The sequence below is a fragment of the Solanum stenotomum genome, chromosome 5 (assembly GCF_019186545.1).
Source record: "Solanum stenotomum isolate F172 chromosome 5, ASM1918654v1, whole genome shotgun sequence".
Lineage (NCBI taxonomy): Eukaryota > Viridiplantae > Streptophyta > Magnoliopsida > Solanales > Solanaceae > Solanum > Solanum stenotomum.
The window spans coordinates 13506118-13570154 of NC_064286.1; the positions used below are offsets into that span (position 1 = coordinate 13506118).

Here is a 64037-nt window from a genome sequence, read left to right on the forward strand (position 1 = left end):
TTATATGTTTGTTTCGTGTATATATATATTAGAGGGGCATGGCCCGTGATTAGCACGGGACCAACATTCTGTATTTTTTAAGTGGTAAGTTCTTGAAAATATACAACTACAAAGATCATTAGCTATATTTATACAAAAGTATGTTGAATGCCTTCACATGTAATATAAACATTTTTACATTAGCCAAAACAAAATAACATCAATGCGTAAAAATGACTAATCTAATTGTCAGATCTTAAGCCTAAGAGAATTGAACTACTTTTAGTAGAACTGCATGAAACAACTATTCAACACATGTGTCAGGGTGATGATAAAGTATGGCACAACAAATAAGTTCAAAATGTTGGACAAAACTAGTTGTTCCGGCCTCTGAGTACATTGTCCTAAGGAACATCATGGCTTTCACAATGGTTGTTCATAAGATCGTGCATCGGACACATGTTCAGCTTTCAATGGCCTCATATATGAATTTGTTCCAAGATTTAAATTCACAGTACAATACTACTAAAAGTCATGTTAATCAGAGTCATTAGCTGGTCATATTGATCACAATATAGTGGATTGTTTTAATACTATTTTGACAAAAATAAAATTATCATTCTCATCAAGGAGACAGCAATTCAAGAGTCGATGTGCTTCATAGCAAAACAGCGTTAAAAAGGCTGACACTAATAAAAAAATTAACTACTGCTTTCTTCCAAATTTTTGGAAATGATTTGTTTTTATGCAACACATAGCTATATTTTTAATTACTTCTTTCTTCCAAAATGCACTGAGTGTGGTTTAAACCTCATTATCTTAGTTCCTTTAAGGACCAGTTTAGCAACTATATGCAATTATTTACCAAGTAACTATATATAATCTAAAACTTAGATGCCTAAATGATTTACTTTATTTGAGTGATCTTTAAATAGTGCATACATCTCACTACATAGCTCATAAAAGACTTTGAAAATGGATGAGGACTAATACAGTGAAAACTTAAAGCCCTCACTATCTACTTTTTTTTCACCTTCCATTTTGGTTCAGGACACAACAACTTGCCAGCTAGTTAATGTTAGAATTTATATTTTCAACTGAGTTAAGAGATAAAATACATGCAATTTCTTGGACATCTAGACATCTCAGGAGAAACTATACTATTTTATTTTACATTACCCAATTTCGTTTGTTCCAGACTATGCATTGATAACCCTTCATCTTGAAATTGTCCTTCTCAAGGAAGATATTAATATTTGAAACAAACTAAATCGAAAGGCAGGCAAATCACAAATCTATTAGGCACAAACTGTAGAGCCAGAAGAAGAGCCATCATCTACAGTAGTCCACTGAGGCAATCATAAGCTTAGTTGTGCGGACTCTTCACTTTCAATGTCGCATCTGTATCAGATTCTATAAAAGTACACTACTTTGGCGAATTCGATACGCACTCGTTGACATTTTTGAAGAGTCATAGCAATATAGATCATAAGTACCTTTATATCTTCTGCAACAGTTTCTCTGTAATACTAAAATAATTTTTTCAAAGATTTAAGTTCTATGCGGATAATTTTTTTTATATCATATTTCTATCAAAATAATCATCTCACTGGTGTCTTTCCGACAAACATTTCAACAACTTTCTTAAGTAGTCGGGGCCAACTTAGCAATATAAGAAATGAATAAAAGAGGAGAGGAATAATAATGTCATTGGACCATTCTGTATGAAACAATTCAAAACATGATTAAACTTATTTTATTTTCTTCAATGCCATGCTTAATTGAAGTCATATCACACAACTACAATAGATGTCAATAGTCGTGCGAGCTATGGTGCATAGATAATGAATGACGTACTGAAGAAATTATCAAGCCAAATCTTGTGATCACTTTAATAAATTTATGATTTACGGGAACTTACTTTCTTCTTACAAACACTAATAACTCTTGAAGTTAATATTTCATGTCTTAGAGGAAAACAGTTGGCAGCTCTTCCTAAAAGCAAAGAGAAGACAATTTTCTTGGAGCTCCATCTCCAACTATTATGTCCATCTAATCAACACACCTATACTTTTAAGAAAATCCACATCTAGCTAGTTCTTTGAATGAGGATAGGTGAACAAGATTTGTGTGAATGGTTTAGTAATATGGTATTTTCACTCTCAAATGTATATTGCGGCCTGCCCCTACTCTTACTTTATCGGGTTATAATGATTTTGTGACTTTTTTGGATTCCAACGTCTTATCCTAATTTTTTTAGTAAAGAAAAAGAGCACTAAAGAGTGCACAATTATAAGAAATTTTCAAATTCTCTGCATGTTAGTCCTACTGCTACTGTTTATATTTCTTTCACTTCTATTTGTTGTTGTACCTACAATTATTTTACGCACATTTGGTAACGTACCTGCAGACTGTATCGTGTCATCGTGTGAGAGGCTCGTGCTTTAATTGACTTCTTGTGGACCGTTCGTGCAGGGCAAATGCACTCACCGACAGAGCAATGTTTTAGTCCCCTCAAACAACGCTATAGCCAGCAACCAGGTTTTATTTGCCTGTTGCTAAATCAAACTGCCACATCTCTTTCCATTAACCACATTAGCTTTTTAGTTGCCACTTCTTTGCAGAATGCACCTTGACAAAAAAAGAGGAGCTTATGTTATCTCTAGAAAGTAGGGCAAACATCAACCAACTATTTGCTTAAAGAGGCACTTTGAATCCAATTGACAAACGAAATCACCACACAATGGTAAAAACTACCCTATGATAGGTAAAAAAAAATCATAGGAGAAAGCTCAATGAGCTAACGACTCACGAGAAGTTCCCTCAAGTTCTTTTCATGATTCAAATTACGGGAAGATCAATCTTCATTGTGAGAAAATAATCTATTTCGTCAAAGGATAAGGAAGTGTTTAGAAGTTTGAAAAACAACCCTAAATAGTGTCACGAAAATTAAGTTTATGATAAAAAATAAAACATATTTCTGTTGAAAAGATAATCCAAATCATACACCCAATATGTACTTTGGATTTTCTAGTTGAACGCGCCAGGTAGGGGTCGAACCTATGACTTTCTATTTAGGAAAGAGACGCTCTATCCGCTAAGGTATATGCGCTTACTTTGCTCTCTCCTATATTAAGACTTACAAGAAAGCATTTCCTATCTTGAACTAATTTTTTAAATATATTTGTTTTCTTCTCCACTCTCTGCCACAATACATGTTTTGCTAGTAAAATAATTTGCAGAGAATTCAGATAACACAATACTCTAAAGGAACATATCATCAAAAGTTAGAATTCCAAGGAAAGAAGATAGTCTAAGTTACACTATATTTCAAGCTTATCAATTCAAAAGTCAGGAAAAGAATAAAATCTTGACAGAATGTTTTCTAGCTCTTTGCACAAAAAAAGACTGAGATGATGAAATGTATGTGTCTTGATTTCCTCCAACTCCTTACCTAATGCTGCCAGGGAGTCCTCACTCTTGGTCAAACCTACCAAATCAACAATCAACTGTTACCAAATTCAATTACAATACTAAGAAAGAAACACTAAAAAATCATTGCATAGTATCAACTGAAAACATGAACTACCAACATCATTCTCAATATAGCCACAAAAAAGTTTACCTGATCAAAGAATAAATAAAAAAAAATGTGAAGTAGGTTAGATATTGATACATTAATAGGCTCATAAAGTGATAAATTTTACTATAATATGTTGTCAAGAATGAGAAGTTTTTCCAAATATTAGCAACTACTATGAATCCAGTATCACTCGCAACTTGGCTTAGCATTAACTAATTTACTTGTGGTGCAAAAGCGAGAATGACCATACCTCATTAGAAAATTATAAAGAATGAAAACTTCTAAGCAACATAAAAGGTTTTTCTTCATAATTAAGGAATTAATTAAATCAGTTCACAAGACTTGATACCAGTTAATTAATAGAAATCACTAATTTGCTAGAAACACAAGAGTAAGCTGAGAAGCCAAATAAAATTGTAAGAAGGTCCAATGAAAATGTGTATCCCTAGAGGGACATCAAAAAAATTTTAAATGAGAGAAATGATGGACCATTACAATCACAAACATTGTATAACTTTTAATCTTGTATAATTCTCTACTCATGTCTAGGCTGATGGACGGATCAATTATCTCTAAACATATCAAGGACATAAGTAAGAAACTACTAGAAAACATGCAATTGATTGAGTGAGTAATTTATTAGCTTAGAAGGTGAAATAAGAGATTCCTGAGTGTAGGTATGAGAAGAATTTTCATTATATTTTCTATTTCGAGAATCAAAAATTTCCCTCAAGAATCTACTTTCCTTAAAATCTTATGCTAATTAGTCTAACGACTTTTAATATTTCTCCTAAGTTTATGAAAAGCAACATCCCCAATCCGAATAACTAACTGAGCCAAAATTTAAAGATATATCAAGATCAATTAATATAGAAGAAAAGTTGTTGCAGGGCAATAAGCAAACAAAAACCTTAAAAATTGTGAACAAAATGAACTCCAAACAACACAAAATAATTAAGATTGAAATCAAAATGGTAAGTGAATTCCAAAAGTTGTATGAAGATAAAAAATCGATATTCTCCACTCTCTAGAAATCAATATTCTCTACTCTCTAAGATTATGAAAAATACAAACAAACAGAAGATGCTCAAATTGAAGTGCTTACCATTAATAAATGTATGAGATAGCAAAACACGCACATACAATAACTTTGAATAGCCATTTCACATTTCCAAATATCCTGATATATACAAAATCAAGAAGCATCAAATAGTAAGAAGCCATAAAATGACATGCAAGCAACCAAAATTAACTTTTTCAATAAAAACACGTACATTTAGACTAAACTATAAACATAGAAAAAGCACTGAGGTTTTATGTATCATTATCCACTCCAATCGTCCTAACATAGAGGACCCATAAAATTTTAAAAAAAATAAAAATTAATCAGCACAAAAACAAAAGAGAAAGAGCTCTCGAATAATGCCGAAAAACGACCAATTCGTAGTAAAGAGAATTCATCAATTTTGCAGATTGAAATTTTAGTAACACAGATCTAAAATACTTTGGGAGAAAAAAGAGATGCAGAAGGAACTTGGTATTTTTTGAAGTAGAAGAAAAAAAAGTAACAGTGCTACGAAATTAGGACTAAAAAGTGAAAATGGGTGTGGATACCAACTGTCCTCCACACAGCAAAAAAGAGAAAGGGTACACACGTGGTTGGAGGAATTGACAGTACAACTAATGTTTCTTTTAGTACAATAATACAATGCAGAGTTCATCCTAAGATTGTTGACTTATATAAAAGGGTAATACATACAATTTACACACAAAAAATGTAGATAATAGTAAATGACTGTAACAGGACAACCAGTGGGATCAAATGGCATACATTTGAGACATATCACACCTTGCTTGAGAGGCAATATTTGATGTCAAAATTAATGGGAAACAACATGCAGGCAAAATTAAAATTAGCAATCGGGAAAAAAAGACAAAGAGAATAGTGTAATTTGTTTTCTTAGCAAAATTGTTTAACTGATCACATTAATTTTGCGGAGTCAAAATCTTAAGCTAATTGAATCTTCAAAAAAATGGATAATCCGAAAGAAACCTGATCAACACTTTGAAGCTAGATATCCAGAGAATTTTTGGAAAACCAATAATATATAAGTACGAAAAGATGTACAGTATCCTGTGCGTCGTCATATATTGCTTCTATCACTCAAATTATTTCGCTAATCTTAAATTCTATCTACACCTAAAACAATCAAAGGGAAACAACTCTCAAGATAAGAAGCAAATTATCCTTAAATTCAATGACATGCAGACCTAAATATCCAAAGAAGAATGAAAATAGCCACCATCATAGGCCCTTTCTCAAGAGTTGGACACATTAGGAAGAGAAATTGGGCAAAAAAGAGAAGAAAAAATTATTGTAGCTAATGAATACCCCAACAGGAAAGAGATCCAGATGAATATGGCAGATTGTTGACTAAGAAGAGTCTTAGAGCATATGTTGAGGAGAACGTTGATGTAAACAATGAAAGAGGTAAAGTTACGTCGATGTAAACAATGAAAGACGTAAAGTTAATACACAACAAACTTACAGATCCCTAAAAGTAATAGTAAAATTACACAGTTGCACTTGTTAGTCCTTTAGAAGTGCCACTTCGAAATAAGAGTAATATATCTACTATATAATAAAAGGCAATAACCAGACACCTGGTCGACATGCCTGTGTCATCAAAGAGTTATTTTTTATTCGCAGTGTGTAATCCAAATTTCTTACGGCTATCACTCTGTGCCTTCCTCTTCATCTTTTCAACTCCACTGTCGATTTCTGTTGCAATTGATTACTTCGCTTCTTTCATAGTTCGTCTTGCCCACAAGTTTGATCGGTGAGTGATTTGCTTCTCTGTGCTCTATATAACTGTGAATTTTCTGTTTTCCTCTTCGCTGTCTGGGTTCAGTGTATTTCTTGTATGTGTTTCTTTTGTTAATGACATGCAGACCTAAATATTCAAAGAAGAATGAAAGTAGCCACCATCATAGGCCATTTCTCAAGAGTTGGACACATTAGGAAGAGAAATTGGGAAAAAAGGAGAAGAAAAATTTACTTAGCTAATGAATACCCCAACAGGGAAGAGATCCAGATGAATATGGCAGATTCTTGATCGAGAAGAGTCTTAGAGCATATGTTGAGGAGAACATCGATGTAAACAATGAAAAAGGTAAAGTTAATACACAGCAAACTTACAGATTCCTAAAAGTAATAGTAAAATTACACAGTTGCCCTTGTTAGTCGTTTAGAAGTGCCACTTCTAAATAAGAAGAAGATAAGAAGATAATATAATATAATATATATTCTACTACTCCCTCCGTCCCTATTTACTTGTTCATATTTCCTTCTTTAGTTGTCCCTATTTAGTTGTCCATTTTGACAAATCAAAAAAGGACAACAAATTTTTTCCTATTATACCCTTATTTACACTTCTTGAAAATTGTAAAAGTGTATGTTGTTTCCCTCCAATTTATTTCACTTGAATTCAAATAAGTGGTTGTAATTTTGAAGTGAAAAGTTGTCATAAGGGTAAAATTGTAATTTTACTGTATTAATCATTGTTGCCTTAATCTGTGTGTCATTTCTAAAGTGGACAACTAAAAAGGGACGGAGGGAGTATATAATAAAAGGTAATAACCAGACACCTGGTCGACATGCCTGTGTCATCAAAGAGAGATTTTTGATTCGCGGCGTGTAATCCAAATTTCTTACGGCTCTCACTCTGTGCCTTCCTCTTCATCTTTTCAATTCCACTGTCGATTTCTGTTGCAATTGATTACTTCGCGTCTTCCATAGTTCATCTTGCCCACAAGTTTGTTCGGTGAGTGATTTGCTTCTCTGTGCTTTGTATAACTGTGAATTTTCTGTTTTCCTCTTCGCGGTCTGGGTTCAGTGTAATTCTTGTATGTGTTTCTTTTGTTGTTACCTCCAAGTGTTTGTCAAAATTCCTCATTGAATCTGATGTGTAATTTTCGCAGAGCCTAAGAATTTTTACCCCCAAGTGTTCGTCAAAATTCCTCATTGAATTTTATTTGTAATTTTGGCGGAGCTTAAGAAGGTCTTGCAGCTTGGAATGTCAAGTATACACGCAATAACTGAATTGAGTCTTATTCGAAACGATATTACTGCTTGTTGAAGCTGTGAATTCGAAGTAGTTAGAACGACTTTAGTTATGATTTTAATTACAGAAGGACTACCTTTTAACTTTTTAGACTGTTGTTGTTTGACTTATTATGTTATTATGTGATTTAGTGGTTGTTACTGCCATTGTTTATGTGATCGGGAAACCAAATTTCAATTTAATAACCATTTATGTAGCAAATTAGAAAATCTCCTAAGTTTTAATTAATAGTGTACGAATCTTTATACTTGCTAAATTCTTGTGCTTGCTCTGATTTTACGTTGCGTACCTCTTCTCTAAATGTTTCACGAGGAATTCTGACATCTGCAGGTATAAACAGAAATTAAATTCTATAGTTGATGGATTCCAAAAAATCGAACGATTGTTCATATGCAGAAAAAAGGAAGGCTGCTATGCAACTTAAATGGCGCAATACATATAGTTAGGTGTCTGCTCACAAAAAGGAGGTGTTACTGCTAGCCCGCCGTGTGAAAACAGATTCTACAAGGCATAACCTTCTTGAAAATCCCACTATTGACACCCCAATGCAGCAAACATCATGTTGGTACAGAGACGGTTTTCCAAAACAGGCTGCAAGCCTGCACTTATCATTTGAGAACCTCCAACGCTTTTTGAAAAAGGTTTTCATTTTACTTCCAATGTATTTCCTCTGCCTTTGTGTACAACACTTCACTAATCTAAAATAGCGTACTCACATTTTATCACATCTTATGTATTTTGTTTGCCAGCTGCCTGTCACCAAGTTCGACCAACTCAACCCCAAGACATTTTAAACAAAGAAAAACAAGTACACAATCCTCTGATCATTTCTCAAACAAGTAAGTCTGCTGTTCCATTATGTTTCTGCTTATGACATACATTTTCCATTATTATTAGTAGCATATATAACACCTAACTTATCTTAAGTTGCATATCTACATTTTACCTACACCCTTTAAACATCTTATTTATCTTATTTACTAGCTACCTACGACGAAATTCGTTTCGTTCAATCTCTGGACAATTTGGACAAAAGAAAACAAGTATGCAGCCCGCTCCCTATCTTCGAAACGGGTTAGCCTGCTCTTTGCCTTACATTTTCCAGTATGACATATTGGTCGTCACATTATTGTAAATTGTTACTTTTTGCACATAAGGGTGCATGTCGGGTGCGTCTACTCAGCATTTTCCAACCTTAAATATAGTCCCATCCAAAGGTTTGCGCTGACTCGATGCTCCTCCGTCTGCTGATTTCAGGTAATGCCTTTTCCAGATTTCTTGTGATATGCCCTTAATCTATTCAGCTTTACTTCGTTAATAAACTTATTCTTCCTGCTTCGGATATAAATCAATTCATTTAGCTTTCATAACTTTCCCCACTTTTCGTACCTTTCCCCAGTTTGCGTACCTTACTGTTGCTTAATATTATGTCACTCTCCGTTACTTGGAAAAGTCGGCCCATTTGCCTTCTTATCTACATCTAGAAGCCTGAACTCTAACCCATCACTTTACTCTCTCTCTCTTCTATTCGAAATAACCTCTTATTGCTGGAATATTCCTGGGGCAAAAACGTTTTGAATTGTGCCATTTAGCAGCACGTGTGTTCATAGTTTAATTTCCTCATTTTGGTGTTTATTAACTAACAGGATGCGATTTCAGAACCATTTGTGCCTCTAACTTAAGAGAAGCATGATGAGGTTTCTTGTGCTTTATCTAAATCCAATCGGTATGATTTGTACACTTTTTTTTATACGAGGTTCAGTTTGCGATCTCTTTATATGTTGTATCTGTCTAATTTTGTGCAGAACAAAGGTTTTGGTAACCCAAAAGGTCCAATATTGATATTACTGGAGAAATATTGCAATATTTGACATCTGGGGCATGGTTAAACTATGAGCTGATACTTTATGTTCAGTTCCCTATTCAGGAGTAAGAGAGTTTAAGATTTAGTGAACCTGAATATGAAAAGAAGAAAAAATAAAATGATTTTTTTTTGTAGATTATGAATGTGTATCTTGAACGGCTAAAAGAGAGAGAGAGAGAGAGAAGGGAACCCAGGAAGTTCTTCAAATGTCATTTCTTTAACACATTCTTTTACAAGAAGGTCAGTTCGTTGACTTCCAGCTCAAAATTTAAGTTCTACAACTATTGTCAGCTGATATAGAGGCTTGGTCTATAATAGTTATCTGAAAGTGTAAGTGTGGCCTACTGATTTATGTCTGTTGTTAATGTAATTCATCAATAACAATAGCCAGTATAATCATTTACCTGATACAACACCACACACAAGGAGGCAGAAGAGTTATAATTTAGTGCTAAATAGAGAAGAAGAGATATGAGTGTCTCTTCTGTTGATGAAAGAGCTAGATGCTAAAATAGAGAGAGATTTTCTTTCTTTATAACATACAGTGCACTGACTCATCTACCACTCTTCAAGTGCCTATGGTTGGATGCCACAAAATAGGGGAAATACACACATGCCCATATGGATTTGTTCAATGATATTGAACGAGTGGAATGAGGGAAAGCGACTCGATTGACAAAAAAGAAGAGTAGCCTTCCTACAACCTTGATTAATTAGATACTTTTATTGGAAATACAATAGCTCCAACAACAGAGAACAAGTTAACAGAAAGTGAATATGTAACTCTTGATTGTACTTAATTCTTGCGTCCACTTAATTTATTAGTTAAGAGTAGGTATGTGGATAAAGGATTCAAAATTTGAAGTTTATAAATGGTTGTACCAATCTCAACTTAAGTTGAAAGTATTTTAAGCTTTGAGTGATCCTTAAAATATCATACAACAAGAATCATTTTTCTGCTGAACAACTGAATGAAAGTCTCTTCACCAGAAAAGTAATTTGTTGATCGACTACTCCTCATGTTTATAGGATAACTGAAGCTGATAGGCTCCTAATATTTTACAACTCTACGATAACAATGTGGATTAAGATGTGTTCTTACTTCTTCATCAATGACCTTGAAAATCATGGGCACTTATTTCAGGACAAACCAGGGCCGGCTCTATGCATACTATAATAAGGCATTGGCCTTAGGCCCCCAATTTTAGGGGGCCTCAATTTTTTACCAAGAATAAATTACTATGTGTTAATTTTTTATAGAAAAAACATTAATTATTTATGATAAAAAGTATATATGTAAAATTATTATTTTATTTTCTTTAACCCCATTCAAATAGAAGAAATCAAGAAAAAAGAAAATATTGTTTTATTTTCTTACACTCTCTCCACTAATACTCACATTATATTATTCTTTTAAACTCCTTTTACACTCTCTTCATTAAAATTTTGATAAGTTAGAGTAATATTTTGTCAAAAAATCAATCAATAGTCGAAAAGTGTTGAACAAAGTGAATTATAAATTCTTTTTTAATTTCTTCTTAGATTTTCAAGCATTACAACAAGCATAGTAAAATGTGGGGTAGACCAAATTATCAACTTCTTGAATCAAATCTATGGTTCTAACTCTAATATTTATTTGAAATTGTCAACTTATTACTTATAGAACCATGTTAACAATTCATATAATGATTGCCTGAGTAAAATGATATTTTTCAACGTTGATTTGATAAATATTATCTAAAACTAATAATTGAAAAAAGAATCAAATAAAACATTTATAAAAAATAATATTAAGTAATACCTTACATTTAAAAATGTAAGAATTTTTTTAAAAAATAAATGCTTGTGAAGTTTATTTAAATTTTAAGCCTCTAATTAAGATTTCGCTTTAGGCCTCCGATTGCGTTGAGCCGCCCCTGGGACAAACATCTCTGTAAGCTATTCAAGTTAGGAAGTATCTTCAAATTTTTTCCAGAAAACATGTTTCAGCTGCGTCAAAAACATCCATTCTCAAATTTGCAACAACAATTTCTTCTCTTTGACTCGAGTCGCGTTAGTGATGTACTTTTATAAATGCATATGGACTGATACTAAAGTTTCTTTTCCCAATTCTTTACTTGCAAAGGTTATGTTAGAATTTCTTGGATGTATTGGTTTAAAAAGATTTTATATCACCAAGCTGCTCTTTTTTATGTGCTTATCTGACTTCTTTTGAATGTAACTCTTTTCAAATTTTAAATATATTCTTATGTAGAATTAGGCTGCTTATCGGACGGATAATTTCACTTAATAGTTTGGCCTATCGGATATTGGTTTTCAAATTTACCAACCCATTAGCCATCTTCAAAAGCTTTGGTATCTTTCTAAGCACTGTTTCCATTTAAAATAAAGACCTTCTACTTGAAGAGAAGGACAATGTAAGAAATACAATGCTAACATGTCATCTAATAGTTGTATTATATGCAGGAGCGATTGAAGAGCTTACACAATATATTGTTGATATTCTGTATTCATTGGCATAGCAAATGCCCTGATAATGGTAACCTTAATGTTTTATGAGCTTAGTTTAATATCAATTCTTGAAATTTTATCTTAGCAATTTGTCCTGTTACAGCTTTCCATTAAACTTGTAAAGAACACAGATGAAAAGTTTAAGCTTTAGTTGTTATTTCTGCTGCCATGCAATTTATATGTAGATATAATTATCTCCTTATACTTGCTTTCACTTTAAAACATGCATTGTGATCATAAATTCTACAATTACAATTTTCATGTGCGCCTCTTTCCGATGTGATTTAATAGGCTGCGCTTGTGTGTACAGATCATTGAGCTTTATGGATGCAGTTCGTACAAATGGATCTGCCAAGCATACCCTTTTACATGCTAAGTTACCCTGTTTGAAGATACTCAATGTCGAGGTTCTTAAATAAATATCTTGCCAGCTTCCACACTTTTTTAATCTCATCCGACTGCCTGACGTAAGATACACCCCTATCCTTCTCGCTCACTCCATTAATATCTTAATCGAACAATCTAACGTTAACCCAATGACGCACATGTGTTTAATTTTTGCAGAAAGCAAAAACAGAGCAATATAACCTCCATACATTCAACAGAAGTATCAGCACCAACTTTACATTTCTTGTTGTATTGGAAGAAACATTGCTATTCCTTAAATTATAATCTTCATCATATTTGGCCCGGCTTTCCCCCATCTAGTATATATAAATATATAGCTTAAAATTTTAAATTTATTGGACCTTATATATGGTTCAATATGCGGTCCATATGTCTAATATTCGGACCTTTTGTCGACTTCATCTCAACTCGGCTTTTCTGACTTTGTTTTTTCAATTCTTCTCAACTCCAATTGTTTATACATTTAGATATTGATTCACATGTGCATGCACAATATCTATCATGGTTCGAGTCTAACCACAAGTATCTAATGAGTTCAAACCTACTCTAAATGTATGAGGTGTTACAATAATTGTGGTTGATATGATGATTGTCACTGGTGATTGGTGGTGGTTGTAGTAATAGTGGTAGTGATGGTGATAATTGTAAATAGTCACAAGTGATTGTGATTATTGATTGTGTGATCGATAGTTGTAGTTGCGATTGAGGATGGCGGTTGTGGGTGATGCCAATTAACAATGGTGAATGATAACACTTGGCGTTGAAATTTCACTTTTACAGAAATTCTTGAATGGACAACATTTTAATGATATTAAGACTTTGTTATAAATTATAACAATTTGAATCCATTTAAATGGTTATAAGAAAGGAAAAAAAAGGTACTTTAAAACTAAGATATGAATAATTTAGTTTGAGGCCTAACAATATAAATACACTTAGGGATTGTTGGGTAGAGTGTATTAGAAAAAACAATGCATGTATTAGTCTTGTGTATTATTAGTACCTTGTTTAGTACTGTTTTCCAAACTAACATATGTATAACTAATGTTTGCATTAGTTATATATGACTCTATTGTGTATTAAGGTGTGCATTGTTAATTCCATGAATTTCTAGGTATTAGCAATGCAATGGTTTTAATGTCTGCATTAACATGATAAAAGACACAATTGCCTCTCAAATCATTTTACATCTTTTCCACCATAATAGTGTGGAGCATATCTTTGTAAATAATTTATTTTATGCAATGCATGCTATTTTTAATGCGTCAAACCAAACAATGCATTAAAATAATCTATATATAATTAATGCAAACATTGCTAATAGAAGCATTACTAATATAGTCTATTTAGTATTATTCTTATACAGTCTACCAAATGATCCCTTATATTTTTTATTTTTCAAATTTGGGTGTAAAGAAAGGAAAAATAGAGAATGGAATATAAAATTGAGATATAAATAAGTGGAAATAAATGAGGCATTAATTATGGTTAAATAAGCTATGTTTTGACTTGTTATACGGGATTTTTAGCAGTGCTTGTTACCATAGCAAAATTCGCATCTTAGATTTGAACTTATTCCCCCCGCATGCAATGTGGTAACTCTGATCTCATCTGCAAAATTTTAATTTTGATTCAACTTGTTACCCCAAAAGCCAAAATCATATAATTAATTGATCAAATTTGAGATGCACGGGCACGCACGGTCAGGGTCAAATGCGGGACGTCGTCCGCAAAATGCAAAGGCAGCGGCACAGAGGCTGGCACAGGTAATGGCGTGTCAACAAGCGGATGATGATGATGAGGAAGATGAGCTGTATGAGTATAACCCTGTGGCTCCTTCAACTGCTATTGGGCTTGCTGGTGGAAGGCCCAATAGAAGAAGTACTCCGCTGGTAACAATCTTGTACATGCTTTATTTCTTTGACAAATTAAAGTAGCATCAGTTTTTGTTTGTTTGTTTGTTTGTTTTGTATTAGGCAGTTCGTACATCCATAGAACCACCACAGGCATCGACTACACGTCCAGCAATCCGACCCTCTACATCAACTGAGTCTTTGGATCAGCAGCCCTTGCAAAAGGTGAGTATTGTTATTTCATGTATTCAGGTTAGTAAAAACAGAAAGAAACAGAAAAGATGGTTTACTTGTTCTCTTTCAGACAGTTCGTACATCATTAGAGGCAAATGCATCAATTACACGTCCATCATCAATTCGGACAACGGTAGAACCAGCTACACGTCCAGTAGGAATCCGTCCATCTTCATCTTCAGAGTCATTGGACCAGCAGCCTTTGTCAGCTCGCTCAACCACACCTATTAGAACTTCTCAGCAACAACAATATTCTTATTCTGGGAGTAAGCTGACATTTCAATCTAAAAACACTTTGGAACAACCACCATCTGCTCGCGCACCTACTACACCTTTGGCTGGGAATCAAGTTTTGTCCTCTCAATCAAGTTATGTCCCGGAACAGCCTCTATCTGCTCGTTCTCTTGCAGCTAATCGCTCCGGTCAATTTGGAGGAAAGCCAATTCTTTCTAGTGTGCCTCTATCACTCAGGCCAGTTGCAACTGAGGCTCAACCTGAAGCTCGTAAAGATAAAAGGTAATCTTAATTAATTTATATTCTGAATTTGTCATTTCTTTTATTTATTGGGTGATTGAGCAGGTTATCAGTTGATTTTGGTACTTTCAAGTATAAGGAACCTCCCATTCAGCCATCTTCTTCTGCTCTACAGGATGAGGTTAGTCCATTACCATGCATAACTAAAAATCATGCAAATTAATTAACACAATAGGATGTTGTTTAACTACAATAATATAATATTGATGCATGTGGATGAGATGTAATTCAAAATGCAGGTTGACATGCTTCAAGAAGAGAATGAATGTTTACTGGAAAAGGTATCAACAACTTCCTTCTGATATATAGAATTAGTTTATCATTTCAATTCATCACGTTCACGGGATGTGGATCAGCTTCGACTTGCAGAAGAGCATTGCGAAGAAGCTGAGGCAAGGGCTAGACAGCTTGAACAGCAGGTCATTTTTTTTCTCCTTTGCTTTCAGAAATCTATGTTATACAAGTTGAGGACATTACTTAATTCCACTGCTGGCCAACTCAGAATTTTATACGAGGTGTTCAGTTAAAAGTTATAAGTAAAGAGTTCGGAAAAATACAACTTATTGGTAACCTGAGCTCAAAATGAAGTCATTATGCCTACCGTTTTTTGTCTTGCTTTTTAGGTTGCTAGTCTTGGGGAAGGTGTGTCAATGGAGGCTCGTCTTATAAGCAGGTAAATGCCAGATCATGAATTAGTAACTGCTTCCAATTTTCAAAAAAAATAAAATACCAATTCTCTCTGGAAGAGGGGTACATGTCAAGTATCGGCTTGGGATCATGTCTTCTTAGGACTATTCTGGATGTACAATTCAATTCATAGTACAAACAAACAATATTTTCTTCATTCTAAATTTTCATATTGTTTTTATATTTTTTTCTTTATACAGGAAAGAAGCAGCTCTACAACAAAGAGAGGTATGTATCATATATAGACACTTCGATGCATTCTTCCTTATTTTACTTATAACTTCATTGAGTTACTCTCTCAGTCCCACAATAAATATCACTTAAGCTTCAAAAAAAAGTTGTTCCAAAATAAGTGCTAACTTAAAAATTCAAGACATGTTATAAAACTAAAGCAAAATAAGACAAGAAATTAGAAGGTGAAAGTAATAGAAATAGGGAGACAAGAGATGAGAGCTTTTCTTATTATTCTATGTCTTCAAGTGTATACAATATGAACCCTTATACCTCTATTTATCGTGTAACATAGAGGCATACAAAAGGTTAGTCATAAACATGACATTAACATGAATATAATGGGGAGGTTATGGAAGTGAAATGTTACAAGAATAATTGTTATAAAGGTGGAGGTTATGGTTATCTTCATAATGGAGGAAAGTATGGAGAAACTTCTTGATGTAGTGGACATCCACAATATATTATTTTATAACACTCCCCCTTGGATGTCCATATATAATATGCCTCGTTAAAACCTTAATAGGAAAAAACCCCGTGGGAAAAAATCCTATTGAAGGAAAAAGAGTACACATATCTTTTAATATGCTTTGAATGTTGCCTCGTTAAAAACCTTACCAGGAATACCCAATTGGGATAAAACCATGGTTAAGGAAAAGAGTACAACACATATTTTTCTCCCCCTGATAAAAACTTTACTTGATATCTCGGAGACGATGCATTCCAATCTTATATCACAACTTCTCAAATATTAATGTTGGCAATCCTTAGTGAATAAGTTTACAAGATATCACTTGAATGAGTCTTTGAACGTCTATATCACCATTTTGTTGAAGATCATGTGTGAAAAATACTTTTGGTGAAATATACTTTGTCTGACCTCCTTTGATTGTATCCTCCCTTCAATTGAGATATATATTATTTTCGTAGATGGTGGTTAGAATATCCTTTGCCAAAGGAAAATCACATGTTTTCTGAATATGATAGATCATGATTCCAACCATACACACTCCCGACTTACTTCATAGATCAATATTATTTCTGTATGATTTGAAGAAGTGGTTACCAATGTTTGTTTCTTTGAATGCAAAGATATTGTTGTGCCTCCATATGTAAACAAATAGCTCATTTGCGATCGAGCTTTATGCAGATCAAATAAATATTTTGCATCTACATAATCAAATCATTTCTAACTCAGATATTGATCATTTCAATTTTATACGTTGCTCGTCTTTTCTTCTCAAAAATAAATCACACATCTTCTATGTGTTGAGTCACTTTCTTTGTTAGTTTCTTGGCATAACTTGAATGGTAATATGACAATCCCCTCACATAACTTTTTATATGTATATCAAATAATCTTCTAGCATTTGCATAACCATCAATCTGTAAGTGCACCAATTGCACTAATACATGACATTTTAAATCATTTTCATGAGATAAAAAAGATTCTTTCTTTGTGTTAAGCAATCTCAAAACCATTGGGTACTCAATGGAATTGCTTTAAGGCATTTTAAATCCTTCAAGGATTTTCATATAACTTCATCGTCTAGTTAGACATAATAATCATTATGCATATTCAAGTATTTCATCTATTGCCAGACTGAAACAAGTCTCATTGTATCCACCATTGAAGAATATATCTCCATTTAATAATGTCAAGATTTTTGCGAAACCCTTTATGCCCCGAGGCACAAATCGCACTTTATATCTCACGGTTATACTTTCGCACAATGATTCATTTGTATCCCACTGACATATATTTTGATCCATGAACTATAAGTTCAAAAACATCACTTTTCTAAGTGAAATAAAATATACTTGAATAGTGCATTTTATTTGGCCAATCACTTATCTATCCACAATATATGACAGATTCGAATTTAAGATCCTCGTACCACTTATAGCATTGAGTGCTACTTCATATCAAAGATACCGTCAACGGTCATTTGAATCGATTCCAATACGACATAACTTATCGAGATCTCTTCATTTTTCATCATTTTCAGGTACCTGAACCTTTGTCAAGGTTTTATGAAGTGTTATGTCATAGTGCTCTTTCAAAGCACTTACCTCATTATCATGACCATTTTGATAATTTGCTCATCTCCTTCCTCAAGGAGATTTACATTTGAAATCGATTGGCCTATCACGCTTCTGGCGTACTATAGACTTTGTCCTTCAAGGACTATTTATTGGAGCATTTGCAACTTAATTAAAATATTGGGTTAGCAAATACATCTGGCAAATTATTTGCAACATTTCGCAAATGAATTATCTCTTGAATTTCAAGTTCACATTTTTTTTAACGAGGATCTAGATAATTACCCCACGCATAATTTCAGCTGCTAAACATATTTCCCCCTAATGTTAGGAAATCTAACATTTACCCCAACCTCATTTGGGGATCCATCTTTGTGCGTGGTGGAGCAATAAAATCATACACACACATAAAATTTTTAGATGGAAATTATTTGGTTCCTGACCCTGAACCAATTGTGATGGAAGAACCTTGTTGGCTTGATACATACACGTTAAATAAACTCATCTCATACCAAATTTTATTTGAGAGATTTGTTCTCATAATCATTGGTCTAGCTATAATTGGAAGCATACAATTTCTGCTAAACCAACCAACATTATCAACATAATTTTATAGTTTGAAACTGTGCTCTTAATTTAACAATTCGAGCAAACAACCTTACAATAACCAATTTGTAAGTTGACACAAATGTACATGTGACCATACCATATATGCATCTATTAAATCATAATAGTAAACGGTCCACATGGCAGGTGAACGGGCCCATATTCACCTTTCTATATGTTCCAAATAATTTCAGGGGATACAATCCCAACCTTAGTTGATTCAATTATCATTTTGTCATGAGAACAAGCAACAAAAGAGAATCTTGAAGAATCTTTTATTTCTTCAAACATATAGCCACGTGAATTCTCAACTTCTTTTGCATCACTCTAAACCGGAATGACCAACCGGTTATGCCAACTGATATTTATTCTAGTAAATTTTTAGTTTTCTTTTGCATGTGATTTCTTCATCATGCTCATATTTTTATTCAACAAACAAGAGAAAGGTGGGTAACCTTTTATGTAAATATTCATAACCGGCTTTGATTGTAGTAATCTGAAGATATTTAATCTTTCAATAATTTATAGTCTCAATATAATAATTTTCAATTCCTCCGAAACTTAAAAGTTTCTTTTGAAACTTTCTACAATCCCAATATTATGAACAATTTCATTTCAGGTAGTAACAAATCAGCTCTTTCAGAACTCTCAATTAATTTTGTGTACTACCATAAATTTCACAACACCATTTTTATGGTGACCATCTCCTTCAAGGAGAAAATTATTATTATTGTCATGGTTAAAATTATTACATGCAAGACTTATTTCTTGACAATCAATGAAGAATTTGTGTTTCCACACAACAACATTTATTTTGATCATGGCCACAACCTTTATAGAGAATATTTATTTCTTTCTTTTGTCCTCCTATAGTTCATAATAAAACATACCACAATATTTGTGTAGTACTCAAAGTATATGACCAAAATGACCATTTATGTCAAAATATTTCCTTTCAATCTCTCAAACCTCCCGTAGAGGTGAGATGTGACATTCATCCAACAATACATGAACATGTTCTTATCCATACGAACACAAGTCTCATTTTCTTCAAGAAATGGACTATAACCATTTGTACATTCTCCATAAGTTTTTATTAGAAACTCATTGTCATGCTTTGGCATTATCAAATTTATGTGGCTCACCTCAACATCACTTTAAGAGGTCAAATGTACCAATTGTACTACCACTTTGTATTCCTTTATTTTGATAGAGGATTTACAAAACTTTTCAAATTGGGTTGCACCAACAATAATGTGCCCAATAACTTTTCATACCACTTTGATGGATAAAAACTAGCTTTAACAATTACCTTCACATTTGAAGGACCATCTTAAGAAACAATGTGTCCAATAACCTTTTATACCACTTTAATGGACAAAATTATCTTTACATTTGAAGGAACATCTTAAGAACCCATAATGTTCTTCCTTTTAATTACCACATTAATGATGACCATTAACATTTTATCACGCTCATATTCATACATTCAACCACTTGTCATTTTTCAGACATATTATGCACTGCTACCACATTCACATAAGAGAATGAAGCAAATTAATTGGGCAAATTTTATGACTTTCAGTCAAAAGTATACAACTTTATGTTAGTCACCATCATATCATCACTATAGTGCATTAGGACTTAAACCCAATGTCTTACCCATATAAAAACGTCTTTGGTCATAAATCAATGGGACTTAAATCCAACTTCTTATTATCATGGTGCACCGAGACTTTAACTTGTGTCTTACCCACTTGGTGCGGTGAAACTTGAATTCACCGTCTTACCCTCAATCAATGTCTTGATAAACCAAATACGTTACTAAAAAAATAATTATCAAAAACCATAAATATAATTTGAATTTGACTTAAAGTACAAGAAAAATAAACAAAATCAATTAATTAGAATAACATGTTAGAATCATATAAAAGCCCCAAGTTAAAATAAATTAAAACATTTTAATAATCCCTCTCAACATTGTTATGAAGATTATCATAATTTACTAACCATTTTAAAATAACCACAAAACAATCTTTGTTAGTACAAATAATATATAGGATATGAAGTATACCATGCAACCGAAAAATTACTAGGAAAATCACCTACCATTGATTCTTGACGGAGAATGAGCAACTCGTGCTGATAACGTGTTATAAAACTAAAGCAAAATAAGACAAGAAATTAGAAGATGAAAGTAATAGAAATAGGGAGACAAGAGATGAGAGCTTTTCTTATTATTCCAAGTCTTCAAGTGTATACAATATGAACCCTTATGCCTCTATTTATAGTGTAACATAGAGGCATACAAAAGGTTAGTCATAAACATGACATTAACATGAATATAATGGGGAGGTTATGGAAGTGAAATGTTACAAGAATAATGGTTATAAAGGTGGAGGTTATGGTTATCTTCATAATGGAGGAAAGTATGGAGTAACTTCTTGATGTAGTGGACATCCACAATATATTATTTTATAACAAGACAAATTTATGCATGTTTTTTCAACTTTATATACCCTTATACTCTATTTTCTTAATAGTGTTCTATTTTCAAGAGACATTTATTGAACATGGATAGTTTAGTAAACTACACATTATATTTATTAATTTCTTAACAAACGTGATTGTTGAAAAAGTGACATTTATGTTTGGCTAGTGGGATCAATACTTCCTCATCCATTTCAATTTATGTCATACTGTTTGATTAAACATGAAATTTTAAGAATGAAATGAAGACTTTTAATTTTTTCACTAGTTCATATTAAGTAAAATATTGGATTTTTTCATAGTTCAAAATAAGTGAATTTTTCGAAGTTCAATAGAATTGTTGAGACTTTTTTTCTTCATAGTTACTCTTTATTTAATGAGGTTCTTAATTACTTTACATTTTCTAGGACACTAATTTAGAAATAAACAAAATGATAGTAGTAGAAAGTAGTTTTTAATTTATGTCCTAAAATATTTTTTTAAACATGTGTCATACAACAATAATTCACTTAATATGAATAAAGAGAGTGGTATTAGAGTAATACTAAATGACCAGAAAATTTGGCCAGAAATTTAAAAAGTCTATAATATTTTTTTTATTTTAAAATAAACTAATATTTTTTCCATTTTTTAATTAAAAGGTATTAAATTTAAAAGGGTAAAAATGTTCAAAAAAGTAAAATTAATAACATAGTGTGAAATGTGTTATTTTATTGACCAAATTTTAGCCAAATCTGGCCAAAAGAATTTTCCGTAGTATTAAACAGGAAAAAAATATTTGTGCCACAATAAATCTTAAATTTGACTCCTCCCCATTACGTGCTCTCTCAACTTCTCAAGTGTATACTTGGGTCAGTTAGATGAGTGATATTTGTCCAATTCAAATTTCAAAGATCCAGAGTACATTAACTTAAAAGTACCTTAACTACAAATTAATAAATGTTTTGAGAAAAGCAATCTTTTTTCTTTTTTTTCTTTTTTTTTGTCATAAAAAAATATCACTTTATTATAATTAGAAACAATTTAACTTTAAAATATCTTTTTTACCCTTAATAAAATATTTTTCAGCCACACAAATATCTAAGGATTGTTTTAAACCACAAGTTTCAAAAGTCTTTCTTTTTTTCTTAAACGTCATGTCAAGTCAAACGGTGCCACATAAAATGAGACGAAGAGAGTAATTTAATTTACAAATATTGTTTTGCAAACAAAAAAATAAAGAAAGTATTGTGTTGTCATAAACAAAAAAGGAAGCAATGAAATAGAATTTGCCAAAGTTCAAGAAGGGGGTAAAAGGCAGAGGTGGATGGTGGGATTCACACACATTCATTAACTTTGATAAAATTATATATATGTATATCTATCTTGAGAATCTACAGAAATTAGAATATAATTAGCAATGCACCCAGAATGAGCATGGAATGTTCTTGTGCTGCTGGTATAAGAAGCATGTGGAACCACCTCTGAGACCGTGGTTTTAATCCAACTAGAGCCATGTTCCACTATTTGTTTATCTTATGTTTATATTAGAGGTCATATTTGGTGCACCCGAAATCTTCAAATCTTAAATTCGCCTCTGTCAAAAGGTGTAATGTTTATTTTGTTAGCATGATAGACAACTGAATAATTGTATATATTATTGTAATTATATAGTGCTATAAATTAGTACTATTATATATATTTGTTGTAGAATCATAGAAATAAATATTGTTATAGAATAGCTGATTTGGAGGGATAGCAAAGCAGATTTAGAGGGATTGAATAACAGATTTGTAGAGATAGAATAGTTGATCTTTAGGGATAAGAATGTCGAATATTTAGGAATGTGTAATATTTGTACTCTCTATTTAATGGAAAGACTCTCTCTCACTCACTTTGAAAGGCATTCAGTAGAAAACTGACATGGTATTAGAGCATTTTCTTGGTTGTCTTGGTTCAAAGAGTCTTTTGTGGTTCCTTCTAAAAAAAATTGAAAATCTTGGTTTTTGTTGATTGTTCGTCAACACTCTGTCCTACCACCTAGGACTTTTGTTCTTGATCATTCTAGTTGCTTTCTTGAGTCTTTGTAGTTTTCATAGCTATTCAAAAGCATGAATTCACATCACTTTGCATCCTTCCGTTCTCGTTTCATTGGAAAAAAATTATTCTTCTAGGAAGTTTCAATTTCAGTTATTTGTCACCGGTAAAGAACTGTGGGGCCATATAGATGGAAGCGATCATGCTCCTACTGATCCAATAAAGCTAGGTGAATGGAAGATTACAAATGCTCGGGTGATGGATGGATTCTAGGGTCAATTGACCCTCTTATTGTTCTTAAACTCAGGTCGTACAAGACAACTAAGGTCATGTGGGATTACTTACAAAAGATTTATAACCAAGATAATAGTTTAAGATGCTTTTAGTTAGAGTATGAAATTGCTAATTACTCTCAAGGAGGTCTTTCTGTTCAAGATTATTTTTCTGGATTTCAAAATTTATGGGCTGAATTTACATATATTGTCTATGCCAAAATACCTATTGAATCTTTATGTGATTCAAGCAGTTCATGAGCAAAGCAAGTGAGACCATTTTTTGATGAAATTATGCTCCGACTTTGAGAGTGTTTGCTTTAATTTGATGAATCATGACCCGCCTCCCTATTTGGATGTTTATTTTAGGGAATTACTTAGTGAAGAGCAACGTCTTATCACACAAAACGCTTTCAAGAAAGAAAATGATGTCACTATTGCATTTGTTGCTCAAGGTAAAGGAAAGGGTAGGGATATGACTAGAACTCAATACTGCATTTGCAAGGAATATGGTCATATTGCTAGCAATTGTAGTAAGAAATTCTATAATTATGGTAAGTAACAAGGGCACATTATCAAAGAGTGTCCCACACGCCCTCAAAATTGTAGGGTCAATGCTTTTCAAGCTGGGATAAAAGGTTCCACCGTTGATAACCCATCTTCAGGACAAGTTCTTACTCCTGAAATGGTACAACAAATGATCGTGTCAACCTTTTCAACATTGGGATTACAAGGTAATGATGTTACATAATTTTTGGATTGTTAATTCAAGTGCTTCCAATCATATGACCAATTCAACGTGCATCCTAAAAAATATTCGTAAGTATCAAGGTCCATCACAAATACAGATTGTCAATGGTAGTAATTTACCCATACCAAGTTTGGGGACATTACTCTAACTTTCAAGAATGATTTTGTTTCACCAAAGGTCTCAGCTAGTCTTATTTTAGTTGGACAATTGGTAGATAACAATTAAGGTGCGAATTTTTCTCGTAAGGTTTTATTGTGCAGGGTCAGGTGTCGGATATAATAATCGCGAAGGCGCTTAAAGTTGGACGATTGTTTCCTATACACTTTTCCATTCCTCCTGTTCTATCATTTGCTTATACTTCTACCGCAAGTAATTGAGGTTTGACATAAGCGTCTAGGACATCCAAGTTTTGTTGTGTAATCTCTCATTTATCAAATTCGGGTTATTGGGAAATAAAAATCAATTTTCAGTTGCTTCCATTGATTGTTCTACTAGTAAATTAGGCAAAAATAAAACTCTTCTTTTTCCTAATTTTGGTGGTCGTGCTACAAAGTGTTTTGATGTCATTCATAGTGATGTTTGGGGCATTTCACCAATTATTTCTCATGCTCATTTCAAATACTTTGTGACATTCATATATGATTATAGTCGGTTTACAGGGGTATATTTTCTTCAATCCAAATGTGAGGTATTTTTCATGTTCAAGATATTTTTGGCTTATATTGAGACATATTTTTCTACATGCATCAAATTATTAAGATCTGATTCCAGTGGAGAATATATGTCTAATGAATTCAAAAAATTCTTTCTTAAAAAAGGAAATACTTAGAACGCTCTTGCCCATATACACCACAACAAAATGGAGTTGCTGAATGTAAAAATTGACATCTTTTAGATGTCACTCGTATTTTATTGACTGAGTCCTCTGTACCGTATAAATACCGGATAAAATCTTTGTCTACTGTTGTCTATTTAATTAATAGACTGCCGTCTAAAATGCTAAATCTTGAATCTCCATATTTTCGTTTTTATCACCAAAATCCTAACTATAGTGATTTTATACATTTGGCTGTGTTTTTTTTGTACATTTGCCTCCTTCGCAGCGCAATAAAATTTATGTACTGTCTACAAAATTTCCTTTTATGGGTTATAGTACTTCATAAAAAGGTTTTATTTGCTATGATCCATGTTGTTTTCTTTGAGAATATGTATTTATTTCCTACTATTGTAGATTTATCTTCTGCTTCTCCTTTTCTTCTTACTTTTGAAGATTTATCATCTTCTTTTAAGAGGTTCAAATTTGGATTTGTGTATTAACGATGTCGGCCGACTTTACCCCATCCTAACACTAATCCGCTACCTAAAATTGCACCACAACTAGAATATCAGAATTCTTCAAGATCCGATCCTCTTGAACCTACTCGATAATCTACCAGAGTATCTCATACTCCCAATTGGTATGACTTTTTCTCTATTTTATCAAACATTTCTGTTCCAACTTGTTACTCAAAAGCTTTCAAGCATGAATGTTGGCAGAAAACAATGGAGGAAGAATTTTTGGCTCTTAAAGAAAATGACACATGGGACATTGTTTCATGTCCTTCAAATGTCCGCTCAATTGGATGTAAATGAGTTTATTCAATTTAACTTTTTTTTTGATGGAACTATTGATCGGTACAAAGCTCGATTGGTTGTTCTTGGTAACAAACAAAAGTATGGGGTGGACTATAAGGAGACTTTTGCACCTGTAGCAAAAATGGCTACGGTGCAAATTATTATTGTCATTGCTACTTCACAAAACTGGTCTCTTTATCAAATGGATGTCAAAAATGTTTTTTCCATGGTGATTTTAAAGAAGATATTTATATGAAACCTCCACTTGGTTTTTTTTTTCTCATTACCTACATCAAATATATGCAAGTTGAAGTGGTCTTTTGTATAGATTAAAATAAGCTCCTAGAGCTTGGTTTGATAAGTTTTGGTCTACGTTGCTACAATTTTCATTTGAGCAGAGTAAATATGACTCATCTTTGTTTCTTCAGAATACATCTACAGGTTGTGTTCTTCTTTTGGTGTATGTAGATGACATTATTATCACAGAAATCGATTCTTTATTAACCACTAGCCTCCAACATCAGCTTAAAGATTCTTTTCATATGAAAGATCTTGGTACTGTTACATATTTCTTGGGTTTGGAAGTTCATAATGATGTTTCAGGTGTGTTTTTAAACCAACACAAATATACTCAGGAACTAATTTCTTTAGATAGTCTTCAATATTCCTCCTCCGTAGATACTACATTGGAATTGAATGTGGAGTGTCGTAATGAGGAAGATGATCTTCTTACTGATCCAACTATATTTCGACAATTAGTTGGGAGTCTAAATTACCTTACTATTACTCGGCTTAATATCTCTTTTGCAGTTCAACAAGTTAGTGAATTTATGCAAACTCTTCGTCATCTCCACTTGGTGATTGTTCGTCGCATCATTTGGTATATTCTAGTAACATCTACTCATGGATTGTTCTTTCAAAGTGGTTCTCCTATTCGTCTTAATGCTTTTAGTGATTCTGATTGGCGGGATGTCCTGACACTCATCGTTCAGTCACTAGTTGGTGCATGTTTCTCGGAGAGTCATTGATATCTTGGAAGAGTAAGAAGCAAGATCGTGTGTCAAAATCTTCAACAGAGGTTGAATATCGATCCATGTCTACTACTTGCTCTGACGTTGAATGGCTTCGTGGATTTCTTGCTGAGATTGGATTTCCTACTCCTCTCCATGCTGACAATACAAGTGCTATTCAGATTCTTACTAATCCATTTTTTCATGAGAGAACCAAACACCTCAAAGTAGATTGTCATTATATACGAGAAGTTGTAGATAAATGAGTCATTACTCTTCCACATGTGTCTAGTGATTTTCAAATAGCTGATGTGTTAACAAAATTCATGGCACGATAACACCATCAGTTTCTAGTAGGCAAATTGATGCTTCTTGGTCCACCAACATCAATATGAGGGGTATATTGTTAGCATGATGGAAAGCTGAATAATTGTATATATTAATGTAATTATATAGTGCTACAAGATGTAGAATCATAGAAATAAATATTGTAATAGAATAATTGATTTGGAGGGATAGCAAAGCAGATTTAGAGGGAACAAATAGCAGATTTGTAGAGATAGAATAGCTGATCTTTAGGAATAGAAATGACGGATCTTTAGGGATTTTTAATCTTTATACTCTCTATTTAATGGAAACACTCTCTCACTTTTAAAACCATTCAGCAGAAAATTGATATATTTAAATCGAAAATGGACAGGCTGCTCTAAAAGTTGCAGCACAAAGTCATGGTGGAAAGGATGACGAGCTTGCAGCTCTTCGGACAGAAGCTGAGGTAATTTACATATGTATATATTTATTATGTAGATAGAATATATAAGTTGTTGCTAATTTGTTTTGCAACTATGTATGTTATAGTCTCTGCGAACTATGAGCAGAAGAATGATACTGAGTGAAGAGGAGATGGTATGTAATTTATTTAGTGTACAAATTTCTATTGTTATTCAATTTTCCTTTTGCATACTTATGTAATTCACAGTTTGATACTTTAGGAAGAGGTTGTTCTAAAGAGGTGTTGGCTTGCACGCTATTGGACTTTATGCCAAACTTATGGCATTCACTCTGATATAGCTGCAGCTAAACAAGAATACTGGTCATCCCTAGCTCCTTTACCATTGGAAGTTGTGTTGGAGGCAGGACAAAAATCTAAAGATGACAACTCATTAGGTGAGATTATTACTCTTTCCGTCCAACAATAGTTGTCCACTATATTATTTTGGGATGTTCAATAATACTTGTCTATTTTATTAAATCAATGGATAATGTTGCACTTAGTTCCTAATTTACCCTTATCATTAATTATAGTCATTTCCTTATTATATTTTTCAAGACTTTGTATTTATTATATATTCAAAGAGTGATGTAGTAAAATTATCTATCTATTTATAGTTTCTAAAAGGGTGCGTCAAGTCACTAATGAACAACAATTGTTGGATAGAGAGATAATAAAAGTATTAATTTTATAGTTTACAACGATGGAGAGGATAGAGAAACAATTGGCAATGATTTGAATGAACTTTCGGGAGATGGGAATGTGGAGAGCATGCTACTAGTGGATAAAGCTCTTCGAGAACTCACATCACTCAAGGTATTTTTTTATACAAATTTAAGTATCCATTTGAGACACTTAAACTTTTTTAATACTAGGCATCAACTGACAAATATAACCTTTAATTTTTGGTGTGCATATGTAAAACACTTAAACTTGTATACAATTGAACAAATAAACACATCCGTCCTACATGACACCCTACATGACAATTTTGGGTCCTACGTGTATTATGTCACGTAGGACACGTATGTCTACTTGTTCAATTTTATATAAATTTAAGTGTCTACATGTGCACACTCAAAGTTGAAGGACATAATTGTTTGTTGAAATCAAGTTAAGAATCATGTTTATGTATTATGTCAATAAATAACGTGAATGGTGTGGAACAAGTGCAAAGTTGTAACATGTGTATATTCATTATTTAATAAAAGGTAGATGGAGCAGTATCCCTAGCAATGGCCCAACAAAGGCGCCCAACTTCATTGAGAGCTACAGGTAACAGAAATCATATTATTCAATTTGTCATATCAATATTTTTGTTGACTTGTTATGGCTGCAGATGACATGATCAGGCTACCAATTGAAGGACAGGGCTTTACAGAATCATATGGTGAGTTTATTAAGTCACTGTCAATTAGCAAACTCAACGTTTTAGGTTAGGTTAATTCACTAAAACTTAATTAATTCTAATTACAAGTCATGTGATTGGAGGACTTCTGCTGCACCACTATACAATATTATATAACAAGGTTTTAGAGTAGGTTGTCATTCCATGAATTCCATTTATTATTCTATCTGCATTTTAGACTATATTTTTCCATGAGTAGTGATAAAAAAATAGCATTACAACTTTCTTTGCTTCTTAATACTCCCTCCGTTCACTTTTTCTTGTCCACTTAGATTTTAGCATGCCTTTAAGAAACAACAATTAATCTGAGTATTTTTTTACCACAATATTACTTATATTAATTGATGTATAATCTTCAATTTTGAGAAATGATATAATAAATAAGTAATGAATGTTAATAGTAAGATAGATTTAAAAAAATTGTCTTTTTTTTAATATGTTAAAAATGACGAATAAAAATAGAAATTTATGTTTAAAATACTGGACAAATAAATGTGAACGGAGGGAGTAGTATTAATATTTTTTTTTAATAAGGTAGCAATACCTCGTATTACTAATATTATCTATACCACAGAATTGAGTCCAGAGGAGTCAGAAGATGTACAATTTAAGCAGGTATTTGACTCTTTGATTAACTCTTGACATTGACCTTCCCTCGTTTCCTCCTTTCTTCTTCCCTTTCTTTACCCATCAGGGTACTATTCAATTGAATTTGAGGCAAAAAGGCCTCTTCCTATTTTAGTATGTTTTTATAAATCATATGGGGTATTTATATAAGTGAATCCTACCTAACTAAGAAAAGATAATTATAATTAAAATAAAATAGAATATTCTTCCTATAATTATGCTAGGAAAAAAGTAAGGTTCCTAAAACCATCCTAATTAATTAATGCAATCAACATTCAACTTCCAGTCCCCATGCCCCAATATAGTACAAGCAGCAAGCTGCCTCTACCTTGTATTGATGCATATTAACATATAATACAATATTTCATTTTCTAAAAAAAAAAAAAACCAATTAAGAATATTACAGTCTTTTTGTTGAGGCCTTTCTTAAACACATCAATTAGCTGTTTTTTTAACGGTACATGAAGCAAACTCAAGGTGCCATTAGTAACTTTATCTTTGATGAAGTGTCGATCAATTTCAATATGTTTAGTCTAGTCATATTAAACATAATTCTGAACTAAACTAATTACAACTTTGTATGGTAGTATAAAAAAAAGTTTCCCCATTTCAAACAATAACAGTTCTTCCACTAACTTTTGTAACCAAAGAAGCTGATCATGTTGGAATGTACGCGTCCACCAGTGTTCGCAGGACCAGGTCCCTCACAGAATAAAGTACAAAAAATGAATAACACAAAGTGAATCAGGCACAAGAGTTTTAGGTGGAAACCTCTTTGCTCAAGGGAGTAAAGCCACGACCTGTCACACATGACTTTTCAACTGTTTTCACTAATCTTCTCAAAGCAAAAGTAAAAACCAGTTTACAACCACACATAGAGATTAACCTCATAATCTCTAAACAAAGTAATACAACCTATTACTTAATGAGCCTAAGCAATGCATCCATTGCCCACTGTATTAACCATCACTGATTAATATAGACTTTTGACCGTAAGACACAAAGTTACTCCTAACTATGTTCTTACAAGACTCAAACAAAGTTTGAAACGTTTCTAACAACAATGAAACGAATCCTACAAGTTAATCTCAATACAAACATTCAAGAACAGCAGCAGGTACGGAAAGCACTTCTTCTGTTGATCAAGTCCTTGCTGTATGTGTTCTTGTGCTTGAGTTCTTCCTTGAAGATGGCCTTCTCTTTTAAGCTCTTGAGTTTTAGTTTGCCAAATCTTAAGTTTGTGTTTTGTGTTAAGTGATTATATCAAAATGAGCACAAACTCCTTGGGACCGCCCATTGGCTGAGAGCCTGCCTCTCTAGAAAGACGTGCACCTACCACATCAGAGGTGACAACTTTTTTGACAGTTGTCTTATCGTCCTTTCACATACGCAGTCTTGCAGGGACCAGGTGTTGTCTCCTGTATTCAGATTAGCAAACTAGAAATAATAAAAGATGAAAAGAAAAACACAAAGAACTATCCGAGTCCACAGAACCCACCGTGTGTCCTTAAGAAATTTAATCCCCTCAAGTACCCGAGGTTGCAGATTAATTCCTTCCAAGATAAAATGGATTAGCCATTAAAGAAGTAGTGGTACCTCAAACTTCGATAATTTCAACGAACTCAAAATGACAGCAACGAATCACACACACAGACATGATCGATTTTGTTTTGTATGAAATGTATGCAAAAGAAGAAAAGAATTTGATGCAGAAAAATGAGAGAAAACCTCTCTATTTATAGCCAACGAAAGGGTAAAGGTCACAACCCTTTGGAAAGAAGACAACCTTTCAAAAATGTCACAACACTTTGAAAAAGGCATACCCTTTCAAACGGTCATAACCCTTTAGAAAGGACACAACCTTTCATAAAGGTCACAACTCTTCAGGAGAGTCACAACCCTTCATTTCCTGTTCACAGCTTTAAAACCCAACAATCCCCCACATGAATAAGGAATGACTATTGTTAAAACATATGCATGAAAAACTGTGTGATTCGTAATTAAGGATTGATTGCCTCTGGATAAGTGGGTTTCCCTTTGAACTTTCCATAGTGAACATATATCGGATATACTCGGTCAATCGGTAGATTTGATATATTTGAACCGTCGAGCTTTGGTGTATACCTAGACAACATAAGTCACACAATCAACCCTTGAACTGTTTTTGGTTCTCATTGTTTTATTCATTTCAGCCATGAACACGTCTCGGTTTATAAGTGCGTAGAGAACTGGCCTTATCGGATTCTCCTTGAAGCGGCTTACACTTCACACTTACATAAGTGATTTCTAAATGTGTTATCCCGTAGATACACCATTTGATATACCCTGTGTCAAACTTAGAAAGCATTAAAAAGTCCTAATGCCTTTATCCTTGTTACTGAACATTAACTTATCATGAGAATGAACCATAAAAAATATTTTGACAATGTTGAACCGTCATCAATGACTTTGTTTGATCTCTTTGAACCTAGATCTTGGGATCTCCAGTCTTCTAGGTAGAATTACCGCCACAATGACTTGTTCTCGGCCATAATCCCATTCCCTTTGATAATCTATCAACTCCCTCTCTAGTTAGGCCTTTTATAAGTGGATTCGACACATTATCCTTTGACTTTACATAGTCAATTATGATAATTCCACTAGAGAGTAGTTCTTTAACGATATTATGTCTACGTCATATATGACGACACTTTTCGTTATACATCATGCTCCATGCCCTACCTATTGCAAATTAACTCTCACAGTGTATGCATACTGGAGCTAAAAGGTTTGGGCCAAAAATCTTTCAAGAAATTTTGGAGTCATTCAACTTCTTTACCGACCTTATCTAGAGTGATAAACTCAGATTTCATAGTAGAGCAAGCGATACATCTCTGTTTGGATGATTTCCAAGAGACTACTCCTCCACCAAGAGTAAATACATATCCACTCGTGGATTTTACTTTATTTGACCTGGTGATTCAATTTGCATCACTATATTCTTCCAATACTGTTGAATATTAGTTATAATGCAAAGCAATAGTTTTTTAAGTATGTTTTAAATACTCCAAAACTCTTTTCATTGTCATCCAATGAGTTTGATTGAGATTACTCGTGAACCGACTTAGTTTATTAATAATAGCATATGGTATATCTGATCGCGTACACTTCATGAAATATATCATAATTCTCAATACTCTAGCACAATCCAATTGTGAGTCACTTTTGCCTTCATTCTTTTTGAAGTACAAATCTCATATTTATTGGAGTATTGACAATATTGAAATTCAAATGCTTGAACTTGTCTAGTACATTTTCAATCACATCAATAACTTCAATGTCTTTCATATCGAAGTTACTTTCTAGCATATGCTTAGTAGCATTTATGTCAGAAATGTCTCTTTTGATGATCAACATGTCATCAACATAAAAACAAATAATGACCTTGTGATTTGGAGTGTCTTTAATGTAAAAACATTTATCACATTCATTAATCTTGAATTCATTTGCCAACATAGTTTGGTCAAACTTCACATGTCATTATTTGGGCGCTTGTTTTTAGTCCACAGAGTGACTTAACAAGTTTACAGACTTTCTTTTTTTTACCAGAACCATAAAGCCCTTGGGTTGTTCCATGTAAATTTCTTCCTCCAATTTTTCATTTTAACAAAATGTTTTCACATCCATTTTGACGAATTTGAAGGTCATATACCGCAACTAGTGCAATTAACATCTGAATTGATGTAATCCTAGTTAGTGGCTATTATGTGTCAAACAAGGCTTTCTTATTGTCTAAAGCCTATGACAACAAATCTTGCTTTGTATTTTCCAATAGTTTCATCAACTTTCTTTTCCTTTTGTAGATCCACTGTGAACCCAAAAGTTTATTTCCTGGAGGAAGATCAACCAACTCTCAAGTATGGTTGCTCTAGATTGAATCTATCTTACTATTAACAACCTTTTCTCAAAGAGAATGAGTCCACAAAGGACATAACTTTTAGAATATATGAGACTCATTTTCAAGAAGAAATGTTACAAAATCAAACTCGTAGGAAGTAATTTGTCCATTGACATTTACTACGCATCTGAATGTCTTTATTAAGTACATTCTCCTTTGGTTCTTTCCAAGGTCGTTTAGACCCTTTACTTGACTATCTGATAGTTCATACTTATGAACCATAAATCGACATGCTTTATTATTTGTAGCATATCCAATGAACATACAATCTACAGTCTTAGGTCCTATTTTGATCCTTTTGGGAATAGTTCCCTCATTTCCATTTCTCATATGGAATAAATTGTATTGGAAATTGTTAGATCACTATCTTTCAAGAGTTATTGCTTGTATATACTTTAAGGGAGGACAAATAATTCTCTATCAGGATACAATAAAGCATGAACAAACACAACTTTTTGTTGCTCCCTTTCTTAACAAACAAAAGTTTTTTTAAAAAAAAATAAAATTTGTTACTCCCTTTACTAACAAACAAAACTTTTTATTTCTCTCTTTCTGAAAAGACAAACTTTTTGTTGTTCTCTTTTGCTATAATGATAGCACCCCCCACAAATTTTGTGGCAAACCTAAACTTATAAATAGGACATTCAACATTTCTTTCAAAGTTCGGTTTTTTTCTGTCAACAATTTCATTAGATTGAGGTGAGAATGGGCAGTAATTGGATGGATGATTCCATTTTCCAAATATATTTCTACAAAAGAAGATTCATATTCTCCACATCTACCACTTCTAATCATGACAAATTTTTTTATCCAACTGATTTTCAACTTCAGTTTTATATTGCCTATATGTTTCTATTGCTTCATCCATTCAACAAATAAACAAAACAATATCTAGTGCAATTGCTAATAAAATTTATGAAACACTTTTTCCCACCACGAGATGGTGTTGACTTCATATCACAAATGTCAGTGTAAATCAATTCTAAAGTATTAAAATTCCTTTCAACAACACATACTTGACATTTTGATTTATTGCACTAGAAGTTAGGCAAAACTTCTAAGTTGATCAGTTTTTGCAAGGTTTTGTAATTGACATGTCCTAAGCATTTATGTCACAAACAATTTGATTCAAGCAAGTAAGAACAAAATGAAATGCTAAGTTTGAAAAGACCTTCTGTGAGGTAACCTTTTCTCACAAATATTTTGTTCTTTACTTTTTATAACTTTCTCAAATACAGACATTGGTTTAGTGTCAACACCTTGCCATATGTCCTTTTTAGAGGATCTTTCCATAACATTCAATTTGTTATAGAATTACCCATGACCATAATCTCATCGGTCCAATAAGCGTAATATGACCCAAATGTTTGTTTTACAAAACAAACATAACAGATCATTTTTCACTAATGTTCATGTCTATACAAATTTTTTTTGTTTTAATAGACATATCTTTTCATGAAAAATCACAATATTTAAAGTGAAATTTTTTCATCAAAGAATACAATTTTTTTCAATGAGTAATATAATTTTGTGGTTTCATACTAGTCATATCATATACTAGTAAAGAGAGACTCAACGACCACAATATCAATTATACTCCAAGAATTTTGTGGTCTAAAATAATACAAGATTGTCATTAAATTTCATATCTTGTAATTTCAAATTTAAATTAGATAGTAAGTCTAATTTTGTCTTTATCACAAGTAAAGAATCCCCCACATTTTCAATATGTTCTCAAAAATATTTTTCAAGTATTTGAAATTATTTTTCACATATTTTTTCCCATGCTTACACATTGGCAACACGAAGCCTTCTTTTGGAGATTTTATCCATATAAACACCCATTGCAGGCACAAAAACCACTAATTTTATGTCACTAGTATTTTTATTTTTTTCTTTTTGTCACAACTAGACAAACCACTTAGTATTTAGAATACTAACAATAAAGATTCAATCTTTATACAACTTGTTTCTAGTTTAACGATGAAGTTTTTATATTCTTCTAATCGTTAACCGAATGAACCTTGAATTCTGATGAAGTTTTAATATTCTACTAATCAGTTTCACATTCAGACTGAGTAGTAAACCAAAAAGGTTTTAATCTCCAGAAACCTCAAATACAACACTGTTTCGAGCTAATGATGAAGATTTTATCTTTTTCAATCATTTAGCCTTAATATTCCTGACGAAGATTTTGTACTCTTCAAGTCAGAATATTCATTCAAACAGAGTATTTAACAAATTGGTGAAGTTTCTATATTCTTCAAGCCAATGCACAATCTGATTTGTTCGTGAAGTTCTTATATTCTTCAAACCAAAGGAGTAAAAAAATAATCTCCAAAAGTCAAACACAATCAAATTTCACATGGAGTAGAAAACTACAAAAAAAAATTCCTCCTCTAAATAGAATACTTATTATAAAGATATATTCTGAGATCATCACATAATGACCATCTATCCTAACATTTATGAAATAAATTTCATAACTTATAAAGGATAGAAAAAAAAAATCAAGGGAAATAAAGATAGAACCTGGTTTTTACTCTCATTGAATCATATTCTATTTGTCAGCAATAATTCCATGCAAGTCACTTTTCTTGCTAATATATTTTTTCGTTTTCTCAGTTTCCATCATATTCCTATTTTCCTTAAGAAGACATTTAATTTCAACAAGAAACTAAACTCATGTTCAAATATTGTTAGGAGACAACATTTGCTCATTACTTCTTCTCATAGTTATATAAAACCAAGAATATAGGGAAAAAATTAAAGTGTTCATCTTAACCTTTATGCACAAAATAGCTTTTCTCATTGAAAAGAAAATTAAAGGGGTGCAATGCTTGAATGCACTTGGGAAGAAAATAAAAATAATCTTACCCATCCAAGGAAAACTTACTACAAAAAATATACTCGAACATATTAAAATAGTACTAATTCATCCCAAATCTCTTTTATCATATGATAAAATAATTCTCTTTTTCTTCTTTTTCTTTCCCCAATAAAAAGAACATAGAAAATAGAAGTAATTTCCTTACCACAGAAAATACCAACATTAAATTTCTTAAGCTTGTTGTCTCCTGTATTCAGATTAGCAAACCAGAAATAATAAAAGATGAAAAGAAAAACACAAAAAACTATCCGAGTCCACAGAACCCAATGTGTGTCCTTAAGAAATTTAATCCCCTCAAGTACCCGAGGTTGCAGATTAATTCCTCCCAAGATAAAATGGATTAACCATTAAAGAAGTAGCGGTACCTCAAACTTCGATAATTTCAACGAACTCAAAATGACAGCAACGAATCACACACACAGACACGATCGATTGATTTTGTTTTGTAAGAAATGTATGCAAAAGAAGGGAAAAATTCGATGCAGAAAAATGAGAGAAAATCTCTCTATTTATAGCCAACAAAGGGTAAAGGTCACAACCCTTTGGAAAGAAGACAACCTTTTAGAAAGGTCACAACACTTTGAAAAAGGCATAACCTTTCAAACGGTCACAACCTTTTAGAAAGGACACAACCTTTCATAAAGGTCACAACCCTTTGGCATAGTCACAACTCTTCAGGAGAGTCACAACCCTTCGATTCTCGTTCACACCTTTAAAACCCAACACCAGGTCCCTTGCAAACTTTTCTTGGTGATTTCTTGAGAAGACTTGCTGGCTTTCTCTCCTTTTGAATGAATGAACTAATTTGTTGTTTGTCATGTTGATTAAGTCAACCATAAAGAGTTATTGACCGTTGGACAAACAACTTCGTCCATTCTGATTGGTGTAGTACGTTGACGCCTCACCAACCTTTGACAGGACAGCTTTACAGTTGTACCCCATTATAGATCTGGACGAGAGAACTCAGCCAGGGATCGGATCCCTGCAATTGTGAGCCACTAAAACAAACAGTCTCGTCCACTCTTCCTATTGGTGCAGTACACTGCGCTTTTCACCTATCACCTGACATGACAGCTTTACAACTGTACTCCATTTGAATCTGGACGAGAGCACTCCGCCAGGGACTAGGTCCATGCATTTGTGTGGATCATCAAAACACCTAGAATATAACATTTCCCCCCATTTTGATGATGATACACAAATATTCCTCACACTGAGTTTATTCATTCATTTCACTGCCATCAGTCCCAATAACAAGGATCTGGTTCCTTGTTAGATCTCTAAGTTTGTTAAAAATCAAAACTTAACATCAGCTCCAAAATAACAGATCATAAGACACCCAGCTGGATCATAACTCTTTTAGCATTTGATTTTATACTATTCTTTGGCTCTTACTTCTCAAAGTAACTAAATTCATTCCTATATATGAATGTACAACAAATGGATGTAGATCTTCTACCATCAAAATATCCATCTCAATCCGTGTTTGTAAAAGCTTTTATCTAGAAGTGATCATGTTTTGAGAAAATAAAACATTTTTTCTAGAGTAAGCTTTATATACCCCTATTATGTAGTCATGCATTCCTAAATAAAAGTGGTACATACCTCAAGACTCATTTTGATTAGAGGTCTTAAAAAGGACAATGAATTGATTAAGAATGACCTCGACAAAGGATGAAGGACCAAACCCCAAGGAACAACATGATTACTAGGTAAGTAGACTAAGTATCAAGGAAAATAATGACAAATATAGGGAGATTCTCAGTGATGAGTGAAAGGTTATTTCCATAAAAGACTTGAGTAAGGGCATATATCTTACCACACAATGATGAAGCTAGTTCTGAGGGAGAATATTGCAGTTGAGTGCACCTGGAAATGGAATATGTAGACTGAGTTATGTTAACTTTTTTATGAGTTTAGTATCTTAAAATGGGGAAATTGATGAACTAATATTAAGAGCTACATATGATTTATGGAAAGATACAATATAGAGTTTTTAATGTAGTTCAGCTTTCCCTCCGGAATTACTCCCTCATTATCGCTGGTCTTTTGGACACACATTCTTTTATTACCTACAAACAAGTTTGGTGCGCTCAAACTTAATGAAAATAAACTACACAAAAAACAACCGCAAACCAATATATATCTCTTCAGTAAATTTTTAGCATTAAACATATGAACAAGTGTGTAGGGATGGCAATGGGGCGGGGCGGGGCAGTTGCAGGGTAAACCCGCTTAAACCCTTTAAGATCTCAACCCGCCCCGCTCCGCCTCACATAACATATTTTGTTGTTTTCAATCCGCCCACCCCGCCCCGCCCCATTCCACATATTTTGTAAAAAGTAGTTCAAATAATAGGCTCAGTAAGTTTTCAACTTAAAGAAATTAAAATTTTGTTAGATATTAATCTCTAAAATTAACATGTTATAACATTATTTTAACATTACAATGTTTTATAACTCTTTTAGATATGTCAACAACCCTTTTTTGGTAGATTTGAATTGGTTACATTTGATGTAATAACAAAATATTAAATGCAAGTAGTGAGATAATTTTTTCTTCTTTCTAGTTTCTTAGCCATTCAAAAGAGTTTACGTAAAGAAATTATTTTAATAAATAATGCTCTATCACTCTTATAACATGTAAGATTAAAATTAAGTTTGAACCCACATGAAATCACATATATCCGCAACCCGCCCCGCCCCGCACCGCATTCAGCCCACCCCATTGCCATCCCTACAAGTGTGCTATTTTATTTTCTCTTTACAACTTTATTTTATTGGGGGTGGAGTACAGATTCATAAGAAGGTGACAAATTTCATGAAGCTTATTTAATTCTTTTGAAGTTTATGCACCTCCATTATCAGGCCTAAAAGTTTTTAGATCATAGTCTCTCTGTGTTTCTACAAGTACTTTGAAAATTTTAAACGTAAGAAAAGCTTCTAATTTTAACTTTAAGAAATAGACTCAAAAGCCTTTCTACTAAGATCATCATTATATAATAAAAAAATATTTATTTTTATCAAAAGAAGGTGGGTTAATTGACTTACACATATTAGTAAGAATAAGATGGATTGATTTGGTTGATCTTGACGTGATCTTTATTCGAAATTTTTTCCTTACATATTTTTCAAGAACACAAGCTTCAAACAACTTATTGTGATGGTTGAGTGAAGGCATACCGTGCACCAAATTCTTTCTCCCACTCATTTAAGTGCATCAAAATTTAGGTTTCCAAATCATACGTGCTAACACTATGATTTATCTTGCACATTAGCTTCAAACACTTGATATTAATTATTTAACATTCAAAGAAAATAATCAATTCTTTACCGTATACACTTTAACAATTATTTAAATTATTTTGTATATGTTTCATATGAATATCATATTCCTTTCAAGTAATTAGTTCAACTTTAGAATATTATTTTCTAATTTTACACATAATAAACATCTTTTAATTACTTTGTGGTCACCATCTTTATCTGAGATAAATATGGTATGTATCCTACAATTTGGTTCTTTGAGGTGTCTCCAAAAGAGTCACTACCTCTCACCATTTTATTGATCTCTAAGAATTTATTTCTCCATCCACACATATGATTTATTGATTCATTGTCCAAATAGAACGAGCTAAAATTATATTGTCTTCTTTTTTAAGTATCACCAACAATGTTTACTCATCTTTTTTTTTTTCTAATAAACATGATTAGCTTTCTTGATCAACTGGCATTCCCAAGAGTATTGATCAATTTTTTATGAAAATTATTATACTCAATTTTATATTTTTCATACTGTATTCCATTTATTTATTTAAAGTAATCACATCATCTTCTCCCTCTTTGTCCACGACCACAATCTTTAAATATTTGGTGACTTTTTATCTTCATTATTGAAATTGTTATCATAACTTCTTCCTTTTCCACGTTCACCACGGCCTCTTCCTCATCAATTTTCTCTGTAATTCTTTTTACCTACACTATCTTTGAAGGATGCCTTGGTTTTAAGAAGATTCTCCAGTGGCTCTTCTTATTTCCTATTGATCTTTTAGTGGGATTGTAAAGAACCATTATACCATCATAGAATTCAAATATTTAAACTCTTTAATAACACACATCATATAATCAAATTTAAGTATTAAAAAAAAAAATTGTACTACACGCATATTATTTACTTTCTCCCTATACCTTTTTTATTGATGCACAATAGCCATCACTTTTGAATAGAAATTCGAAATAAATTTGAATACTTTCATTTATAACTTAGAAATAAGTCAGTTTGATGTTTTATCTTTTTTACATTATCAATGCACTTGTGAGAATCTCGTAAAATGTACTAATATTATCCACATTAAATAATAAGAACAAGAAGATAACAAGGACACCAAGCTTTTTTTTACATGGAGAAATAATACTCGAGCGACAAAATATAACATAACTAAGAAATTTAGTATATTTGATATTCTCAAAATGACTAAACCACACTAAAAAAAACCTCATTTATTTTAGATACCTCATCATAACATGCTCACACACTCTATTTTCCTTTATAGACCTGTAACTATCTATCTGTGAACGACTCTCAACTCTCACTATTTGTTTCATTTGGTTGGTCAAAATAAGGAGATGAAGATCTTCTTTTATTACCTTGAGAACCATTGCTTCAAGTTATGACATCTGAGTCTAACTCAACCCCAAAAGATAACACTTGAGGGGAGGCTTGCTCAAGTTTATATAAGGAAATCAAATTCTCATCCTTCTACCGATGTGAAACTTTTTAACATATCTCCGCATGCCCAAACCTCAACTGGAGCGTGAATACTTCTAAATAGAGGCCCAATATTGGTGAACAAATTGGGATGGATCTGACTCTAATACTATGTAAAAATATGATACCTTGACCTAACTCAGCCCCAAAAGCTAGCTCTTGAGGGCAGGGGCGTATTTAGAGGGGGTGCCGTGGGTTCACGTGAACCCATGCTCCCCTCTCTAGATTATATATAATAATGTTATATTTTTAAAAAATATTTAAATATAGGTGTGTGAACGCACGTTTAAAATATCATATAATAATACAATAATGATTGAGTGCACCTCTCTAAGTAAGGATAAAAATTTAAGTCTTATATCTATCTTGTCCTTTTGAGTAACACCTCCCCAAGTGGTTATCGATTATACTTTTGATGTTTCAACTAATTTTTCTTTTGTTTTTTTCCTTTAATCTTTCAAAATTTTCAAGTGCCTTACATTGGAAGGTCCTAAAATACTTTGCACTAAATGATTTTTATATAATTAAATCAAATGCGTATATTAAAATTTAAAACTAATAGTATTATTATATTTTGAACCTATAATTTTTAAAATTTAATGGTTCATATTAAGAACCTAAAAGTCAAACTTATCAAATTTATATTTAAGATGCATTTTTTTGTATTTGTGCACCCATCTTGACAAATTCCTGGATACGCCTCTGCTTGAGGGGAGGTTTGTCTAAATCCATATAAGGAGACCAAATTATCATTCCTCTACTGATATTAGACTCTTTAACACCTACTTTTGGATTTTGTTTTCAAATTTATTAATTTTGTAAGATTAATATTAATTTAGGCATGGCTGACATACTTTTGGAGAAGGGCGAAAAATCACGAAGTGGAGGCAGATATTGCAGAAGAGAGATTACAGTTTTGGATCAACCAAGGTGGCCAACCTTTCACTTCATATGATGCTGTACATGGTAACACTTTACCCCCTATCTTGTGTAAGGCGAATAAGTTATTTTCCAATACTCTTTAACTTATGAAAAATGTTTTCAAACTAAAAGAAGAAGAAAGAATAGTCACCCCTTGAGTGCTTTGGAGGTGTTACTGTCGTTAAACGTACTATTCTCTCTGTCTCAATTTATATAACATACTTTTCTTTTAAGTCAATTAAAAAAAAAAGAGGGATTTCTATATTTAGTAATAGTTTAACTTCAAAATATTCATTTTATCCTTAATGAAATGATTTATAGCTATACAAACATCTATCACTTATTTTAGATCATAAGTTTCAAGAATCTTCATTTTTTTCTTAAATTATATGCCAAGTCAAAGTAACTTATATAAGCTGGGACCGAGGGAATAGGTTTTTTGGTTGACAATTTAATAGTGTTGTTTTAAATTTAAAAAATATTTTAATTTTTAGAGTTAAGTTTTTTAACAAACTTTTGGAAAAACAACTGATATCTTTTTGGTAGTAGGATAAATTATTTTGAATTTATGTTAGGACAATACTACCCTTATTAAAATACATATTTATCAAATATCCATGTTGTATGTACAAAATATAATTATATGCATTATAACCAACACATCTATAACTTAAGTCTCATAAACTTGCTCCCTCTCAATTTTGCAATTTTAACTAATATTAAATGAAGAAAAACTATTCATGGGCATCAATAACAAATATAAAGCCTATTACCTATGACATGGGCATCAATAACAAATACTTGAGTCAAGACGTCCGTGAAACATAAACAGATGGAGACTCTCATCATATATGGTTTACAATCTTATTAACATACGCTTAGCTAGATAGGGGTATACATGGTCCGGGTTAGTTCGATTTTTTTAAATACCAAACAAAATTATTTGTATCAGGTTTTGAATCTATAAACCAAATCAAACTAATGAATTTTAGGTTTGTCAACCTTGGTTTTTTTCCGAATTTTTTTGAGTTTTTCATTAAAGTATTCATACAAACATATAATTAACTTGTGCTTCAAATACATTTTACTCCTACCGAAATACAACTATCGAAGGTGTTCTTCATTTTACTCCTACCGAAATACAACTATCAAAGGTGTTCTTAAAAAGACAACACAAAATATAATATGAGTGATGACACTAAAATATTCAACAAAAAATAATAATGAAACCACATAAAACAAATATTGCAAATAAATAAGTCATAATGAAAATTATCATAATTTAAAAGTTCTATATTATACTAAAATAAGTCTAATAATATTAATTACATGACTAAATATTAAAGAAAAAATAATAAAGAAACCACATAAAACAAATATTGCAAATAAGTAAGTCATAATGAAAATTATCATAATTTAAAAGTTCTACATTATACTAAAATAAGTCTAATAATATTAATTACATGACTAAATATTAAAGAAAAACTACAATTAAGTTATGTAATTCAATTGTCAAAATCAATGTAAAACTAAAGAACACATATTCAATATTATTGTCATTCTTAGTGTTGAATTATTATTCTTTTGTTATCTTTAGCATTGATTTGATTTTGATTTGAGCTTTATTAGAGTTACTAATAATATCTATGGACCATAGCCTTTATTGGACCATTAGAAGTTCTAAGTCAAATTTGACATAATATGTTAGTAAAATATAAAAACTATGAAAAAACATAAGAAATATTTATAAATTATATAAAAATAAATACTTTTATGTATGAAATAAATTTAAAAATTATAAATATAATGTTGGGTTGATTTGATCTTGGCTTGATTTTTCAAGTTAAAATCAACTCAACCCAAGTATAGTCGAATTTGTTTTTCAATATCAAATCACTAGTCAATTTTTTTTTTCTCGATTTAACTCGATCTACAGTTTGGTGTAGTTTTTGGTTTGATTTTGTTCACCCCTTACCCTTACAAATGCTCACCCGAGCTCGTAGATGAAGATGTGTGAGAAAAATATCTCAATTGATAGAGATTCCAAGTTTTCTACTTTATTTTTATTTTTTTTAGAAAAAAACAAGCTTTCCTTCAAGCTTCAAGTATGGAGAAGTGAGATTCCATGACCTTCCATGGTGAAATAAAGTCAATTCACGGAGGAATTCACTTATCTTGACCTTGTGAGTGATGGAAAGGAGAGAATGTGAGAAAACAACTATTCTAAACACAATCCAAAAATTTCGTGCTTCGTATCCTCTGATGCATACATTGAGAAGTGTGTCATGATGACATCTACTATACACTACCAGTAGATAAGTCAAACCCCATAGTCCGGAACCAGGAGTAATGCGCTGTCACGCGTAAGAAAACACAAGGGGAATGGGGGACAATATCAATATAGAGGAAGGAGAGGTAAAAAATATAAACATAAAAATTTACCCAGAGACCTGACATTAATTGCTAGTCGAGCTTCCAATCAAAATAGGAGAACAAAAAATTATAAATACAAATATATATAGAACTATCTCCGAATGCAAAATAAAGACCAGTACTATCGAAGAGAGAGGGAGATCGAAAACTCTGAATGTCACGAGCTCACCCCAGTCTTTGAATCCCAAAAGCTGCTCTCACGAGTCCCAAATAAATGACAAAAACTTGTACTATGATTTGCAGAATGCAGAAGTGTAGTATGAGTACCAACAATAGGTACTCAGTAGGCATAGTCCGACTTAGTTCCAAACTTAAAGACAATATAAAGAGCACGTAAATAAGAAAAGCACAACACAAGTAACTAACGAAGGGGTATCACGTGATAATACAAGTAAACAAAGATGAAGAAATAGAATACACTAACTAAGAGACCGAAACAAGGGAACATACCTAGAGGCGCTAGTCTAACAACCTAATCACGACAAAGAATGCCAACTAAACAAGGATACCAATGGTAAACACCACTACTCCACATAATCACCTAAAAGGTCAATCAAACCTAACTGAATAAAAAACACCCAGATAGGAAAAATTAGAACTGATATATATAACTACTATAAAATGATCAACATAAGATACACAACCATATTATCGAACAAAAACCTAATCAAACCCCCATAATCCTGGAAGGTACACAACAACAAATATAACCCATCGACCCCGGCCATAAGACCGGTTGGTGCAAACAACAATCAATTATATTGGTGATCGAAAATGAATATGAATGCAACTTATGTGATAGAAACCAACTAAGCCATCAAAACCAAGTACCACACAACCAAGTATATATACCTACCTCCAGCCCATGACACCCAGGTAGGACTTATGCGAATATTATCTGTCATGACCCGAGCCTACACCCTGGACGTGGCCGGCACTCGAAGACCATTGCTGGTCCCCAAGCGAACCCTCATCCTGGCTGACTACAAGTGGAAAACTGATTCAAGCATACAAAGCTTAAAAACTGAAATAAAAGTTCATAAGACTTAAATACAAACTTTAAGTCCAAAGAAAACTATGTATAATAAAATATATACAACTCGCCATAAAAAGGCAACTTTAGTCTTTAAAACATTTAACAAAATAAATGAAGACTTCTAAAACTCTACTGTCTATCTATGAAGCCTCTAAATGACAATGATGGAAGTCTGGACAATACCCACGACCTCCTAACAACTGAAAGTAAATGGAATCCTCCGGAAGCAATGAGGCTCACCATAGCTAACTCGAACTCTCGGATGTATCAACGAAGCTCCTGTTGATGATCCTGAATACCTGTGTCTGCATCATGAAAAGATGCAGGCCAAATGGCTCAGTACGTGGAATGTACGAGCATGTAAGGGGAATTCTAAAACATAAACATAAGCTTGAAACTTGATAAAAAGGAAACATACTTGCCTCTTTTCAATCTTACTCAACTCAAGGAATACTCCAAACTACTCAAACTTACTCAACTCAGAAGTACTCAAGGATAAGATACTCAACTCAGAGATTAGATACTCAACTCAAGGATATGATATTCGACTCAAAGATATGATATTCGACTCTGGATACTCAACTCTGGATACTCAACTTTGAATACTCAACTAAATATGACTGAACTCATTTCAATATAAAGCAATTTAAAACAAGTGCAATATAAAGAAACAAACTGTTTAAAAACATGCTGTCAAATCTGTGTGTATGCAAGGATACAACATAACTCTGAAATGTATATAAAAATACAATAAACTGATGTATATAAAAATACAATAACTTCTGTGGGAGTTTCTCTAACCGACAACCATCACATAAGAGCTATAGTGATGATACAGCGATCTACCTCACGCTGCCAGCGCATCCTATACCCGGCCAAAGGTATAGGACCTGAACTGCCTAATGGATCCACTAGTCTATTTCGAAAAAGGTTCATCTAAAAAGTATGACCCTTTTCTACCCATGGTGGCTACATGGTTTATGGAGGCTGTGAGTTGTCTAAACTCTCCCCCATATCGGTGCTCAATACTACTCCCAAAAATATACTAGCTCTTATGTTTTAAAAACATACTTCTTTCTGCTGATTTGAGATAATTGCTCAAAAACTTAGCTCAAAGGCTATCTTGGAAATCTCAGTTTCCCTGCTTGCTTCATTTAGAAAGCTATTACTCTTTTCTGAAAACTAGCCCGAAGGCCCTTTGGAAATCTCAGTTTCCGTTCTTATTTAAATGTGAAAACATTTATAAACTCTTTGGGAATACTTAGTCCCCATATACTTTTGAAGAAAAAGACTTCAAACTTTACTCTTTACTCTTTACTGAACTCAAAACTTAAGTCTTAAAACAAAGTTAAAACGTTTGTAAAAGACTTCTTAAAATATGGTTCATACCGAATTATGGACATGAACTACTCAATGCAAGGTTTTCAATAACCATAGATAGAACTCAAATACTTGGAACTCAAGAACTTCAATGATATTACTAATTTCAAGAATGCTCAACTCAGAGGGTTCGTGCGGAATTATAAGCATGAACGACTCAACTCAAAGACTCAAAGATACTTCTCTTCTCAAGACTGCTCGACTTATAGGATTCATGCGGAATTATGGGCATGAACAATTCAACTCAAAGACTTTATGGGTAACATGTAATAGTCCCATGCTTAGAAATATAATCTCAAAGGGGATTAGGAACTCAATACTCAAGACTTAGAACTTGAAGATACTACTCCTCTCAAAGATACTCAACTTCTGGAGTTCATGCGGAATTTATGGGCATGAACGACTTGACTCGTAGGTCTACATAACATTATGAAACTCATGTATGTGACTCTTCTCATTCTCTGACTTACTTCCTCAAAACTTAGTTCAAATCGATAGTTGATCTCAAAGGATTCACAATTGAACTCAAAGGCTTCCTTGAACTCTACTCTTAACTCTCTCTTGAATTTGAATTATGAATTCAAGAGTTATGATTCATGATATGAAGGATCTCAATAACAATATAGCTATTCGATAATTAGGAATATAACTTTTAAAAGAAACGTGAATTCAAGAACTCAAAATCAACTTATCTCAAGAATACTCAAATCTAGGGAAAGTTTCCTAGATTACTCTTTTACTGATCTGAAAGTAGATGTAGGGTGTGAGGACGAACTAGTCCAACACTATGATAGCCTTACATACCTAGAAGAACAAGATTATTGAAGAATCTTGAAGAATCTTTAAGAATCTTGAAGAAGAACTTGATTAGAAGCCTTGAAACCCTAGCTTGAAGGTAAACAATCAAGAAGACCTTTCTTGAGATTCTCGAGTTAGTTTCTTAAAATCTCTATAGCCAAAAATTATGATTTTCATGAGTGAAGATGAAAATCTGATTGTTTTGAGCTTTTTATTAGTCAAGAAATTCGTTGATGGTTTTCTTGGAGGTAAAAAGACAAAAACCGATTATTTTCAATATTTTCCCGTCGGCTAATTCGTAACAGCACTGTATAGGTTACTAAAATAGTCATAACTTTTTACTCAGATATTGGATTGACGTGAAATTGGTGGGGTTGGAAAGTAGATTCAATTACCTTTAATTGGATAGGTTATGGCTCACGTAACTCTTAATATTCTAAGAGATATGGTCGTTTAAAGTTGACCTAAGCAGAATCTTACTTCAAAACTTAATAAACTTCAAGAACTCATCAAGAACTTAAATCCATAAATTTCAAGAACGAAATTACGCTGAATAAATCATGATTGGCGTGTGGGTGAAAGAACCCAACACTATGGAAGCTTACATACCTCTTAGGGATCAAATCCATGGCGAAAATCCGCTACAACACGCAAAAATCTCGACGAACGCTTGATCCTCTCCTCTTTTCTCCTCTTTCTCCTCTTTTCTCTTCTTGAACTCTCAACTAAAACCCTAGGTGTATTTTAGAATTATAAAACTGAACCTAATCAGATTAGACCCCTAAAATATTACTAAAAACGAATTAAATCTGTTTTGGTAAGGAAAAAACCAAACTACCCCTCTAAAACCCGGTTTTGACTTTCCTTAACTAGACATCCTAACTTCAAAAGGTCATAGCTCACTCATCCGACCTCGAAACTTATCAAACTCGGCGGCGTTGGAAAGATAATTCAAAGATGTTTCCTACGGTAACTGGTAGAACGCCTAAATCATCCTGAGCTAGGAGTTATGGTCGTTTGAAGTCAACCCAAAACTCATACTTAGCTTAACTTGTAAAATTTCAGATTTTGCTATTTCCAATTTAATTCTTTTTGGAACTGAAGGTGCTACATCTAGTGACCTTAACACTTAAGAAATTTTAATTCCTTGGTAAAATCTCACTCACTACGATGAATGGTTCGAGTCTTAGTTCAAAAAAATTTCTGGGGTGTTACATCATCATCTTGTTCAATGTGTCACATGACCGAAGGAAGCATAAGGGACTCGAGAAGTTTGTATACAATGTTTGATCCCGATTCAGGACTTCCAAAGCTATCCATCCCCGTACCAGATCTACTCCGTCATGGTAATAGAGGTAATAGTAGCCAAATCAATAGAGAAAAGTGGCACCGACACGCTAACTGATCAAGTAAAAGGTGAGCACATCCAGATGCCTCCAATGTCTCAAAAACTAATTTATCAAAGTGATCCAAGTGGTACAACTCCCGTCAAAACCAATTTTAAAAGAGTAAAAACGTAAAAACTACTTTTTCAAAAATAGTAGTAAATATCCAATGCATGAGCTGGGGTCATACCACAAAACACGTGAAATAGGTATCAAATGCAATGTATGCCATCACTAGTATTCAAACAATAGCAGCTTAACAACTAGATAAACACTACAAACTACCACGCTCCCAAAGCATAGAAAACTAACCTGAAGTCTAACTGGTCCTCGACAAAGGCCTCAATCCCAACAATCTACCAACATCCTCAACAATAACAACATAACAAGATCAGTAGTACCCACGAAACAAAGGAATCAATGAAGAATTCGATAGTCAAAGGGGGGTGGATAACTCAAATATCAACGTTTTACCCCAAACATACAACTCAAGCTCCCAACCGAGCACAACTAAAGCCAATCATGGCTATGACAAGCAACCAAAGTACGATCACTAACATAAGGTACAAATATCGTAACAACCACTATATGGAGAAACTGACAACTAAAAGGATCGCTAAAACACATGCTTAAACATCTAAGTCATAAGCTAAACTAAGGTCTCAAGTATCAATTCTAAGGAGGATGACTGCACTAACTATGCTATAAGCAAGTGTACTAGCCTAAACTAAGGATTTTACCACCTAGGACTAGCCAAAAGCTTATATGGGAATCAATAGAAAAGGAAATAAAGGATGGATTCCTAGAATCCGACATATATATCCTAATTCACATGCATTTTATACTAAACATTATCTAATGGAGCACAATCAAGAAAAGTAGACTGTAGCCTACCTTGAAGCCGATCATATGCGTTCTAAATTCATTGCACTGGAGCTTTCCTCTTCCAAAACACCTCTGATCACCACAACACTTTCATAGAAGTGATCACAACATCAATACAGACGTTTAGACACCAAAATTGATACAATTAGAGACGCACCCAAAATTGAGTTAAAAATAAAATTGTGGGACCCACACTAAAAATCCTAAAATTGACCTTGTAATTGGGTCCTAAACAACTTACTGAACTTGTGCCCAAAAATTGGAAAATTCAAGCTCAGTTTCACAACATGCATGAAAATGAAATAATATGCTATTTAAAGAAGCTCAGGCAGTCCTTCGGGATGGAAATGAACCTCGAAGATGCACTTCCCACACTCTCCTAATAACTCCACGATAAAGCCATGCCAAAACCTGACAATTAGCAACTAAAACACCCAATCAAGAGCTCCCAAGCTCGAGATATCCAACTTTAAATATGCCAATTGAAGCTAAATTAACGACTAGTCTTTAAAGTAAAGACCAATAAATTGACTTTTGCGAATGCAAACATCTGGTAACGATCATGTTGGTCAACCCTGGGTCCACTACTAAAAAAAGGTAAAAAAACCACGGACGAAAAAATGACGGATTGCGTTGCTTTAAAAAAGCGACAGCAAATGCAACACTATCCGTCACTTTTTTTATTTTTTAAAACTTTTTAGATTTTTTTTTATAAAAGCAACGAACAGGGCCTCTTCGTCCGTCGCTTTTTTTTTTGAAAAAACAACGAACAAGACCTCTTTGTCCGTCCCTTTTTTTAAAATAAAAATTACGCTAAAATTATTTATAAATAATTTATATTCATATTTAATTAAAGCGACAGACTGTATTGCTATTATTTTAAAAAATAATTTTCAGAAAACAACGGTGTCCATCGTTTTTAATGTCAATTATTGTCAAAATCGAGCTTAAAATTAAATATCCCAATTAAAGTTTTAATTGACCCAACTCAAGACCCATCAAACAACCTATTTACGCTGCCCATTTTACCCCTTCTAATCATAATCATCCATCTCATCCAATCCAAGGGTTTAGATCACATCTTCTTCTCTTTTCATTTTTTATTAACCAAAACCCTAAAATCATATCCAATTTTGTCTTCTCTCCTTCAATCACCGCCACTGCTCCTCTCCATCTCTCCATCGGATCCGGTCACCCTCGAAAGTAAACCACCATTTCTTCCTTCTCCTACCTTAAATCTTGCGAGAACCTCCTCTACTGACTTTTGTCTCGGTCCCATCGACTCCAACGACGAGCCACCGCGACCAAACTCCCACTTGTTTTCCTCGCCTCTCGTCTCCTTCATTTTCATCAGTCTTAAGTTATTTACTTTAAATTAGATTGTATAATTTTTAAATTAAATAAGTTTGTGTTGCTTTAATTTGTATGGATCTGAATTTTTTATGTTTGTTATTATGAACATTTGGTCAATTATGTGTGTATTTTTACTGTCATTCTTTTATGGATGTTTTTACTATCTTTCTTTGTCATAAGATTGATGATTTATGTGTGTATACATGATTTTGTATGTGGAATAAAGGATTATTAATTAATTATATTCATATTCTCTGTTTGTATAAAAATGAAAATGCAGAAAAGCGACGAATTGTTCGTTGCTTTTTTGAACTTTTTTTTAAATATTTTTTTCCAGAAAAGTGACTGCGTCCGTCGCATTATTTTTTTAAAAAGTTAAAATTTCAAAATTACAATGTTGTCCGTCACTTAAGAAAAAATAAAAAGAAAAAGACCTTGTCCGTCGCTTTTGAGCGACGCAGTCCATCGCTTTTTGAAAAGCGTTGAGCATAAAAGTAACGAAAGCGACTGTGTCGCTTTTCTGTCGATTTTGACCAAAAAAACGATGCAGTCCGTCGCTTTTGGCCGTTGTTTTTTGACAACTTTTTAGTAGTGGTCTTCTTTGCGAATGTGGAAAGCCAGTAGTGAACGCGAAAGATTCGACCCACCACTCTCCGCAATTACAGAGCTGGGTTTGCGAACATGATAACCAGGAAATTTAGTCTCCGTGAATGTGTCACCTGGCTCGTGAATGCGAAGGCTAAAACCATAGGCATTCATGAATGCGACGCTAGGCGCGAAAACACCTAGAACAAATGAGTCTGCGCGCACCAAAAAGTGTTGCACCATTTGACACTTGAAATGTGCAAAATGTCTCGATAGAGACTCGGGATTCATTCAAAACCCCATGCACACAAATGAAATATGATACTCCACCAAATTTGGCATTCCGGACTCAACAGAGATGTGGACACTTCCAACTGAGGTTGTTTTGACGAAAAGTGAGTCCCACACTCGAACTTAATTTTAATCCAAATTCTACAAGGGGGCTTGGAATGAGCCTAAAAGTCTCAGGATCTGCATCAAAGGTCCTTCTCGGCCAAATTTGACATTTCAACAAATATTGCACAATTTCTCTTTTTTTTTGTGCATTTTCTTAAAGGTCTTTTTGTACAATTTATCTATTTTGTTCCAGATGGAACTATGAAGCTGTGAATTTCTCTATTCTTGAAGGTGTTTTTGCACAATTTCTCTATTTTGTGCAATTTGCCTAAAAACCTTTTCTTACAACCCCCAAATATTCATGGACCATCACACACTGATACTATTCTAGGCCTTAAAGTTTACCAGATGACTAACATCAGACGCTTGTTATTCATCACTCATAGAAAACATAATGTCCATGACTATACTTTGGAACATGTTCAATCACCATATTTCATTCTTCAAAACTTTTGTTCAATTATTCATGCTAAGGAATCTACTGCAATACTAAATTCCACCTACTGTATCAAAATCTACCTAACTCATCCCAACAATAAGCCATATAGGAATCAATTAGGTACCAATAATCATAATTTAATTCATTGCAAACATAATGGCAACACAAATCTACCAAAATAAGCAATTATTTAAGACTTAAACGAACCCACCAAATCAATATCAAGAAATAGCTATAGAAATTTGAAATTAGCACGTAGTATCTTCTCAATATTATCATGAAAACTATTTAGAATTACTCAATCAACGAAACAATCGATATCATACTAAAATCAAACTATGCTATAACTTTCAAAGCTTGAAGCTTCGCAAAATTCACAACAAAAATTTTTGAAATAAGCATAATGATAAAGTTAGGTAATCGGGTTTTCATGAAATAAAGAAGAAAATTTACTACTTTTAATGCTTTTTGTACCTTGGGGAAATTTTGTGTTTGTGGAAAGTGGAAAGGCAGAAGCGTCGGCTAGTCAGTCAAGGACTACTTGGGGAGAGAAAAATGAAGAGATTTTTTCTTTTTCTTTTTTTTCGGGGGGGGGGGGGNGGGGAGGAGGGGTTAAAAAGTGGGCTCTACTTGGGGCCCTTTTTCTATCACCGAGGTACCTCAGACGACAAGGCTAGGCGTGTTACCTAAGCCCTTACGTGGTGAGGTGTCTTGGACGTGCCCCATTCAAATTTGTTTTTCATGTTTTAGTCTCTCCATTTTGTTTTGGCAATATGTTAGACCTCTGTACCTGCACATAGTAACAACAAACCCAGTTAAAGTGGGTTTCCTCCCACCAAGATCCATATTTAAGGTCATGGCATGCCATATTTATATTTTTCTTTTTCTTTCACTACACACTACAAATCACGAATTCTCTTGAAAAATGCTTGATTTAATGTTGTGGCATGATGTACTCCACTTTAAGAACAAGGATCATCATAGTGGTTTGAACTATGTGGTTCTTCATAGAATTGGTAATATTTAAATCTCTTCATCCACCTTTTTACTCCCTCTACTAGCAATCTAACCTTGGAATTCCATTCTTTTTTATGCCTAACTACACTATTTAATAAATTAATGATTGAAACAAACATGTAATTCCTAACTTCTTCTCCCTATGGACTGTTTCACTAGGTCTTGAGCAAGACAAAATGTCTGAAGTTATACCATATCATTAATCCAAATCTATGGAGGGATCAACAAATTTTTAATTTGTTCCTACACCCCCTACAAGAGCGCACATTCTAACTGTCTGAAGTACATAATGTTGCTACTGTTACTTAATTTCCTTTTAGCAAGAACCATTTATATAAGAACATATTTACTAGCATATGACATGCCCTAATAGAGTACAATATAATTGTATCGTCAGGTGCAATTCTTTTGCCATCCCTGTAAGGGAATGTATGAACATTCACAACTTCATAATTCCATCTGAAATTTTGTGCAGTCCTAAATTGTGCACAAATTCCCATGAAATTATTCAGATGTTGGATAGGATTGTTCTCTTTGGCGTCCCAACATAATACTTTGGCCTGAAAGGCTTTGTCCAATGAATCTTTTTACGATAAATCAGAAGTAAAATATGTCATTGTGATAGATGATGATTTTACATAGATGGATGATTACCTTAATGGTTTGTAAGCGTTGAGCACTTTCACTTTGCCATATGATCTCTTAGTAAGCAATTGAGATGCCACATCAATCAGAACTTTCAAATCAGGCTCAAAATCAAGGATTATAAAATCGCTTGTTATTCATTCAATCTTCTCTTGTTGGCCTTGGATACTGGGGAATGCCTTGCAATATATCAACCAGAGGAGTATTAATACTTTTACCTGCTTTAATAGATTGAAGAACTTTGAGAATATTACCTCCCCTTTCTGCTTGTTCAACTTCTATGGGAATTATTTAATGAGGAGATCTTACAGCTACTGGTGTAGAACGCTTCACAATTTTTTCTTATGAAACCTTAACGCTATTCTTGTTAACCATTGTATCAACCACTACCTGCACTTGAATATTTTCACCCAAATCCTTACCACTTGTAATCATAACTGAATTAGCATGTTTCAAACTGGGATCCATATCACCAGGTAGACCTCCAAGAGGTCTCATATATTTTGTTCTCTGACCCATCTATCTTTCTAAAATATGGATTGCTACTTCATGGTTATTTTTGCAGTGTCTTCCTACTTTTGTTGCCCATTTACCAATTTGTTCAGCACCTCTTTGATATCATTTAGCTAGATCTGAACTAAATTGCTCAGACTATGCTGATAGCCTTGTTGATGACCCTATGGTCTATATATATATATATATATATATATATATATTGATTTTTTTTCTCTAGTTTACACCTCAAGAGAAATTTGAGTGTTTCCTTTAATTAATGTTATAAGCATTCCCAAAATTCTGATGTCCTATGCCTCGTATCTGCCTTACCCATTAAATGTATAGAATATGGATGTATTTGTTGAATGATCACCCCTATAGACCTCACATAACAAGTGAGCTTTATGAATCTAGTAAACTTAAGCTTGCTCATGCGCCTGCTCCATGAGAAATTTGTTCAGCTAACTGAAGTTGTTGTTCATAGTTGTGATTTGTGCATGTATATGTACTAGTTATCCTATCAACCTCAATCATACCAACTTCTTTCTTTATATGACTCACTATTCCACTCTGTATTACTAATTGCTAATCTAATCAATAGGAGCACTAACTTGGTCTATGTTTTCTATAGTGCCGCCTATCCTCTTGCAACTGAATCCAAAAATAGTTTAGAATAAATATCGATAAATGTTCTAGGACCTCCTACGTCTGGTGATGATAGGGAACAACCAACAATAACATTTCAAATCTCTTGGGGAAGGCCTTTACCTTCCTTTTGCTAAAATTCGAGTATCTCATTTCTCAACTTAGTTGTCTTCCTCAATTGAAAGAACCCTGCAATAAAATGCTTCAGCTCATGAAATGATAGAGTTGGGAGGTTTATCTTAAAGATGCCTCTTAGCTTCCCCTAATAGTGAGAATGGAAAGGGAAAAGTCTAATATTGTCCTATGAGATGCCCCGTGTGATGTACGTATCTATGAAATTTTGGAGATGCACTTGTGGATCCTCATGTGGTAAACTTCCTTCTTGAGTGCAAGATTTGCACCATATTTTGCTTTAACTCATTTCTTCTAGTAATGGTAGATTTCATGATACTAGACTTGATGTTTCTTACGAGTGGAATTTCCTCTTCGAGCATTTTTACTAGGGCTAGTGGTTGGTCTGCCATTTCAGTCGATGGTTGGTTGTGTTATTCTTGCAACAAGGCCTGATACCTTAACCTCTAATAAAGAAACCTTTTTGGTTGGAATAAAGTTAGGTTTACCTCATCTTTCGTAAGGTTAGCCTTGTCTTTATAGTATAGCATAAACCTGTCACCTGCAATGACAATAATTAAGATCAAATTGTTAACACTTGTAAAATAAAAATAACAAAAAAAATGTCAAACTCGTCAATACTTAAGTATCCAACAATGATGCAAAACAATTGTTGTCTCTCAACACACATGCAAGTGTATGTGGTCGTAAAGTAATTAAGTAATTGCAACTACTCGAATGTCGAATCCCATAGGGACTTAGCACTGACAAGACCTTGATTTAGTATATTATAATTACAATAACAATTATTGTCCAACTCTAGAGAGTAAGTTTGTTGTATAACGATAGTAATTACTATCCTAAAGAAAGAATAATGAAGTGAGTAGATTGTGGAAGTTGTTCACAGAGAGATCTCCTAGGGCTATGATGCGTGTCTAATTCCATCATATTTACATATAGTTGTTAAAATAATTTAAGATATATAATAATAATTGATTCACAAGATTTCTATTATGCTCATGGTCTATCGAGCCTCTAATCGTCTATCCAAATTATCCTCATACTATATCGTTGAGTTGGGATAATCAACTATTCAAAATGAATTTACATATTTTACTATATTTTTGTCAAGGAAGGAAAACTAAGCATGTCTCTATCCTAGCCATAACACATTCTACTCTCCTTAACCCACATTCTACTCTTATTTTTCCTCTATCGAGTTCAACGAGCAATTATTTGCTTATCATATTGGTCGTGACACAGTATAATAGTAAGAATAAGATTAAGACAACAAAATGTAACTGTAGAATCCACATTAAAACTCTGTATATAAAATATTTTTTATATGCTATTACCATAACCCTGAGTGGAAGAATTTTAGCCACTCATAATCTGATTACAAAATTTATACTTCATGTAGCAATAAGAAATAAAGTTAAGAGGGAAAAAGGCAAGCCTAAGAGAATTGCGACTTTATTCTTGATGTTTGCTTCTACAATCTTCGTCCTCCTCTAAAAATGACCAAGGATGAGTATTTATAATATTTTAAAACACCTAGAAGATCTATCCAAGTCACACTGGGAAAAGGGAAATTTCACCCGTCTTTGGAACCTGTTGGTGTGAGGTTGTGACCCTTTCTCTAGCCCTCGCATCACGTGATCTTCTTTCACGCCCTAAAGAACCTCATGTAGTGTATGAAACATTGAGGGGGGGGGGTGAAATTTGACCCCCCTTCGCATTGGGAGCCATGTCACGAGACCCGAAGTTTTGCCTTGGGCTTGGCTTGGCAAAATCTTTTTATTTCCTTCCATAATTTTATCCTTTTAACCTACACATAGAACATCTTTAATAAGTGCGAAAACATGAAAATTGTTATAAACCATAGTATTAAACCTAGATTATCCTCAAAATAAGGTATAAACATACGAAAGCATGACTAAAAAGAGTAAATATGCCCCACATCACAAACTTAACGAATAACTTTACCCTTCCTTAAGAGTCCTCCCTATATAATAAAATATGAGTTTTACACTACCAAACAAAGATAAAACGACTCATAGTGACATATAAAAGAAATGAGTTATAAGTCAATAAAATGTCAAACTCGTGTCATAGAGTCAAAATGAAAAAATTCTTTCAATTTTTTTTACAAAAATCCCAAGTGTTCCAAATCTAAAATTACCAGTCAAGACGACCTTAAAATTGTCAATTAACAATGTATTGTACTAGAGCTAAAAGTCCCCCAACATTCTCAATCAGATCACACGTTAAAGCGACTAAATTAGGTGTGTAATCAAATGTAAGTGCCAAAACAAAGATTAAAGTTGAATCGAAAACAAAATCCCTCTAAGAATCCCCAAATCCAAGCTTTACAACTCCCACAAATATATTTTGTGGATTTGAAATTCGTCTATTTGAGAAATGTTTTAAAAATGTAGGCTTCATGTGTCAAAGGCTAAGTTGATGCTAAGCGTCTCCATAGCCTCCATATTTATTGCATTTTTAATATAAAAAACCACCCTAAAACCACCTAAACCCCTTGAGGTACAAACCAAACACATTTTCAATTCAAACTCACCTTATGAACCTATTAGTACTCTTAAATCGCCAATCTTAGGTCATCTAATCATATATTTTACCAATGTCAACTTTTATTCTTTGAAATACTAAATTTGGCTCAAGCATTTTTTTGAATTATTCTCTAGCCCCCTGGGACTGTCAAAATCAATCAACTAAGTTGAAATCATCATACAAACCTATATGACTTTCAATCCCCAATTCCAAGCATGTTAACTCCTAATATTGACTTTAATCAACTCTTAAGTTTTAAGCTTTTAATTTTGCTTTTTTCTCTGAAATATACTCGAGTCCTTGAAAATGGGGCTTGTTTCGCATATCCTATCTAGGCATAAACCATATATTGAGGCTATAAAAATTTCACTTAGGAGAAAATAATTTTTATACTCATAACAACCATATATGTCATTACACCAAATAATGTTTGGAAAATAAGTTGTTGACCAGCACTTGGGGAGGTTTTCGTCACATATGTCGTCTTCCTCACCGTATTGGATACCGACGTCTGTATCATCGTAGGGGCACTACCCATTTCTGAAATCCAGTAACTCAAATACACAATCTCAGGAGTGAAAAACTAAGTTTCACCATCCTTTGACTTATGATATATTGGATTCAGAGTTGGCGCTGAAACATCTTGCCTTTTCTAGTATGGCATAGTTGTTTGTGAACGTTAGCAGTTCATGCTTTATGTGGTCAACAAATTTGGTTTCTTGATAAATTCGAGACAAATATTCTCAACTATATAAAATGTAATTGCATTGACATTTGATACTTTTTCTTTGTGCTTTGGGTGTATCTTCTTACTGATAAATCATAAAATGTGAAGTTATAAATTTCTGGTCAAACAAAAATTGGTCACGAAAGTAATTATTATTTACTTTTTGAAAATCTCCTTATAATATGTTGTCGCCCCCTCCACCACCACCCCCTTTTGTTTTTAAATTACCCACATTCACTGAGTTCGTATGCTTTCCTAAAATGGGAGGGTGTCAAAATGTACAAATAATTTACTATTGTGATATTAGATGAAATATATATTTACTTTTTAATGCAAATAACTAAATGAAGTTTTTCTTCCACACTGCAGTTGAGCGAGGCCTCATAGAGCTCAAGAAATTGGGAATTGAAACCCAATTATGGCAAGAAACTCGCCGGTCAATAGATCCAGAAAATACCAAAAAAATGCAAAAGGAAAATGATTTTTGACAATGAGTTGCTTCTCACTTACCAATTAGTAACTTTTTCCTCATCCTGTTTTGGCATGTCTCAGTTCAATTATTTATTTATTATTATTGCTTTTTAAAAACTTTTGTTACAAAGTTTTTATTCATGTAATCATAGAAATACTATAAGTGCGGATTGAAAGTTTTTGTTACACAATGCACAATATTGTATAATATACTAATGTGAATGTTCATGCAAATATGAAATTATTTTAAGTGAAAAAGTTAAATAGAAATATGTAGACAAATTACTATTATATGGTGATATGTCCAAATTATGCCTCCTTAAAATAATATAACTCGATTGTTGTCAAATATAAAACCAAATTAGGTTGGGTTGAACCAATAGGGAATAAGGTGAGAACTAAGTCGTATATGATCATTATTTACTATTCGTTTTTTATTTTCGAAGGAAATAACAAAGTTTGTGAGAGTTCGAATGATTTTTAGTATCAATTTGTAACTTGTAACTTTCAAAAATATTACTTAAACGGAGAATTTATAGAGAGAAAAACCATGATTGTGTTCACTAAAAGTGTTTGCCTTAATTCAGGTTAATATATAATTTCATTTTGTAATGCTAGTATACTAGTTTATCAAACCCATGCTACATTTAACTATTTCTCAACCAAATTAGATGCATGTCACTTTTACTCTGGACTAAAAGTGTTTATCTCAAATCAATGACATTTACTTTGAATTGGTTAATCTTACTACATCATAAACCATTAGACAATTTTTGAATCTCGAATCCACGTTATTAACTCTTTTTCCAGGTTTTACATTTTTGTACTCAAACAAGTAAAATCTAGGAAAGATTCTAATATTTATAACCATTAGAAATTAGTTCGAAAGAGTTAATAATGTATACAATCACAATACAAAGTTTATTCCATAAAAAACCTTGTTTAGGTCATGTACTCATGGATAGACTCTTGGTTGTGCAGTTTTGCCACTCATGATAATTGAAACAAATAATGTAATTTCATTTATTAAATAAGAATTTACTTACAAAATTAGAGTAACCACACAAATTTTGATTTTTAAAAACCAATGAAAATTCTAGAAGAGAACTCATTCAAGCATATTGTGTTATTCACTAAACGCAAGATAATAAAATAAACATAACAATACTATTTATAATTTTAAGAAAATTTGAAATTAAAAATAATAAAGCTGACCCGTTGAAGTGCATCTGACACTTCGCCTGACGACCCATCACTTGTGCCTTCGTGCCCTACTAGAAATTGTGTAGGAAAAGCCTATGTGGTGGTTTGCCTGACGGTCCATTGCTGGTGTGACGGCCCGTCAGTTGGACCACTAGAATCTACTTTTTCACAATGGTTTTGTTTGCCTCTCACGCTTGCCCTGACGGCTCGTCGGAGGTGTGACATTCTATCATCCTGCCATCTGGGCTCTCTTTTGTCAGATATAACTTCTTTTTGCTTCTTGTCCCATTTTGACTGATTTTCTCTCTAACACCATAGAAAAATCATTAAAATGCACCATCATTTTTTAAGAACCAGCATTTATTTATATTAAAAAACATAAAATATTGTAATAACCCTCCAGGTCATTTATCTTTTATAACTTATTTTTATCATTTAGAGCATTCTTATAGAGATCTCAAGTCATTCATGACTTGCTGAGGATGATAGTTCGGTCACCTGGTCGTTCGTTTGGTTTTTGTATAAGTTTTTGTGTTTTGAAGCTTTTGATACTTGAAGGGTTGGCGTTGGTCAAGAGTTTAGAAAGACTACCTCAGAATACAATTCTAATGGTTCCCTTAGCTCTGGAACGCCGATTCTGGTTTGGAAGGACCTTTAGTGCGGATCCTGAGGCTTCCCGAATCATCCCAAGCCCTTTTGTGAAAGTTTTCTTAAAATGGAGTTTGGGTGTGAGACCCACTTTTCATTGAGACAAGCTCGTTTGGAAGTTTGACATCTCTATTGAGTCCAGAATGCTGAAATATGTGAGGTAACATATCTCGTTTGCGTGCACTGGGTTCTGAATGAATCCCGAGCACCCTATCGAAGATTTCAAGTTGGGAGAAACTATATGTTGTGCATTAGGTGGTGCAGCCTCATATTACTCTTCCCATTCGCTAGAACCTAGACATGTTTGTGGTGACTAGTGGTACTGGTTTCCGCGTTCACAGAGACCTAACATGCTGGTCAGCGCATTTGCGGGCCTTGTGCTACGATCATGTAGGCCTAGGGGCCCAATCCTTTGTGATCGCATGTTAAAAATCATGTTCACAATGGGTTAGATTAGGGTCGACCTTTGGCAATCACAAATTGGGTCCCGCATTCACGCATGTCATTTATTTGGTCTTTTAACTAAGGCTAGAGATGCGAACTAGCCTATTCTTGAAATTTCAAAATGAATTTTCTTGAGCTATACACCTTCGATTAAGGTGATGCAAGTTGTTTTTGTCTTTTCAAAAAGTGTGTGGCTTCCTATTGGAGTGTCTGAGGGAGTGCATGGAGCATTGAATTGAGGTAATTTTCATCCTGAAGGGACTACCCAATCCCCATTAATGGTGTTTTTGATTCATTTCTTGCATGATTTTTTTTTAGCTGGTTTCAGAGCTTGAATTTTGTTCCATTTTTGGACACAAGTTCAATAGTCTATTTAGGACCATTTAGCAGAGTCAATTACAGGACTCCATAAATGGGTCCCACAATTCTATTTTGACTCAATTTTGGGTATGCCTCTAATTGCTACAATTTTAATGTCTGGACGTCTTTATTGATGTTGCGATTATTTTTTTGATAAAGTAGCAGCGATCATAGGCCATTTGAAAAGGCAAAGCTCTAGAATCGTGATTAGAGAGTGTGCACGGTCAACTATTAAGGTAGGCTATGACTTACGATTTTATATGAGCTCCTGTCTGTAAATTCATGTTGATTAGCGAGCGCTGGGATGGGTTTCTAGATTGTTTCATGTTTAATTTTAGAATTCATGTTTTAGGAAAAATAAATTTAGTTTCAAGTAAATTGAGCAAACCTATCCCATTGTAATGATTCTTTCTTGCCTTGTATTATCTCTTAGGTTAATCATATTGTTATTAGTAGTTAGTTATTTCCCTTAGCCTAGACGTAAGCTAGTGATGCTTTAGACTCGCGTATTAGAGCCAAAAGGCTTAGAAATTATCTGACGGCTTCAGATGACTTAGCTACATGTAGACTGATATAACAGATTAGGTCTGATAGTGTGAACCTTAGTCAGGCGCTAACTCATCTCCAGTGACCTTTAATCGATAAATCCCATGTTCTTACATTAGTCCTGTAGTTTTGGTTGTGATTTTGGGATCCGTTTGTTAATTCGGATTCAAATTTGGTTCGAGTTTGGAAGTGATTTGATGATATATTTGGGTGGACATCTATCCATGGTGGCCCTTTGATGGTGATACTTTGATATTGGATTCTTTCGCGACTGCTCGATGAGTCGTGGATTTGAGGTTCGGGCATATTATTCCTTTAGTCACAGATTCAGGGCTTGGGCACATGATCTTCACCCATAATCCAAATTTGGGCTCATTACTTTCGATTAAGTTGATTCATATCGGCATGGTTCTATTAAGTTTTTTGGGTGTCTTATCTGCAGTTCGATGTTCGGGCTATGCATCCCTCAAGTTTCTAGATTCACTGGTTCTCATACTTAATAGTTGTAGCTCTTCTGTGTACTCGTTGGTCTTATGGGGGTGCATTTATGTTATTTAATAAAACATGTGCATAAGTGTACCTTCTGTCTTATAGGGGTTCACTTAGGTTATAACTAGTTACTTACTTTTTTTCCGTTCATTCCTAGATTCATGTGCAGTCCAATTAGATTATTGTTATCATTCCACTCTTTTTACCTCTAGTTAGTGTGATTTCTCGCTTTTAATTATTTTTTTTACTTTCTAAGCTCATTTAGATTATGATGCATACTAGGTACCTATTGTTTTGGTACTCATACTACACTTTGTATGTGTTTTTGTGTTGCAGGTCCGAGCACCAGTCACCAACGCTGATATCAAGCCAGTTGCAGGAGAATCCAGTGGCAAGGGTGAGATTTTGGTACCCAACCCGTCTCTTTCTATTGTAGTTTTCTTAATAGTTTTTGGTTTTTGAGACAAGTCTATATACTTTGGTCGACTTTTGAGACTTGTTCTCTTTTGTAGCAACTCTATACATGGACTACCAGATTTTGGGTGTGTATCTCCGTCACGACCCGATTTATCAAGTCATGATGGCACCTACTATAACCCACCAGCAGGTAAGCCAACCCGTAACCCGGAACAACAAGTAATGGGTCTGAGGGTAGAAATTAAACAAGAGTAGGAAAATAACAATATAAACAAATAAAGATCCCTCCCAGAACCTGGAAGTCACCAGTACAGAGCTACTACAAAATGAGTACAAGTCCCAAAACTGGACAACAGAGACTGGACTGTCTCGAAAGGAAGAAGACAAGTCTATATATACAGATGGAGACTGAAATAGTACAAAACG

General features: G+C 33.3%; 1 protein-coding gene and 1 long non-coding RNA gene across 5 annotated transcripts; both read left to right on the plus strand.

The window, feature by feature from the left end:
• Positions 1-7239: 7239 nt before the first annotated feature.
• On the plus strand, positions 7240-12876 carry LOC125865856 (uncharacterized). 4 transcript variants are annotated; one of them, XR_007446411.1, is made up of 10 exons: positions 7240-7386; positions 8017-8327; positions 8436-8525; positions 8671-8760; positions 8844-8943; positions 9333-9615; positions 9686-9790; positions 12017-12089; positions 12353-12528; positions 12626-12876. It is a non-coding gene; the product is annotated as an uncharacterized LOC125865856 (long non-coding RNA). The 4 variants fall into 4 exon arrangements; XR_007446409.1 differs by having other exon boundaries at positions 12372-12528; XR_007446412.1 differs by lacking the exons at positions 9333-9615; positions 9686-9790.
• A 1278-nt stretch (positions 12877-14154) lies between these two features.
• On the plus strand, positions 14155-59651 carry LOC125865852 (coiled-coil domain-containing protein SCD2-like). The gene is made up of 17 exons (XM_049546112.1): positions 14155-14361; positions 14446-14547; positions 14627-15072; positions 15136-15211; positions 15330-15371; positions 15447-15509; positions 15714-15763; positions 15978-16005; positions 27511-27585; positions 27669-27716; positions 27803-27977; positions 28277-28398; positions 28794-28857; positions 28922-28972; positions 29565-29605; positions 42051-42177; positions 59403-59651. The coding sequence occupies exons 1-17, from the start codon at positions 14155-14157 to the stop codon at positions 59519-59521; spliced, it is 1836 nt and encodes a 611-aa protein (XP_049402069.1). The 3' UTR covers positions 59522-59651.
• The last annotated feature ends 4386 nt before the right edge of the window (positions 59652-64037 follow it).

Bases quoted from the DNA above. Each gene is read 5' to 3' on its own strand.
- LOC125865852 (XM_049546112.1), top strand. From the start codon at position 14,155: ATGCACGGGCACGCACGGTCAGGGTCAAATGCGGGACGTCGTCCGCAA. The intron at 15,510-15,713 runs GTCATTTTTTTT...CTTGCTTTTTAG, and splicing joins CTAGACAGCTTGAACAGCAG to GTTGCTAGTCTTGGGGAAGG. The intron at 28,399-28,793 runs GTATTTTTTTAT...ATTTAATAAAAG, and splicing joins GAGAACTCACATCACTCAAG to GTAGATGGAGCAGTATCCCT.